This window comes from Lynx rufus, unplaced genomic scaffold (assembly GCF_022079265.1).
Source record: "Lynx rufus isolate CCGP_SWC_20201006 ecotype Redwood Valley unplaced genomic scaffold, mLynRuf1.p SCAF_4, whole genome shotgun sequence".
NCBI lineage: Eukaryota > Metazoa > Chordata > Mammalia > Carnivora > Felidae > Lynx > Lynx rufus.
Genome location: NW_025814856.1, coordinates 4,615,690 through 4,685,604, shown reverse-complemented (window position 1 = coordinate 4,685,604; position 69,915 = coordinate 4,615,690). Strand labels below are relative to the sequence as shown.

The 69,915-nt window shown below is 54.2% G+C and overlaps 2 protein-coding genes across 2 annotated transcripts; one reads left to right on the top strand and one right to left on the bottom strand.

Annotated features, from left to right (window-relative positions):
* The first annotated feature begins 29,789 nt into the window (after positions 1–29,789).
* Positions 29,790–48,228, top strand: NFILZ (NFIL3 like basic leucine zipper). Its single transcript, XM_047096843.1, has 3 exons — positions 29,790–29,867; positions 46,619–46,715; positions 47,062–48,228. Exon 3 carries the CDS (start codon positions 47,077–47,079, stop codon positions 47,938–47,940), a length of 864 nt encoding a protein of 287 aa, XP_046952799.1. The 5' UTR covers positions 29,790–29,867; positions 46,619–46,715; positions 47,062–47,076; the 3' UTR covers positions 47,941–48,228.
* A 17,808-nt stretch (positions 48,229–66,036) lies between these two features.
* Positions 66,037–67,287, bottom strand: ACTL9 (actin like 9). Its single transcript, XM_047095635.1, has one exon. It carries the CDS (start codon positions 67,285–67,287, stop codon positions 66,037–66,039), a length of 1,251 nt encoding a protein of 416 aa, XP_046951591.1.
* Positions 67,288–69,915: the final 2,628 nt, after the last annotated feature.

Genomic DNA, 69,915 nt, shown 5'->3' with positions numbered 1-69,915 from the left:
CCCTCCCCCGCCGCCGCGCCCCGGCCCCCTCCCCCCGGGCGCCCGCCGGGGCCCGCGGAGCCCGCTCCCCGCCGCGCCGCCCGCGCCTTTACCTGCGGCCGCCCGCCCGCCCGGGCCTCCGTCCGCCGTCTCCGCCGCCGTCTCGCCGCCCTGCGCAGGAAGGGAGGGAGCGAGCGCGGCGGCGTGGCCGGGGGAGGGGGCGCGGGGAAGGCACTTCCTGAGCCGCCTGCCAGGGTTATAAAAAACCCCCAAACCGCGCGAGGCCAGAACCCCGCCCGCCGCCGCCGCCGCCCGGCCTGGGCCGCGGGCTGGACCCGAGCCAGGGACCCGGGAGCTCGGGCGGCCCCGCCCGGACCGGCCCCGCCTTGGGGGCTGGAGGGGGGGGAGGCCGGGGTGGGAAACGGCGGCGGGCGGGGAGAGGGGCTGCGGTGGGGGCGGGGAGAGTAAGGTGGCAGGTGGGGGAGGGGAGAGAGGCGGGGTGGGGGAGGGGAGGGAGGAAGAATTGGGTAGGGGTAAGGGGAAAAGGAGAGAGAGGAGGAGGGGTGGGGGGAGGGGAGATTGAATGGAAAGAGGCGGGAGGAGGTGGGGGATGGAGGAGGAGGCACCGTCGCGCGTGGGGGGTACGGGGAAGGCATGGGGAGCCGAGGGGAGGGGGGAGCCGGGAGGAGGGGTGGGGGAGGGGAGAGCCCACTCCGTCGCCGGCACCGCCAGCATCGACAACAGCTGTTATTTATTGAGGGCTAGTCCTGCTCAAACAAGCATTTATTGGGCACCACCCGTGTGCCAGGCACGGTGCCCGGGGCGGCTGGATAAATGTCAGCCCGCCCCTGCCCTCCCGGAGCTCCCCTCTGGGGGCTTGACCTGCCCTGGGCCTGGCTGGTTCCATTTCACAGAAGAAAAAACTGAGGTCAGAGACGGGGAGGGTGAAAGTTTGATGGGAGCAGGGCCCCAGTGAGTTGCTTTCACCCCTGGGTGAGTTCTCCATCGATGTGGAGCTAGCACATGAATGGGGCTGACCTGCACAGTCAGGGCAGGAGTGAAAATGCACACCGAGGCGTGGCCGGTTGCCCCAGAGGCCTTTGGGTGCCTGGCCAGGGGTTAGTGCTGCCGGGGGCGGCAGGGCAGTGACCCCCAAACTCTCAGTTCCAAGGCATTTTCCAGGCCTGACCCCAGGGAACTAGGCAGACCCTGGCCTGGCCTGGCCTGGCCTGGCCTTGCCCTTGGCCCTCTCTGAGTCTTGGTTTCCTGATCCCCACCGGGTGGCTAATGGCAACCTTACAGGCGGCTGGGAGAGGGATTCATTCAACAGCGAACATTTGTTTCTTTTGTCCTGAATTTGGGATGTGAGGTCAGGGCTCGTGCATACAGCAGGTACTCCATAAATACCAGACGCTTCCTGGAGCTCCTATGAGATTGGAGAACTCTGCTGGCTCCACCTCTGCCCCATTCTCACCCCTGGCCAGACCAGAGGGACAGGCCACCCTTGGGTTGGCTACCCACTCCCCCAGCCAAGGAACCAGTCCCAGTAAGCCAGCTTGGGTCTCGGTCTTCAGTCCCCTGCACTACCGGAGGACCCCCCTCCCCGGAGCCCACCCTGAGCTGCCTTCCATTTCCCCCTTTGTCCATCAGAGACGTGGCCGCCTTGCCCTCCTCACTTTGCTCTGATGCTGCAAAGCTCTCACCTTCAGCCCCACGGGCTGCTGCAGCCACCGAGCCACAGTCCCCAGTCTGCACTGGGTGGCCACCAGACAGCACTGGGAATTTCAGGGCTGCTTTGAGTCAGGAGCTCCCAGGCTCTGCCACTTACTAGCTATAAACCTCTTCTAATGATTCGGTGAAACTGGTTCTTTTGCCTCAGTTCCTCCTTCCTACCAAGCTGCAGCCCCAGATGTCCCTTGGGGTCTCTCCCTCTCCCCTCTGGGTGGGGTCTGGATAGGGCATGTGACTGGGCCCTAAGCCACTCCCACATCCCCCAATGTCCTGGTCTCAAGGATTGATTGGGGGATGGGTTTGCCCCGGCTTTTGCAGGGAATCCTGGGGGACAGACTTTTGAGCACTCATTGAGCACCATGTTGTGCCGGGTGGTGGCCCAGGTACTGGGGACACACGGTCGGGAACAACAACATGGCACCCTCACTGAGGTCACCATTCTGCCTCTTCTGCGTGATAGTGCCGTGGCCACTCCACCTTGTTCTTGAAGTTTCGGCTCAAATGTCCCCCCCCCCCAGTGAGGCCAGCTCCTCCCCCACCCCCACCCCTACCCCCACCCCCCACTTCAAGATTACACCCACACCTTCTTTCCCCTTCCCTTGGTTTAGTTTACTCCAGAGTCACTGCCTGACATTGTGGAATACACATTGTCATTGGTTCTCTCTCCTTGACCAGAATGTCAGCTCTGAGGGAAGAGCATTTTGTCTGTGTGGCCCACAGCAGTGTCCCCAGTGCCTAGAACAGGGTCTGGCACTCAGGCACCACTCAGGATCAGAATAAACAGGGAGCCAGCCAGAGGCTTCCGGTGCAGGTGGCATGGACATTTGCGGTTTGGATGTTAAGAAGGAGGCTCAGGGGGTTGAAGGCGTCCTAGGAGGGAAACACAGCAAGTGCAAAGGCTGCTAGTGTCCCAAAAGCACATTCTCTTTTGACTTAAACCAGCTTGGACTGACTCAAAAAAAAAAATTTTTTTTTTTTTCCTGACTTAGAACCTTTAGAATGCAGAGCGCTGTAGTGCGCTGGGAAGGGTGCAGTACTCAGCGCTGCCACAGGAGGGCCTGCCGGAATCCGGACGCTGTGGGGGGGGGACTGGGGACATCGGAAATGAGGCTGTGACACGATGCTGGAGCGCTTGCTTTGAGGCCTGTTTTAAGTTCACATCAGCCCAGTGAGGTAGGCACCGTTATCATCCCCATGTCCCAAATTTGAAAACTGAGGCACAGAAAGGCTGAGTAACTTGCTCAAGGGTTGCTCAGCTCCCGGTGGTAGAACCAGAAAAGAACCACCAAGATAAGCCATTCAGAGGGAAGGCAGGGTGGCCCTGGGATCGTTGCGCTGAGGGTGGGGGGACCCCTTTCCCAGGGGCCGGAGCCCCCATCTCTAGCCCCTCCGCTAGATGTTTTCCCAGCTGTGGAGTTGGTGTCCCCTTAAATATTGAGATGAATCTCGCTTCCCCCAGGCCAGGTGAAATTGACATCCCCCCCATCTCTCCCACTTAGGGGGTCAGGGAGGACGCCCTGCGGTGGGGGAAGCCACGTTTAATGGCAGATGGGAGGGATGAGTAGGAGTCAGGCAGTGGGAGAGGTGAGGAAGAGAGTTTCGGGGCACGTCATGGCCATGCCGTATTTCCCTGGGATTCCTCCCGTGTCTGGAGTGAATATTTGCTCAAACTCCGCGAGGCAGGGCAGAGGGGGGAAAGACACTGTGTCTGGTCGCTTATGCGTGGAATCTAAAAAAACCAAACTCGTAGAAGCAGACACAAGAATGGTGGTTACCAGGGGCACCTGGGTGGCTTAGTCGGTTGAGCGTCTGACTCTTGATTTCGGCTCAGGTCATGATCTCCTGATTCTGGGGTTCGAGCCCCGCATCAGGCTCTGTGCTCTCTCTTTCTCTCTCAAAATAAATAAACTTAAAAAAAAAAAAAAGAATAGTGATTACCAGGGGTTGTGGGGTGGGGGCGACGGGGAGATGTTGGTCAAAGGACACCAAATCCAGTTAGAGAGTCAGTTCTTTGGATCTAACGTTCGGTGTGGTGACTATAGTTAACAACGCGGTATTATATTCTTCAAAGAAATGCTAACCGCCTGCGGGTGCTAACGGGACTGTCGCGTATAAGTGCACCGGATGTGTACATCGTATGCCTTAAATTTACACGGTCTTGTACATCAATTATATTTCAATAAAACTGGGGAGAAAAGGTAAAACAAAAACCCAACCCCCGCCCAGCAAATGCAACGCGGGCCTCCCACCCTCCCTCTCCAGGGCCCTGAGGATTCCTCCCTCCCGCCCCCACCCCTTGGCCCCCATTCTAGCACAGGGCACAGAAGGGTCTCCGATTCCCCCCCCCCCGCCCCCAGCTTTGGGGCCTGCTGTTGGGAACATCACTCTTGATCTCAGAGGGATGGTCTGAGGGCTGGCCTCAGTTTCCCTTTTGCTGCTGGGCCAGACGAGCCTCAGCCGTCCCCCTCTGGCCCTCCCAGAGCACACGGCCAGCGACTTTCCTCCAGCCCGGCACTTTGTGACATAGACTTCAAATGCGGCGCCTCTCTTGTCCTGCCCCACCCCGACGCGTCCAGGTGAGTGGCTGGCCTCCAGCCTTTTGCTCTTTCAGCCACCATGGCCACCTCAGAGGTCTCGGGGGTGCCTGGCAGAGGATCAATAAAATCCCCCCTCACCCTCAAGTGAGAAACCCCAGTGGGTTGTGACCTCCTAACATTTTGTCCGTGTGTATGTGACGGGGGGTGGTGAGTGAGCAGGGGGCTCTCAGGCTGGGGATGTGGCTTCGGCAAAGCCCAAGTTGGCTTCTTGGGTTCTTCTTCTAGAACAAGCTGTCTCTTAGCATTGGCGATCATCTCCCTTTCCCCGGGGGAAGTCATGCCCAGATGGAACGGCACCCTGCCTTCTCCAGGGCGGCCCAGGTCTGGCAGAGGGGGCCCGAGTGTCAACTGGGAGTCAGGAAGCCGCTGGGGAGAGCCAGGTGGGACAGGGGCACCTAGGATGGGTGGGGTCCAGCTGGAGAGAGAAGCAGATGTGGGGGAAGTCCCAGGGGGTGAGGCCTCTGCTCCAGAGGATGGACCAAGGGGTGGCATCCAGGGGACACCAAGACCCCAAGGGACACCTGGTCCCTGGGCTTCTGCTGGGCCCCACCAGGGTTGTATCCTGAGCCCTAGGGAGCAGAGAGTCGTCTTCTCGAAAGCAAACGTGTTCTCTGGCCCTTAGACCCCGCGAATACCGGGATGCGTCAACGGGACTGTGGATGTGAAGAACAGAATGCTGATGATCCCCAGGAGGGTCTGAAGGTTAATGGGGGACCGGAGAGATGAAGCCGGGAGCCTCCCGCCTTCTGCTGTGTGTCCCTGGCAAGTTGCTTGGCCTCTCTGAGCCTCGTTTCGTGCATCTGTTGAGTGTGAATGCAAATACTGGTGCTCAATAGGTTCTTAGCTCCCGGCTGTTGGATGAGAGGCTGGGAGAGGTGTTGCAGGTGGAGTCTCGGCGGGCAGGGGAACCGCTCAAGACCAATTCTGTTGCTCTCTTCTTGGCCAGGACATGTAGCACACAGTAGGTGCCTCATAAAACCTTGCCGACCTGTTTGGGTCCGAGACTCCTGAATCTAAGGCTTCCTTTTCCCTTTTCTTTAAAAAAATTTTTTTTAATGTTTATTTTTGAGACAGAGAGAGACAGAGCATGAACGGGGGAGGGTCAGAGAGGGGGAGACGCAGAATCCGAAGCAGGTTCCAGGCTCTGAGCTGTCAGCACAGAGCCCGACGCGGGGCTCGAACGCCCGGACCGCGAGATCATGACCTGAGCCGACGTTGGAGGCTCAACCGACTGAGCCACCCAGCCTCCCCTCCTTTTCCCTTTTGACTTGTCTTCCAGCCTCACCTGCGCCTCCCTGGTGGGGCCACCGGGCAGGCAGGCACACTCAGTGCTGAAGTGTAGATTCTGAAGCCTGGGTTCAAGTCCTGACTTGGCACACAGTAGGTGCCACAGAACGACATTGCCATAACACTGATTCATGCTGTTAGCGTGGGTTTCAGGCTCCAGATTCTTCTGGGGGCTGCAGCAAGCAGACCTCTCCATGCCGATCAGCCCCTGCCCCATCCCAAAGTGTGGGGTCAAGGCGGAAGTTTCAGCCCGGGGAAGTTTGCCCCCCCCCGCCCCCCCAAACTCCCCCAGGGGACATCTGGCAATGTCTGGAGACATTTTTGGTTGTCATGCCTGGGGGAGGTGATACAGGCATCTGGCGGGTAGAGGCTAAGGGGGTGCTAAGCGCCCTACAGTGCCCGGGACCTTGTCCATCACAGACATGATCTGGCCCCAAGTACAAACAGTTTGGAGGTGGAGACTCTCTGGGTTAAGGAGCAGGTGCTCAGAGTTACACCCCCTACTGCCTGGCCCAGGGCGGGTGGCCTTTCCCTCTGAACGTGTGTCCCTGTCTGCAAAATGGGGGTGATTGTATCAGTTGCACAGGACTCTTGGGACGATTAAGTGCGTTAAGGATGTAAGGGGTTTAGGACATGACCTGGCTCACAGGAAGTGCTGTCAGTGTGGACGAGTTATTATTAGCGACAGGAGGACGATGATGGCGGGGGTCGCGCGTGTCTTCTGCCCCTCTGCCCTCTGATTTCTGAACTGGCTCCTGGAACAGCCAGCTCTTGTTTGCCCGGACCCCAGTGGCCCCGTAGCCAAGCAAGTTCACCTCTGAAGCCAGAAGACACAGTGTTCAGCGGCTGGAGACAACGTCCCCTAAGCCCGTCCGCTCAGGGAGGCGCGTGGAGCTGAGTCCCACACGCTCAGGCACTGGAGAAACAGAATTTGATATAAACAACTCATCTTAACCTTTACTCCGAGCCCTCGTTCAGCTATGGGTGGGGGAGGGCGGGGGAGAAACCATAATCGCAGTGGATTCAGGGTCCCCCATTCCCACCCAGGAGGTGAGCTGAGAGAAGGGTCAGGACGCAGGCAGTCTGCGTTAGAACCTGGCTTTACCGGGGCGCCTGGGTGGCTCAGTCAGTTGAGCGGCCGACTTCGGCTCAGGTCATGACCTCACTGTTTGTGAGTTTGAGCCCCGCATCGGGCTCTGTGCTGACAGCTCGGAGCCTGGAGCCTGCTTTGGATTCTGTGTCTCCCTCTCTCTCTGCTCCCCCCCCCCACTCATGCTCTGTCTCTCTCTCTCTCTGTCTCAGAAATAAATAAACATTAAAAAAAATTAAAAAAAGAAAAAAAGAACCTGGCTTTGCCATTTAAAGCTGTGTGACCTTAGGACAATTACTTAACCTCTCCGAACACAGGGAGTAATAGTGCTCACCTTATAAAGGGGTTGTTCTGAGAATGAAATGGTCAATGTGTATAAAGCGCTTAGAACAGGGCTTGAAACCCTGTGAGCGCGCTCGAAAGCGAGTCAATATGATGATGAGGAGGAGGAGGACGACGACTCCAGCTTGGGGGATGACTGACTGATCCGGGGTCTCTCCCCCTTCGCACTACTCACATTGTGAGCTGCAGAGGCCTTGGTTGTAGGGGGCTGTCCTGTGCATTATAGGATGCTTAGCAGTGCCTCTGGCCCCTACCCACCAGATGCCAGCAGCACCCCCAATCCTGCCAATCAAAACCGTCTCCAGACATTGCCCAATGTCCCCTGGGGTGGGGGGCAGAGTCGGTTGGGTGACAGCGGCTGGCCTGATCCTGGGTTGTCTTCTGTCCCTGCTGGCATCTGCTGGGACGAGCCGGGTCCTTCCTGGCCCACCACTGTTACCTGGCTCGCAAAAGCCTTTTATTCCCCCCCGCCTTTTTTTTAATTTTTATTTTTGCAGAGACCGTCTCTCTCTAAGACAGCAGAATTGAACTCCCTGTCCCAGGACCGCACAACTGCTAAGTGGTGACCCGTGATTCCAGTCCCCACCCGTCTGCCCTCCTGGTGTCAGGAATAGTGCATGGGCGTGTCCATGCATTATTGGGGCGTCGTGTCCACTGAAGGCTAACTCCCGTCATTGGTCTTTATAGTGTAACCACACTGTGGGCCGACAATGCCCGTGACGTCTCCACTGTGGCTCTGTTGACGGGCACAGTGGCTCCCGTCATGGCCAGGGGGAAGGAGCAGGAGACACGACTCTGGGGGGGGAGTTTGAGGTCTTCGGTGGAGGACGGGGGGTTTGGTCAGAGAGCAAGGAGCAGGGTGGTGTCAGTGAGGGCTGAGTTCCCCTTCCAGACCCTCGGGGACATTTCTGGTCTCTGAGGGTGGCATGCAAGGTCCTCAGGCCTGGCTTGTGTCCCCCTTGTCCCCTCCCTCCCTCCAGTCAAACTGACTCACTCCCTCTGCAGCCTGACTGCCCCCTGGCCCCTCTGGGCTCTCACAGTGGGCATTTAATTGGGGCCTTGGATGTTCAGGGCATGCTCTGTGGAACCCCGGCCAAACCAGGGATTAAGCAAAGCTAAATGGGGTTGTTCCTTGCAGGCCTTCCCAGAGGTTTCCATTTGCTCACGTGTTTTGCGCAGCTTTCTGGAATGCATCTGCCCCCTTGATGTTTCTTGCCCTCTGGAGCACTTTTTGGGGTGCTAGGGGTTCCTGGAACAGATAAAGGAAATGCTGCCTTAACCCTAAGGGGAAACTTGAATGGTGCAATTTCAGGCTGAGGCTCCTGGCCAAGCCTCAAAGGTTTCCTCCTCCTCCCCTTCCCAGGACCATGGCTCTCTCTGGGGTGGCCCAGTGGGGTAGCAAACTCTGGGCAGCCAAATTAGGAGCTCAGGATGAGGCTGGATGGGGGTCAGCCCAGGCTGGCTGATGGGGGCTTGGGGGGGGGGCGGGTTCTTGGACTGGAAAACGTCCCTCCCCTCGCACTCTGGGGGGTTCTCGAGGAGGGGGCGTGTCTTCTGGGAAGGCTCGCGGAGTCCCCTGGGATGAAGCCCAGAGTTTAGCTCAGGGGAGAAACATCTGATCAACCCTGGGGCCCAAGTCCAGGGTCACAGTGAGAAGCTGAAGATTGGCCCCCTTCTTCCGAAACTAACATGTGCTGCTGGCCTGGCTTCCCCTCCGTCTAGCTGGTCTAGCTGCCGGGCCTCTCCGCCCAGCCCCCTCCTGCCACAGCCCTACCCCAGCGTGTCAGACCCGCCGATCTTTCCTCTTCCTCCTCCTCTGGCCACCCACTCCGGCCTCTCCCGCTGCCTCTGGTTGTGAGCTCCCTGGGGACCTGGCCACTCCAGGCCTCGGCCCCGCGTGTCCCTGATGGGCACAGGCCACCAAGGCCCGGGGAAGTGGAGGCAGATGTGAGCTGGGCCGGCCTCTCCTGCTGTGTGCTTGTTATCACGACTGCTGTCAGTTGGTATGGCATAGTGGGGGACAGGGAAACCGGGACGAAATGGAGAAAGAGGAGACGCGTGGTCTCCGGGGCACCTTGACCTCGGCCCCCGGCCACTCTCTCTTCTCTTCCTCCTCTGGCTGCACCTGCTGGTACCCCGGGGAAAAGCTTTCCACACTGCTGAGGACGGTTCCCTGCCTCGGCTGCCTGCCCTGGGGAGCGGCTGAGCCACTCTTATCTCCCCTGTGTCCCTGACGAGCCCCCACCGCTGCCCTGGTTCTCCCCAGGCCTAAGCCGCCCTCCGAATCGGCAGGGCGGGGCTGGTGGGTTTGGGAGGAAGGAGAGGGGTGGGGAGGGCGCAGCAGGACAGAGGTGGGGAGGCCAGGCTGGCTGCAGCCGAGGGCTCAGGAGTGCAGTAGCTGCAGTCAGGCCGGCAAGAGGGAACGATGACAGATTCCTGCTTTGTTTCCAGTTGTGGTAAAATGGTAACATGAAATTTACCATTTTCACCCTTCTTTTCTTTAAAAAAAAAAAATGCTTACTTACTTTTGAGGCAGAGAGAGAGGGAGAGAGAATGAGAATGACTGCGGGAGGGGCAGAGAGAGAAGGAGAGAGAGGATCCCAAGCAGGCCCCATGCTGTCAGCGCAGAGCCCGACGCGGGGCTCGATCCCATGAACCGTGAGATCAAGACCTGAGCCGAAATCAAGAGTCAGACGCTTAACGGACTGAGCCACGCAGGCTCCCCACATTTTAAAAAATGTTTATTTACTTTTGAGAGGGAAAGAGAGAGGGAGGGAGGGGGCAGAGACAGAGGGAAAGAGAGAATCCGCCCTGACAGTGCAGAGCCCCACAAGGGGCTCGAACTCACGAACCATGAGATCATAACCCGAGCCCCTATCAAGAGTCAGACGCTTAACTGACTGAGCGCCCCAGCGCCCCAGGTGCCCCACACTTTAACCGTTCCTAAGTGCGCAGCTCGGTGGCATTAAGCAATTCACAATGTCGTGCAGCCGTCCGCCCCATCCATCTCCAGAACTTTCCCATCTCCCCAAACTGAGACTCCGTGCCCCCGAAACGCTGACTCCCCACCCCTGGTTCGCACTACTCTCTGTCTCTGTGGACGGGACCCCTCTGGGGACCTCACGTAAGGGAGGAATCGTGCAGTATCTGTCCTTTTATTTCTGGCTTCTCTTACTTTACGTGTCTCCAAAGCTCAGCCACGTTGTAGCATGGATAAGCACGTGACAATTTTTAAGGCTGGATAACGTCCCCTGGTATCGACGGACCACACCGTGTCTGTCCGTGGATCCGTCGATGGACCTTTTGGCCGGCGTGAACGCTGCTGTCGTGAACTGCTGTGTACGAGTATCTGTTCGGTCACCTGTCGTGTACAGAGATCCCTGCTTTCAACCCCTTTGGGTAGATGGATACCCAGCAGTGGAACTGCTGGGCCCTATGGTGGCTCCGGTGTGATTTTCTGAAGGGCTGCTGAACGGTTTTCCACAGCAGCTGCTCTAATTCACTGTCTCACCAGCCGAGCACGGGGCTCCGGTCTCTCCACATCTTGGCCAGCGCCTGGTATGTTCCTTTTTTTTTTTTTTTTTTTTTTAACATTAATGATCATGTTCCAGGAGAATTAAAGGCAGAATTCTTTTTTATTTATTTTAATCAATCAATCAATCAATCAATTTAAAGTAAGCTCTATGCGGGGCTTGAACTCACAACCCTAAGATCGAGAGTTGCAAGCTTCACCAATGGAGCCAAATGGGTGCCCCTCTCTTTGCTTTTTTTTTTTTTTTTTAAGTTTATTTATTTATTTTGAGAGCGAGAGGAAGCATGAGTGGAGGAGGGACGGAGAGAGAGGGAGAGAGAGAGAACCCCAAGCAGGCTCCGCAGTGTCAGCGCAGAACCTGATGTGGGGCTCGAATCCATGAACTTCGAGACCACGTCCTGAGCGGAAGTCGGACACTTGACCGACTGAGCCACCCAGGCGCCCCTCAAGTTTACATCTTTAATCCCACGGTAGGTTCTTGAGCAAGGGACATCCCGGGGAGGACTTGCCAGGGGGTACCTTGAGACCCCAGAGCACAGGCCACGCGGGAAACAGACTAGGGGTTCGTCCAGCCACAGGCACAGTAAGAGCCGGGACTGGATCCAGGCCATATTAGTAGAAATAGTTGGTGGAGATCCAAGGAGGTGAGTTCTAGAAAGAGACCTGGAGGTGGACGTGGTTCACACGTTGGCTGCCCGTGACGCCACAGAAGGGATAGCCCAGGGAGGAGGATGAAAATCTGGGTAGGAGACAGAGCTGAGTCATCAGAGATGCAGGGGCAAACTGGTGATGTGACATAAGGACCCAAGCGACGACGGCTGTTGGGTCTCAAGCAGCGAAGAGTGTTGGAGTGTTGACCAGCGCCCCCTGCCCTCGGGACTTAGCAACCAGGAGGGCCAGGGAGGTGAACGGGGTGAGGATGGGGGGGGGGGTTCCTCAGCCATTTGCCGGCCAAGGGAGCAGGGTCTTCAAGGCTGGAGGAGGGGATGGGAGGACAGAAGTGGATCTGGGGAGCATGGATAGCCCCTTCTTTCCTATTCAGCTCTGGTTTTTACCGCACGGTGTATCTTTTCCTTCCAGATCTTTTGCTTTCCTTAAAAAACAATTAAGGTGTAATTTGCACCCAGTAAAACCTACCCACTTTAGGGTACAAGTCTATGCTATTTGACAAATGCATACCGCCCTACAGACACAGCCTCAATCAGGATAGGCGTGTGCCCCCCTCCCCAGCCTCTGGCAACCACTGATGTGTTCCCAATCGCTAGTTTGTCTTTTCCAGAAGAAAAGTGTCAGTGGGGTCATGCCGTATGAGCCTTTGGAGTGTGGCAACTTTCATTCAGCAGAACGCACGGCAGACTGACCCCCGATGTCAGTGTGCCAGTTATTTCTTTCCCGTTACTGCTGGGGAGTGTTCTGGGATGTGGATGTACCACCTTCTAGCGGTCCGTCTGTTGAGGGACATTTGAGTTCTTTCCACATTTTGGAAATTATACATATATCGCTGTAAACATCTATGTGCAGGTTTCTGTGTGAGCGAAAAGTTGTCATGTCCTCTGGATGAATACCTAGCAGTCCTGACATTCCCTCTCTCTCTCTGTATCACACACACACACACACACACACACACACACACACACACACACACACACAGCTTTGGGATACAGTTCATATACCATGCAGTTCACCCATTAACAGTGCACAATTCAGGGGCGCCTGGGTGGCTCAGTCGGTTAAGCGTCTGAATTCAGCTCAGGTCATGATCTCGAGGTTTGTGAGTTTGAGCCCCACGTCGGGCTCTGTGCTGACAGCTCGGAGCCTGGAGCCTGCTTTGGATCTGTCTCCGTCTCTCTGCCCCTCTCCCACTCATATTCTCTCCCTCCCTCTCTCTCTCTCCCCCCCTTCTCTCAAAAATAAATAACATGAAAAAGAATTTTAGATATCCAAGGGTCTTTGATCACGTCCCCCTTGAATAGGACCATACTATCCATAACATCCACAAGTGGATGTAGACCTATTTCCATGGCAACCCTCAATCGCATGTCTCGTTCCGTGCGCTCCGTTCGTGGAAATTCAGGTTAGCTCAAGCCTTCTAGAACCTTGGCCATCATGGAGGAGAAGTGGGGCAAGGAAGGGGTGTTCAGGATAGGGAATCTCTAAGGCTGAGGGGAAGATCGGTGGAGAGAAAGAGAGGAAGGCCGTAGAGCGAAGCCCACTGATGGAAGAAGCCTGTTCCGGCCCCAGGGGCCTATGCACCTGCCGTGTCCCCCGACTGCTGCGCTCTCCTCTGGCTGTTTGAATGGCCAGCTCCGCCGCCCTTCAGATCTGAGCTCAAATGTCACCTCTGCAGAGAAGATGACCATCCCAGCCACAGCCGCCTGTCTCTCTCTCACTGTTTCCTGTTTATTTCCTTTACTGCACAGACCTCAGGATGTCAGCATTTTTGGGCTCTAACTTGTTCATCACACTCGTTTCTCCCCCTGAAGTGTTAGCTTCAAAAGGGCAGAGGTTAGGAACGCCTTCTCCCCTCTCCCCCTCCCCCCACCAGGTCTAAAACACAGAGTTCAACTCATGTCTGTGCAAGGAACAAGGGGTTCCTGGTGCTGGGGAGTGGGGACCAGTGGGGGCTCCCTACAAGCTCTCTGAAAAGTCAGAGGGGGGATTGGGGGGCCTGGATCTGAGCCCAGCAGCCTGGGGCTCCTCTCCAAACTGACTCCGGCTTAAAGCAGGCTCTTGGGAAGGGAAACAGAGGGCCTCACACACCCCAAAGCCTCCTCAGTCTCCTCAGTGTCCAGTGAGGCTCAGGGGCACGTAGTGGGTGCAGGTGGGGGGGGGCGGTGGGGACGCGGCGCCTCGCACCTGCTCTTCTTCCTCGGTGGCATCTCACACGCGTGGAGGCCTAGGAGCACCTGCGCTGGCAGGTGAGACCGGGGCGCCCTTCTCATGCGCTGGGCCCTCCAGTCGCCGGCCAAGGAGGTGCCCTCGGGCTTGCACGACGTGCGCTTCCACGGATTCCTCGTCCAGCGCCAGCCCGCCGATTTCTCCTGGAGCCACCCGGCCGGTGCCAGCACCACGCGCAAGCGGTGGGCGCAATGCGTGCGCCCCGGGCGGGGTGGGGGGGCTTACAGCTTCTGGGGAGGCCCGCTGAGGGGCAGGACTTGGCTGGGGCGGGGTCCGGGAGGGTCGGGGGGGGGCGGCCGAGGGGCAGAAGAGACCCATGGGGGCTGCCGGGACCGTGATGGAGGGGGGAACCCGGCGTCTTCGCCAGCCCGCGCCACGCTGTAGAGAGCCACCACGTGCGTCGCAGTCGGCAGCCAGAGGGGTGGGGGCGGGACCAGAGGGCGGGGCCTGGGCTGGCGTGGGGAGGGGCCGTGGAGGCAGAGGGGGAGCGGCACGCCCTCCGTGGAGGCGGGGCCTGGGAGGAGGCCTTGGGGAGCGTGCGCTCCAGACGTGGGGGTTGGGGGTCCCGGGCGCTGACTCTGCTTACCCGCCCCCCCCCCTCCGAAGCTGGAGGTGCGCCAGAAACCAGGAGGGGGCGGGGTTCGGGCTGAGGGAGGAGCCTGAGGGTCCCCGGGGCTCAAGGGGGATGGGAGGCAGAGGGCGGAGGGCGGGGAGGGGAGGCTGTGCTCTTCGGCAGCCTGAACTGTGCCACCGTGCGCGGCCACCTGTGTCAGACCTGGGAGCTGGAGAAGCGCGGGGCGGCGCTGGGGTGCAGGCCTGGGTGAGGGTAGGGTCAAGGGGACGGCGGGGACTGTCCTGAACAGCCTGCACCACGCACCCTAGGGGACGCTGCCGATTGAGAGGGCCCAGGAGATGGGGAGGGGGTTCGCGTGGTCGCGTCCTTGGCCACACCAGCAACTCTCCCTGGCCTTCCGTTCCCAGGGCGAGGCACTGGACCCGGCCATCACCAGCCCGGACCCCAGGTGGACCCCAGGTGAACGTCTCCATTGCTGTAGCGGCCCACGAGCCGACGCCCTCAACAGCCCGACGCAAGAGGAGGATGAGTTCACGTTACCCCAGGGTGAAGACCAAGGCCTAGACCGCGTTGGGGTTTGGGGGCCTGAGGAGGTGCGGGCCGGAGCCCGGCGACTGAGTGTGGGGCTGAGTGAGGGATGTGCCTGTGGCTAAGTCCGCGCGGCTGGTCCTGGCTGCAGGGGGTTTTGTGTGTTTGTGAGAGTTCACGTGTGCTAGGCGTTGTGTGCGTTTGTGGGAGGTGTAGACGGACGTGTTTAGGGCTAATAAGACTGAGGAGCTGGGCTGCCTGGGTTGGAGTCTGGCTTCTGCTACTTAGACACCCTGGGCCTTGGGCCATGGCCCAGATTCTTCCTGCCTTGATACCCCTTTTCATTGTGGATTCATTCATCTCTCAAATATTTACTGAGCACCTGCGGTGTGCTAGGCACTACTCCGGGCCCTGGAGGTCATAGCCGTGAGCAAAACAGACACAGATCCCTGCTCTGGTGGGCCAGGCCAACAATAAAGATAATGAATTCAGTATACGGTGTGCCGGATGGTGGTGAGTGCTGTGTGTGTGTACATGGGGAGAGGCTTGTAGTTTTAGATTGAGAAGCCTTCCTGAGAAGGTGATATGTGGATAGAGTTCTTGGGGGTGAGGAGTGAGCTGTGTAGTTGCTTCAGTGGAGGAAGAGCCTCTCCGGCAGAGCAAAGAGCCCGTGCAAAGGTCCTGGGGCAGGATCAGGCTTGGCTTGTTGGAGGAACAGGGCGGAGGCCTGTAAGGCTAGAGCAGAATGAGCCAGGGGAAGAAAGGGAGGAGGTGAAGGCAGGGAGGGGACAGGGGCAGGTCCTGCAGGGCCTTGTGGGTTGTGGGAGGGGCTTGGCCTTTCCCCACGGAAGGGTGTTGAAGCAGCTTCCTCTGGCTTGCATGTGGATGATGACAGCATTTACCCCAAAATTTTCTTATAAGAATTATGTGAATTAATATGTGTAAAGCGATAATACAGTGCCGGGCGCATACTAAGCGTGCATTAAATATTAGGTTATTATTATGTGTGGTGGACATGTGTGTCCTAGGGTGTGTCTGAACCGCAGCTGAGCTGGGTGGCTGTTAGTGAGTTTGCTGTTGTGAAAGAATCTCTCTAAAGCTATTAAAAAAAAAACCACACACACACACCAACTCTGCTGGGTGTTTGAAAGCTCTGATGGGTTACTGCTTTCTGGCTTGGACGGGCTCTTTTGTATAACAGATGTTATCCAGATGTCAGCTGGGGTCACTCGGGCCTCGGAGATTTGGCGCCTGCCTCTCTCCCACGACCTGCGGGAAGTCCAGTGCCCTCCCCGAGATGTCTGCAAATTCCCAGGGCCTCTGTTCCCATGGTTCCTTCTTGGCCTGAGTTCCTGCCCGCTGAACCCTTGCTCTCACTCACCTATCTGGGGCCAACCCTGTAGGGGAAACAGTCCTGTTTTCTTGATTTCTCCGGACCACCCGTGTGTGATCTTTGCATACGGACCCCGTGGCCCCGTGTTCTCCCTAAGATTCTGCCATCCTGACGGTTTTTTAATATTGTCCGAGCCTCCGCGACAAGCTTCCGTAAGATGGGGCTTGACAAAAATTCCACTGCCCAGAGGAACACTTTGCACGCTTCTTGGACAACCCGGCAGAGTTTATCACCAGCTTAAAGTGCACTGGGCTGTTGTATGAGGAGGAATCTCACCCAGGACACCCGAGGCCATGGCCGTGAGCAGCTATAGGTGCTTTTGATGTCAAGTGGGCTTGCCGTCAAGGTAGAAAGACGAGGATTGGCTGCAGAAAGTCGAGGCAGAGGGAGATAGGAGCGGGCACAGAACTGATGGCGGCGGGAGCTGGTGGTGAGCAGTTGTGAAAGACAGCACCGCGTCCCTGGGGAGACACGCAGCTCAGAAACCGTTACAGTGATGAGCCAGACTTCTGGAAAATGAGGCAAGGGTTGCTTCAGACAGAAATCTGCTGTAGAATCTTCTGGAAGTTCCTGTAATATTAACTGCTTTCTCAGGGCGTGGCTAGTCAGGGCTCGGCGGTCAAAGCTGTAGCAACGGAACCTCACGTGGGGCAGGGGTGGAGAGCAACCTCCCTGGGCGGGTCACGACAGGCGAGAAAAGCCCGGAACTGGTCAGGTTCCAAGACAGGGGTGTGGGGTGTGTCAGAAAGATGCATTCTGCTCAAGCCTGGAACTGAGACCAGGGTCATGTTGACCTTGGCCGCAATTCAGGGCTGCTGTGATGTGGACTGAATTGCACCCAGGACTATCCTTGGGAGGCTCGTTTGGCTTCTGCATAACTGTAATTGCAGCATTTGGGGTCAGCTGGAATAGAAACTTGACCTTGGCAAGGGCCTTCCATGGCGTATCGTCTGGTATTTCTTAATCTTTTCTGGATCAAGACTCATTTGGGAATCTCACCAAACCTACAGAACACCTGACTTGCTCGCTGCCTGTCCCCCTCCCCCCCAAATACCCTCCCCTCCTTCCCAATATATTTACCCAGATACTTTTTTGGACAGTTGTATGGTATCATGGTTGCCCAAACCCGCTTAAGAACCTCTGATTTTACTCTGCTTCTCTCATTTGATACGAGAGGAAATAATCACAAGACCGTAGCACCTTGCTCAGAATTACACAGATCATTAGTGAAGGGCTAGGTGTCAGGCCAACGGAGCAATTAATCACAGAGTCAGAACTGGATGCAAACCCTGGCTCCACCCCTTACTAGCAACAGAGTCAAATCTCCCTGTGCCTCAGTTTCCCCATCTGCAAAATCGAGATAATAATGTTTTTTTTAAAACGTTTTTTCATTTTTGAGAGAGAGAGAGAGAGAGAGCATGAACAGAGAAGGGGCAGAGAGAGGGGGGACAGAGGATCTGAAGCTACTCCGTGCCGACAGCAGAGAGCCCGTTGTGGGTCTCGAACTCACCAACTGTGAGATCAGGATCTGAGCTGAAGTCAGGTCCTGACTCAGGACCTGAGCTGAGCTCGCGGTGGTTGCAGAGCTTACAGGAAAAGCAGGGAGTGCAAGCGTCGCGCGCAAGCGTCTCTCAGGCGCCCCCTGGCGGCGTGTTTCCTAAGGGTTCATTGGCCAAAACAGGTCACATGGTCAAGCCCAGCTTCGGGAATTAGAGACTCAGAATCCGTATCTTGGAGGAGACGCAGCCAAATGTGGTGGCTTTGTTTGTTTGTTTGTTTGTTTGTTTTGTTTTGTTGTGTCTTCCTCTCAGTGTCCCACACACGTTTGCTGGTGAGTGGCTGGGTAGTGAGTTACCAGCTTACAACTTAGAGAGTTTTGACCCTAATGGGTGTTTCTACTTTTCCGAAGAGGAGAACTTATAAGCAGAAACTATAACCTCCAGGCCAGTTATGGAAAGTGACCTCCTCTGTCGGGGCCCTTTGCACGTCTTTGTTGTGGGGTTCTCTTCCTCATCCACCTGCCTCCTGCCGTCTTTCCCTCCCCCATTCCATACCTTACCACCTTTCACCTGCCTGAAGGGTTGAACAGACTGTTGTGGGCTAGCCTGGGAACTCTATATAGTCTTTACCCCTGCATCGTTCTCAGTGGACCATGCGGTCTAGGGATGGGTGGGATGGTCACAGCCAACCTCTTGTCGCCTGCCATGGCAATCTTGAGGATATTTCTCTGTTCCTTGGCTTACGAAGGGCCCACGGGCAAGGTGGGCTCTGATCTGTCTTGTCTCCCACCTGCCTTAGAACAGCGCCTGGCACGGGGCTAACGCTCAGTAAATATTAGTGCAGTGAATGACTGTTTACACGCAGGGTCCAAGCCCCGTCCGAGGGTTTACACCTGCGAGGGTACCCAGTTGTATGCCATCCCAGTGGCTACTTCCTGTTGCCCCCCGTCCACCAGCCCTCTGTAACCCTCAGTGCCGCCCCGTAGTGACTGTGGTCAGCTGCCCACAAAGTCCACAGACTCCCCCGGTCCTCTGCGAGAAATCTTCACTGAGCCCCGGACTCAACCCTCGCACCCACGACTCAGAACAAAACTGTTTGGTGGGAGATGGCGACAGGTTTCGCTGTGGGATGTGAGGGAGTAGGCGTGCATCTGAGTTGGTCTGTGTGTGTCTGTTTTGGGGGAGGGCACAGATTTTCTCTGCACTAGGGGGATCCCCCCCCCATCTTTGAGGGGCTCCCTTCACCTCAGAGACTGGGTGGATTTGGACATCCATTTTTACTACCTTCCAGCAGAGGGCAGTCAAGGGCCTCATTCTCGGTCGGGTCTATGGCGACGACTTTGAAGCATCCTGCAATGACAGGGTGCTTTGTTCTAATTTGCATGGAGGTGCCCTGTGAGCTAGCCATGGACCCCGGTCTGCCTGTATGGTGTCCATGTGCGTGTGGCAGCCGAAAAGCCCCCAAGCCGTGCGCGTCCTAATCCCTGGAACCTTGGGTGTGCTCCCCTCCCTGTTCACGGCGGAAGGAATTCTGTACTTGTGATCCAAATTAGGCGTTTTGAGAGGAGGAGGTGATCCTGGATGGCCTGGGTGGGCTCAATCCAACCACGTGGGCCCTTAAAATCAGAGAAGCCTTCCTGGCTGGGACAGAGGTGACACAGAAGAAGGGTGAAGGGTGACAGGGATTTGGCCTGCTGGGTGGGGGCTTTGAAGCCGAGGAAGGGGCTATGAGCTGAGGGCTTCTAGAAACGCGGGTGTTTCTAGAAGCTGGGCACAGCCCTCAGCTGACGGTCTGCAAAGAAACAGAACCTGAGTCCTACAACCATAAGGAGCTGAAATCTGCCAACAATCCTAAGGAGTAAGGAAACAGATCCTTCCCTCGAGCCTCCAGAAAGGACTGGACACCTTTTTTAGCCTGGGGACCTCCGAGAGGGACCTCTGGCCTCGAGAATAGTAAGGCAATACATTCGTGTCATTTCAGCTACAAAGTTTGTAGTCATTTGTCATGGCGGTCCCAGGAAGCTGATAGTACGGAAATGACTCTCTCTCTTTCTCTAAGAATGGTGTCGGTCCCCTGTCCCCTCCTCCTCTCCTCCACCTGTTACTTGGAGGTCTGGAGGTTGAGTGGAGCCTGCCCTGTCTTCCCCCGTCCCCGCTGCTTGGCCATGAAGCTCTGGGGTGTGGAGCCCACAGGTGTGCTTGGGAAAGTGAGGCCTAGAAGGAGGCACCACAGGAGGGAGTCCAGGTGGCTGCAGGGTGACAACTCCTCCCTCCCTGCGCCACCCCCAGAAACAGCAGGACGTGCCTGAGCTGCCCCTGATCTATGGGGGAACCTCATCAGCCAGGGCCAGGTTGGCACACACTGTGTCCCCAGAGGCCAAGCTAGATGCTCCCTCATCTGTCCAGCGCCGGGTGAGGGGCGTGCTGTGGGGGGAGGACAGGAGCCCAGGAGTCCCTGCCCGGACTCCCCTGCCCCCAGCTGGTAAGGGTCGGGGTCAGGTGGGGGAGACCCTGTTCCCCATACCGGTCACTGTCCCTTTCGCCTCCCCCCAGGGCCGCTCCCCTCAGATGCCTGGCCCATCCGTCCTCAGTGGTCCCCACGGGCCAGGTGGGCATCTCAGAGGTGGGGGCTCGGGGATGGAGCTGGGTGGGTGAGAGATGAATCCGGACCCCAGCAGAAACTGGGGTGGAGCTGAAGAGGGTGCTCTCCCAGCACGGTCCCTGTGGAATCCTCCCAAGAACGTGGAGGGGGGGCACCCCCCAGCTGGGGCCCTTTTGGCCCATGACCTTTAGCGTCAGAGATAGATGGACACCTCGAACTCAGATGGAAGGTCCACTCCCGAACCAGGCGAGCTGGTGGAGGTGGAGGGTGGTGGGGCGAGTGCCAGGACGGGAGTGGGGTCCCCGGGCACTGGGTCTGGATGGGGAGGAGAAGGGGGCTGGGCCTGGCCTGTGGTGGTTGACTCAGTTTCCCTCTGCGTGCATGCCCTGCCCGCAGGTAGACACACAGGAGTGGAGCCACGTGCCTGCCTGTGCACACACGCATTCGGATAAAAGCTGATGCATCGGGAAGGACACCCAGCATAGACGTGCACGTATCGAACACCTATTGTATGCCAATCACTGTCCATGCCCACCACTGTGTGAGCTCATTGCCTGTAATGATCTCCACTTTACAGATGAGAAAACTGAGGCACTGGGAGGGCAAGCAACTTGGTTTAGCTCCCACCTGCCCGGCAGGGGTGAAGTTGGTATCTGACCCCAGGCAGGTGGGTTTGTTGTAGACACTGGATACATAGAGAGGAGCCGTCCCCTCCCTCCAAGGGCTGGCATTATAACGGCAGAGACAGACACTACGCAAATGAGTAAGTGATAGAGAGTAATAACGGCCCTGAATTTAACACAAAGCAGGATAAAAAGGGGAGAGTGTGAATCAGAGAAGGGGTGTGTTTATTTAGCTTAGGGGTCAGAGGAGGCCTTTCTGCGGAGGTGACTTTTGAGGAGACCTGAAGGATGTGAGGGAGGGATAGCTGGTACAGGCAGGGAAACAGCCCATGCAAAGGCCCTGGGGCAGGACTGGGCCTGGCAGTTGGAGGAACAACGCGGAGGTCCATGTGGCTGGAGCAGAGTGGGTGAAGGCGGGAAGAGGGAGGAGGGGTGGAGGGTAGAATTTGGGCTTTTACCCTGAGGAAACTGGGAGTCCCCAAGAGCTGCAGACCTGTCTCAGGTGCTCATGGGCGCCCTCTGGCTGCTGCCGGGAGGACAGACTGTGGGGGCCAGGGTGGGACTGGGGGACCAGGACTGGTCCAGGTGGGGCATGACAGGATGGACCAGGCGGGGCTAAGGAGGGGGAAAGTGGGTTGATCCCGGCTAGCTTTTGAACCGGAGCTTCTAGAGTTTGCTGGGGGATTGGCTATGGGGTGTAGAGAGAGGAGCTGAGGGTCCCCCAGTGCTCCTGGTCTGAGTGAGTGAAGAACGGATGTGTCTGACACTGAGCCGGGGAAGCCAACCAGGTCACGTGACCTTTGAGATGTTGCCAGGGACCCCCCCCCCCCCCGAGGCTGCAAACAGAGGTGTCAGTCTGGGATGGCATGCGGTGAGTTTTTAAAAACTTTCAACTTGGTTTTCATAATTCCTTGGTCAGATTTCTCTCACTCCTCTGGATGTGCAAATGGTTCCAAGCTGGAAGGAGTGTGTTTCAATAGCCAGCGCACTGAGTGTTGTTCTTTTTACATCAAAGGTAACCTCTGCCAACAATTAACGCAATGCCAAGGTCATGACCGTCAGTGTCCCTTTCGCAGTCTGTTTGTGGCACGTGACAAACCGAAGAAGTATCGGAAAAGATCTCACACCAGCGTAAAATCGTTTAGATATCAGAATGTGGTCCCTCCCGGGTTGTCACTGTTCACGAAAGTTCCTGAAATTGGTGTTCTGTGAAGCTCTGGACTGAATCACAGCCGAGTCTGAAGCTGCGTCGTGGCAATTAACCGTAAGAATCGCATCTTGTGGGTCAGAGTGAACACTGATGCGCTACCCAGAGACCTTATCATCTGTTTCTCCAAAAGGGACCCGGGCACTGCTTCCCAGGAATGCTTAGCCAGATTTCTTCACACAGATAGGCAAATAGGTGATTCTGGGAGTAAGAAATTACGTTTTTACTAAAAAAAAAAAAAAAATGTGTTTGGCTGGAGGATTCAGTGTATTTAACCCATCAGCGATTGTGATGCATTTGCATTTGCTTTTCTCTGAGTTTCACCCGTGCCCGTTCTATTTTCCCCAAGTGATATCTCTTTTTGAGATATAATTGACATATAATGTTGTGTGAGTTTAAGGTGTGCAATGAGGTGATTTCATACACTTGTATATTGCAGGATAATTACCGTGATTACCCCCATTGTGTTAGCTCCCCCCTCCTACCTCCATCACCTCACATAATTATCTTTTTTTTCGAGAGCGAGAGAGTGTGTGAGTGGTGCAGGCAGGGAGAACCTTAAGCAGGTTCCCACCCAGCATGGAGCCCAACTTGGGGCCCGATCTCCTGACTCTGGGATCATGACCTGAGCTGAAAGCAAGAGTCAGATGCTCAACAGACTGAGCCACCCAGGCGCCCCCCCCCATTATCATTTCTTACTTGTGGGGAGAACATTTAAGACTTACTCTCCTAGGGGCGCCTGGGTGGCGCAGTCGGTTAAGCGTCCGACTTCAGCCAGGTCACGATCTCGCGGTCCGGGAGTTCGAGCCCCGCGTCAGGCTCTGGGCTGATGGCTCAGAGCCTGGAGCCTGTTTCCGATTCTGTGTCTCCCTCTCTCTCTGCCCCTCCCCCGTTCATGCTCTGTCTCTCTCTGTCCCAAAAATAAATAAAAAACGTTGAAAAAAAAAATTTAAATAAAAAAGACTTATTCTCCTAGCAAGCGTCCTGCTTGTTAACCAGGCAATGCCGAGGTCACTCTGGCCTCTCCAGGGAACCTGGGTGCTGACATCAGTGACTACACCTGTGTCCCATCCTAGCAGCCCCTCCCATCCCCAGAGAGTGGGGTATATTGGTGTGCACCAGAGTGCGTGGACAGTCCCCCCTTCTCCAGCCTTTGTGACATTTGGAGTTACCGAGTCACCATCCGTGAGGCCTCCGTTTATGGCTGGATGCCCTACAAGGCAAGCAAGGGCTGGGTGGGAAGGGTCGGTGAGGGGGTCTGGCCCAGACGGGCACGCTCACGAGTGGCTGCTGGGTCTACGGGCCGGGGAAGGGGACCCACTGAGTCCCCCGCCGGACCTGGGGCGGAGAGAGGCCCAAGCCAGCTCTCCCCGATGCCTGGTGCCCCGTCAGCTGCTTCCCAGCATGACTCTGGCCAATGCAGCCACATCCAGAGGCCCTCACCCAGTGTGTGGCCTTCTCAGCTCCGCACCTCGGGCTCTCTTAGGTCTGTACTCCCCAGCGCACTGCCCGGTGGGCCCGGACCCACACACTCCGTCTGCGGACGCTTCCAGAACCTTTGTGAGCCAGCATCTGCAATCTGTCTCCCAGCAGCTGGCATCCAACACGTTGATCCTGCAACACTTACACCAAAGCCAGCATCCCCTCACGTGGTCCAGACTCTCAGGGCATAGGAGAATCTTCTAGCCTCGAGACTCCCACTTTCCCGTCAGCCAGTGCCAACGCCTCGATACTCAGGCCAGTTCTGAAGACGCCAACATCCCGGGCACGCAGACTCCCCACCGCTGGGCTGGGGGAAGCCCACCATGAACACCCCAACTCTCACCCCTTCTCATCAGGCAGTAGGCGAGGCGCTCACCCCAAACCGGCTGCTGTGCTCTATCCGGCCATGTGACACGTGGGCGTCCCGACACTCGGTCCCTTTCGTGTCCCAGATCCTGACCGTCCTCTAAGGTGCTGACAGCCAAACACCGAAATAAATGGTCCGGCACACGGACGCCCTGCTGGGCCGTATGTCCCATCTCCAGCGTCTGTTAACCAGCCTCAATCAGAAAGCACCCAGCTCCCCCCAACAGCCGAGAGGCCTGCCTCCAGCACCCCGCACGGTGCATGGGTATCCACAGCCGTTTCTCTAATCGCCATTTTCCCACTGGCCCCACACACCAACCTTCCACTGGATATGGGACGATGCAGACCGGCGCCTGGCGCTTGGTGTGTATTCCTTTTTTTTTTTTTTTTTAATGGTTATTTCTTTATTTGTGACAGAGAGAGAGAGAGAGAGAGAGGGAGAGGGAGAAGCAGAGAGGGAGACCGAGGATCCCACGTGGGCTCAGCGCTGTCAGCACAGAGCCCGATGCGGGGCTCGAAGCCTTGAACCATGAGATCCTGACCTGAGCCAAAATCAAGAGTCGGACGCTTAACGGGCCGAGCCCCCCAGGCTCCCCTCTTTTCGTTTCTCCAGCACTCAGCAGCCGGCTCCCGGTGCTCTGTCGCCCTGACACCCGGTGAGTTCTGTCCCCCAGTCCTCACCGGCCAACCCTCAGTATAGGGTGGCCCCACCATCCATGTCAAAAGCTCCACCTGTGCTAAGTTGACATAGCCGTGGCTGAACTCCCCACTAGGCTGACGTCCAGTGCTCTCACACCCGAGACTCCCTTTGTCACCCAGTACCCCGGCATGCCACCACTTGAGCGTTTGACTCCCTGAGGGCCGTGCTTTGTTCACGCCCTGATTATGGCCAGGTTCCGGGGGTGTAGGCTGTGGCCCGACTCTACTTGGTCGTGCTGTCCCCGGGGGCGGGGATCGTTCAGATTTCCTGACGGGGAGAGCAGTATAATTTGGCTGGTGAGGCCAAGGGGGCCCCCTCGGACAGGGAGCCAAGAATATCTGTGTCTGATCTGCCTCTCTGGGGATGGAGACCCTCGTGCCCCAGCTTAACCTTCTCTGCCTCCCCTTAACACCCAGGACTTCACTTTGGCTGGGGCCAGCTCAACTCTCCCCCTCCCCCAAGCTCGGCAGCAGTAAGGGGGATGGCCTGTCAGGGCTCTCCAGGGAGATAGAACCAATAGTGTATATATTAAGATATTTATTTTAAGCAATTGGCCGCAGCAATTGTGGGGGCTGGCAAGTCTGATGTTTGCAGGGCAGGCTGGAGACTCAGGCAGGAGTGGACGCTGCAGTCCTGAGGCAGAATTCCTTATTCTCTGGGAAACCACAATTTGGGCTCTTAACGTCTTCAACTGATTCGACGAGGCCCACCCATACAGTGAAGGTAATCTGCTTTACTTAAAGGCAGCAGATTGAAGGCGTAGCACCACAGCTACAAAATGCCTTCACAGCAACTCGTAGATTAGCATTTGATGGATTGAATAACCGGGGGCTTTAGCCTAGCCAGGTTGGCACAAAACTACCCTTCACATCCCTCCTCTCTGTCTGGGGCAGGAGGGATGCGAGGGGAGGAAGATCTGGGGTAGATGGGTCCTCTTAGACTCACCCAGGCTGTGTAGCCTGGTCCCACCCTGGTGTTTTGGGGTCCCTCTGGAGCTGAGGGGGTGTTCCTTCTACTGAGGAACGCTCTTCCTCTGGCCACCGAAGGAAGGGGACTCTAGGAGTCCCCAGACAACCACTCACAATGCCAAAAATAAATTCAACTTCTGTCTTGTGTGAGCTGCCTCATTCCTCCGTGGGGCAGGGCGATGAGGGAGGGAAGCTGGGAAAGAGGGTGGGCCTTGCTGGGGGGGGGGATGATATCAATGAGAATAAATACCCAAAAGTGACCCCTGGGAGGGTGAGGCTGTTTTCCCCACGTCTCTGCTCTGGAACCAACTTGATGTGAAATGTGGGGGCTGGAGTAGAGTAGGGAAACTGACGCAAGGTGGGGGACTCTCCAAGACTCCAGCATGGAACCCATCAGGGCAGGTGAAATAGAGCTAGGACCCTGACTTTCTCTTCTGACCATGCACCGCCCATCCTCGGCTGTGATTGGCTGCAGCCCCAGCTCCCAGCCACTATCTCCTCTTTCTGGCCACAGCCCTTCCTTGGCTCAGGAGCGGGCTTGTAACTCACTCAGAGCCAGTGAGAGGCGAGGAAACTTGCTGGGGATTCTGGGGATGCGTGTCTCCCTCTCCCTCCTTTTTTTCTTTCTTTGGGGCAACTGGAAGAGGCCTTCAATGTGGCCCTAGATAGTGTGGTTTGAGGATGGAAGAAATGGCAGTGGCCATATTGTGGACCACAGGGTTGGGACCGGGGCTTTCGCTGCAGTGTGAAGCCAGAATGTAAAGCCCAGGCAGCCTCAGATAGCAGAGGGAAGACACCAGAGCCTTGGTGATATCATGTGAGCACCTGGATCAAACCCCACCTGCCGCTGTCTGTCGGGCTCTCATCTTTATTGTGATAATGAAGATAATGATACATGACATTAGGTAGCCCTTCCTACATCCGGACCTTCATTCCAACCATTTGGCATGTATGAACCTACTTAATTCTCCCAACAACCCTCCAAGTTAGGTACCGTTATTATCCCCCATGTACAGATGAGGAAACTGAGGCACGGGGAGGGGGAAAGCAATTCTCCCAAGGCCACATAGCTGGGGTGGGCAGGGCCATGATGCCTGGGCCCCCCATTCTGTGTGAGATCCAGCCTCTTCGGTCATTTACACCCAAAGGTGATGCCAGAGTCACTTCTCTCTTGCATGGGGTCCCCGAGGCCCTACAGGAGGTGGCCCCTGCCACCACCTCTATCTCGCGTCCCCACCGCTGTCCTTACCTCACTCAGTTCCAGCCCCATAGGCCTCCTCCCTGTTCCTCCGAATCCCTGAATGTACTCCCGCCTCAGGGACTCTGCCCTCAACTGCTGCTGTCCCCTCTGCCTGACATGCCCTCTTCTCCTCCTGGTTAACCCAGCCATGTCCTCAGGGCAGTGGTCCTCGACCACCTTTCCCCTGACCTCAATCTAGGCCAATAGAGCCCGGAGGTCAAGAACACATGCGCTGTGGGGTCATAGCCGGTTCCGTCCCTTCCTAGTTGTGTGACCTTGAGCCATTACCTTGATCCCCTTGTGCCTCAGCTTCCTCATCTGTAAGATGGGGTAATAATAGTACCCTGCCTCACAGGTTTGGATGAGGAATAAGGTTACAATGTATAAAGTGATTAGAATAGTGTGGGACATTGGGAATGCCATCTGGTGCAGCCACTCTGGAAGACAGTCTGGAGGTTCCTCAAAAAACTAAAAATGAACTACCCTACGACCCAGCAATTGCACTACTAGGCATTTACCCAAGGGATACAGGTGTGCTGTTTCGAAGGGGCACATGCACCCCCATGTTTAAAGCGGCACCATTGACAATAGCCAAAGTATGGAAAGAGCCCAAATGTCCATCGACGGATGAATGGATAAAGAAGATGTGGTATATATATGCAATGGAGTATTACTCGGCAATCAAAAAGAATGAAATCTTGCCATTTGCAACTACCTGGATGGAACTGGAGGGGATTATGCTAAGCAAAATCAGTCAGAGAAAGACAAATATCATATGACTTCACTCATATGAGGACTTTAAGAGACAAAACAGATGAACATAAGGGAAGGGAAACAAAAATAATATAAAAACAGGGAGGGGGACAAAACAGAAGAGACTTATAAATACGGAGAACAAACTGAGGGTTACGGAAGGGGTTGTGGGAGGGGGGATGGGCTAAACGGGTCAGGGGCATTAAGGAATCTACTCTTGAAGTCATCGTTGCACTATATGCTAACTAATTTGGATGTAAATTAAAAAAATAAAAAATTAAAAAATTTAAAAAAATAATATAAAAATGAAAAAAAAAGAATAGCATGGGACGCTTAGCAATCATGCAGGCAGCACATAATAATAATATAATACTAATTAAGATATATATACTAATATACTAATAATGATATTATTATTTTGTATTTGTCTGCGACCACTTGGAGATTGTATTTGTGTTTATTAAAACAGCAAAGTGTGGGAAACCGTGAGATATTTCATTGACAAGTGTAAATATTATTTCATACGTGAACGATAGTGCTGATGAGTTTGAGTAATATCTTAAACATGGAAAGTTATTCTTTTTATTTCTTTAATTCTACTTCTTCAACTTTATCGAAGTGTAGTTGACAAATAAAATTGTAAGGTGTGTGAAGTGTACAAAACTTCTTTTCAAGAAATTCTTCCTTGTTGGGGCGCCTGGGTGGCGCAGTCGGTTAAGCGTCCGACTTCAGCCAGGTCACGATCTCGCGGTCCGTGAGTTCGAGCCCCGCGTCAGGCTCTGGGCTGATGGCTCGGAGCCTGGAGCCCGCTTCCGATTCTGTGTCTCCCTCTCTCTGCCCCTCCCCCGTTCATGCTCTGTTTCTCTCTGTCCCAAAAATAAATAAACGTTGAAAAAAAAATTAAAAAAAAAAAAAGAAATTCTTCCTTGTTGTAACACTAATGAATGAATCAAGAAAATAAAATGTTACATCAGTGCTACGACTTGTGCCTGCCAAACCTGTACTGCGTGTGGATATTAAAATTCACTTAGTGACTGGCCACTTGTTACGTAAACTATTTTCATTTTATTTATTAAAATTTTTTTCTTAAACGTTTATTTATTTTTGAGAGAGAGAGAGAGAGAGCGAGCCAGAGCCAGGCTGGGGGAGGGGCAGAGAAAGGGAGACGCAGAATCCGAAGCAGGCTCCAGGCCCTGAGCTGTCAGCACAGAGCCCCACGCCGGGCTCGAACCCACCAGCCGTGAGATCAAGACCTGAGCCGAAGTCGACTGACCGCTCAACGGACTGAGCCACCCAGGCGCCCCAACGTAAAAACATGTTTATATCAGACACTAATGAACTTTTCACCATCTGCATTTATTTCCTGGCTATTATCATTTTTTCACTTCAGGATTACTGCCGAAGGTGAATTTGTTTTCTAGGAGCGGGGAATTACAAAATAACCCCATTGGGGGGTCACGTGCTCCGGGAACGCGGCTGGGGCGGCGGTGAACGTCTGCGGAGTGAACCCCGCGAAGGAGGGTGCAGTCCCACACCGTGCCCACCAGGCGGCGCTGTCCCCAAGTCGAGGCCCGCTCGATCCCACCTGGGCGTCAATCCTCCTCAAAACCAGCCGGGTCTGGGGGTGGGAGCGTGCCTCGGGCTTCTCCGCACCTGCAGCCCGCCCCCCGCCCCATCCGGTTCACCCACCCCGGGGGCCACGGGCGAGGGCTTTCCTACCAGCAGCTCTGACCACCTCTCCCAGGATCCCTCGGAAACACGTCCATGCGGATCCTTACCTCTAAGCCTTTGGCTGTGCTGTTCCCTCTGCCTGGAATACCTGCGGTCCGCATTCACTCTTGTCCGCTCAGGAAGTCCATACTGAAGTGAAAGATCGGGCTTCACGTTCCCCCGGGGGGCACGTTACTAAATTGCTGTGTGCTTGCCTCCTCTGGTGGGTAGACTGGGCAGAGGGCGTAGGTCTTTGGGGAGAAGGATTAGGAAATCTGAAAGGCAAGGAGCCACAGAGGGTGTTTGAGCAGGGGAGTGTCCTCACTTGGAAGAGAAAGGGACCTTTGCTTTTGCTCCTCTGATCTTTCCGGAAGGGTCTTAGGGGGGTGGAATGACATTCTGGAGCTTTGGCCAGCCAGACCACCCGCTTGCTGGGCCCCCAGGGGGCAGACCAGCAGGACCCCCCCCCTCCCTTGGCGCACGCCTGGTGGTGAGGTTTGCTCCCCAGTGACCCCCACCCCCCACCCCGAGTTGAAGCCAGCCCACAAACAGCTGCTCCCCGGGCAGACACCAGGTGGGGGGGGGGACCGCTCTGCAGGGAAAGCCACGAGCTACAGGCTGGGGGCCGGGGTGTCACCTTTACGGAAGCGCTGGTGACTCCCTCCACCGCGGAGGAGTTTGGAGGCCCCACGCGGCTGATGTGGCTCGTGGCTCGCGCAGGACCGGCTGGGGAAACAGCGACCCGGGAAGTGAGCCCCGTGTGCAGGTAGAGGTCCCCCTGGGCTGGCCGACATCCAGGGCACTGGGGGAACCCCGGGAACAACCCCCCCACCCCCAGGCCACCTCCTGCTGCCCATCTCAGTCCCTTTCTCTGTCGTTTTCTGCCCCCCTCCAGCTTTCCTGCCCCAGCTCTCTCTCTTTCTGTGTCTCTCCCTGTCTCGCCGGGTCTCTGGCTCTCTTTGGGATTCTCTCTGGGTGTCTCCCTACCTGTGTATCTCTCTGTCTCTGTCGGCCACATCTCTGTTGCCTCATCAGAGCCGGGCTCAGGGCTGGGTGAGGAAGAACAGGCCTTTCTCCAAGTCGGAGGGACCTGTCCTCCCCCTGCCCCGAGGGAGACCCGGCGGGGCCCCGGGGAAGGGACGGGGCGGGCTGGCCGGCGGGGTGGGGGCCAGGGCCAGCTGTGTGCGGGACCATCTGGCTTCAGACCCCAATGCCCGCCACCATTTTGGGGGGCCTCCTGCGGCCACCTCCTCTCTGTGCCCCAGCTTCTGCTGGCTTCTGTCCTTTCCCTTTCCCCTCCCGGCTCCCGCCCTCCTCTCTGCTCCCTCCACTCGTGTGGCCCCCACATCCGACCCCTGTTCCCCACCTCAGGAGGCTGACGACAGCTGTTGTCGCCTTGTCAGCACTTATGGGATGAAAAGTACCAGCTTCGTGTAACCCTGAAAAGGACCCGATAGTGCTGGTCCCCGTGGGTGGCTACACCTGTTGGGGTGTGTGTGTGTGGGAGGTCGAGGTCCCAGAAGAGGATGCCTGGGGACCTGGGAGGGTCTGCTGTGGTGTGGTCGTCTAGGGATCTGGCTGTAGGAGAGGGTGGGGTTTGTCACGGGGTGAGGGGGGTCCCACGTGTTCCGGGATCTGGTGGTTAGGTGGGTCCGGCAGCCATGCAGACCCGTGTGTGTGCGTGTGTGTGTCCTCAGGGTATGTCTGTTGTGGGGTCTGACTGTCGTGGGGAGATGCACGTATGCTAAGGACTTGGGGGAGTTGGGGTCCAGTGGCCGTGGGGATGGGACCGAGCGTTTGTTGCCGAGTTCGTGGTCACAGACCTCTGGCTGTTGTCTGCTGGGGTCTGCTGCGTGTGTGGGACGTCGTTCGTGGCTTAGTGGCCGTCTGTGCTCTCTCTTTCTCTTTCTTTGCTGGCCTCCGTCTCTCCTTCCCTCTCTGCCCTTCCTGCCTTTTCTGTTTCTGTATCTCTTTCTCTTCCTCTCTCTCTCTCTTCTCTGTCCCTCCATAATGCATTTTCATCCACGTGTTTATTGAGCAATTGTTTTGTGCCCACCGTATGGCAGTAGCAGGTGCCTGGGGGGCTCTGGGCCCTGCTCAGATGGGAAGGGGAGGCGAGACACGCCGCGACGACCTACGGTTGGCCCTGAGGGTGGAGTCACTTAGCGCAAACCACCTGGATGTTGTGTCTCTGAGACCACGCGCTGCTGGGTCGGGCCTTGTTCCCCAGACTTCAAGTCTGACATAGAGGGGATTAGGTGGGCGCAAGCACTCTGTCCTGCACAGAGGGTTGCGGGCATTGAGAGAGGGGATCAGCCATATAGATATTGAAGTGGGAGGGCATTCCAGGTAGAAGGCATATGCTGTGCAAAGGCCCTGGGGTGGGACCAGGCCTGGCATGTCAGAGGAACAGGAAGGAGGCCTTCGTGGCCCGAGTGGAGTGAGCAAGGGGGGAGATGGGGAGGAACAAGGGCAGGGAGGGAGAGGGGCAGGTGGTGCAGTGCCTTCTGGGCCTCTGGAGGACTTGGGCTTTTATCCTATGGGAGGTGGGAGCCCTGGAGGTCTGGACACGTCTGGGGTTCTACAGACATGCCAGTCCATGCTTCAGACATGACCGCTTGGTCTGTGTCCCTCTCTCTCCCCGCCCCCCCCCCCCAGTTTTTAAATATTTTGGTAAAATACACATAACATAAAATCTGCCATCTTAACCATTTATAGGCATAGAAGTCAGTGGTATTAAATACGTCCCTAGTGTTGTGCAACCATCACCACCATCCGCCTCCAGAACTTTCTCATCTTTCCGAACTGAATCTCGGTCCCCGTGAAACGCTGATGCCTCTTCCCCTCCCCCACCCCTGGCTCCCACCATCCCCCTTCTGTCTACATCTCTGGCTACCCCGGGGACCTCATTTCAGTGGATTTATACAGTATTTGTCTTTTTGTGTCTGGCTTATGTCACGGGGCCTAGTGTCTTCTGGGTTCTTCCATGTTGTGGCAGGTGTCAGATTATCCTTTCTTTTTAGGCTAAATGTTCCATTGTGTGGATGGACTGCGTCTTGTTTGTGCATTCATGTGTCGGTGGGCGCTGCGTTGCTTCCACGTTTTAGGTATCGTGAATCATGCCCTGTGCACTGAACATAGGTGTGCAAATATTTCTTAGAGTTCCTGCTTGCTTTCTTTTGAGAGAGAGAGAGAGAGAGAGAGAGAGAGACTTAAGTAGGCTCCATGCCCAGTACCAAGCCCATCCAGGGGCTGGATCCCACGACCCTGGGATCATGACCCGAACTGAAATCAAGAGTCGGACGCTCAACCGGCTGAGCCACCCAGGCGCCCCAAATCCCTGCGTTCAATTCTCTTGGGTGTTGACCCCATAAATGCAACTTCTGGGTCATATGGGAGTTCTATTTTTAAGTTTTTGAAGAACCCCCACACTGTTTTCCGCAACGAACAGCCGTGCCGTTTTATATTCCCACCAACAGTGCCTGAAGGTTCTGGTTTCACGACATCATCGCCAACACTTGTTATTTTCTGTGTGTGTGTGTGTGTGTGTGTGTGTGTGTGTGTGTTTTAACAGCAGCTGTCCTCAGGTGTGTAAGGCCGTATCTCACACAGTTGATACTTGAAGACAGGAATTAGGGGCACCGACCACATTCCACAAGCCGAAAGCCCACATACAGCTTTCAGCTCTCTGAAACCTAACTGCAGTCAGCCTACTGTTGGCCGGAAACCTTAGTGATAACGTGGACGGTCCATGAATGCATGTTTTGCATGTTCCATGTACGTATTTTGTATGTTCAGGTATTAGGTGCCGTGTTCTTATAATGAAGTAATTGTGAGAGAAAGGACAGTGTTGTTAAGGAAGTCATAAGGAAGAGAAAATAACGTTTATGGGCCTGGATGGTATTTATAACCAATTTGCGGGTCAGTGGAACCACACAGTCCTAACCCGCGCTGTGCGAGGGCCCGCTCCTGTTTTCCTGTGCGTTTCCTGAATGACCAGTGATGCTGAGCCTCTCCTCATGGGCTTACTGGCCACTTAGGCATCTTCTTTGGAGAAATGTCTGTTCAAGCCCTTTGCTCAATTTTTAATTGAGGGTTCTTTTTTTTTTTTGTCATTATTGCTGAGCTATAGGAGTTCTCTATATGTTTTGGATATTAATCTATGATTTGGAGATATTTTCTTCCATTCCGTGGGTTGCCTTCTTGCTCTGTGGCTTGTGTCTTTTGATGGTGACTTTCTTTTGCTTCCTTCCTTTCTTTTCTTCCTTTATGTCCTCCTCCTTTCCTTTCCTTTCCTTTCCTTTCCTTTCCTTTCCTTTCCTTTCCTTTCCTTTCCTTTCCTTTCCTTTCCTTTCTTTTCCTCTCTTCTTCTCTTCTCTTCTCTTCTCTTCTCTTCTCTTCTCTTCTCTTCTCTTCTCTTCTCCTCTCCTCTCCTCTCCTCTCCTCTCCTCTCCCCTCCCCTCCCCTCCCCTCCCCTCCCCTCCCCTCCCCTCCCCTCCCCTCCTCTCCTCTCCTCTCCTCTCCTCTCCTCTCCTCTCCTCTCCTCTCTCTTTTTCTTTCAGCTGAAACAGTGGCAGCTGGGTCCAGGTGAAATCTGTCCGGGGAGCTACTGTTAACATCTATCACTGGTTCTGATCAGATGGCCCCCGGGCCCAGGCCTAGCCAGTCTTTATCAGTCAGGCTAGGATGTGGCCACTTCTCCTGAAGCAGACTTTCTCCACCACACATTGACATTTGAGGCTGGATAATCCTTTGTGCTGGTCACTGTAGGGTGTGAGCAGCATCTTTGGCCTCTACCCACGAGATGCCGGTAGCATTCACCCCCTAGTTGTGACAGCCAAATGTGTCCCCAAACATTGACAAATGTCCCCTTGGCTTTGGACCACTGCCCTAAAGCTGGAGGAGGGGGTTAGGAGGCTGCCTGGGGGGCTGTGGGGGGCAGGCTGTGCAGAAGAGAAGTCAGGAGCGAGCCTCAGTCTCCTCACCTGTAGAATGGGAGCCTGGGGGGACAGCGGGATTCGGCCCAACACTCATTCATGAGTATTTATCAAGCATCTACTATGCTCCAGGCCCTGGAGTGGGGATATATCTGGGGGAAGAAACAGGCCTTGGTCTCATTGGAGAAAGAGAGATGTTATTATTATTTTTTTTTAATTTTTTTTTCAACGTTTATTTATTTTTGGGACAGAGAGAGACAGAGCATGAACGGGGGAGGGGCAGAGAGAGAGGAAGACACAGAATCGGAAACAGGCTCCAGGCTCTGAGCCGTCAGCCCAGAGCCCGACGCGGGGCTCGAACTCACGGACCGCGAGATCGTGACCTGGCTGAAGTCAGACGCTCAACCGACTGCGCCACCCAGGCGCCCCTTTAACGTTTATTTATTTTTGGGGAGAGAGAAATAGAGAGCGAGTGGGGGGAGGGGCAGAGAGAGAGGGAGACAGAGAATCCCAAGCAGGTTTGGCACAGTGAGCGCAGAGACCAATGTGGGGCTTGGACCCACGAACTGTGAGATTGTGACCTGAGCCGACATCAAGAGTCGAACGCTTAACCGACTGAGCCAGCCAGGTGCCCCAAGAAAGAGAGATGTTAGTGAATAAGTTACACAAATGAATGTAAAGTTGTTTGGGGGAGCCCCAAGCCCCACGTGGGGCTCTGCACTGACCGTGCGGAGCCTGCTTGGGATTCTCTCTTTCCCCCCGCTCTGCCCCTCTACCTCTCTGTCTCTTCCCCGCTTCTCAAAATAAATAAATAAACTTTAAAACTTACTTGGATAATAAATGCTAAGAAGCAGAAACACCTACTGTTTCTCCCTGACTTCTTTCCTGGCAAGTCAGGGAGGGCTTCTCGGAGAAGTTGGCAATCAAAGGATGAGAATGAGGACACTGGGAGAGGGGAGGCGGAGCGGTCCAGGCAGCAGGCCTGCAGGTGCAAAGGCCCTGTGGTGAGTCCCAGTGGTTGGAGCATGGAGGGGACCAGCCCCATCCGGACTGTGTGGGAGGCCCTGTGGGTAGGGCAAGGGAGTGTGGTCTTGATCTGCCGAGGATGTTGAGCTGGAAAGTGGCATAATGTGATTGTGTGGTGAGGAGATCCCTCTGGTAGATAGTGTCTGTAAAGTGCTTAGCACAGGCAGAGCTGGGCACCCAGAAAGGGCTTGGATGAGGCCAGTGGGTGTTTCAGGAACCCAGAGAAGTCACAGGGTCCAGGCCCTGCCCCCTGAAGGCCCCAGGGACACAGCCTGTTTCTTTGAGTGCAGTTCCGCAGATGGAGGAGGGAGAGCCACCCCTGGGGTGGAGGGCAGGGCTCGCAGAGCCGGAAACTCTCTCAGGGCACCCCTGGGCCCATTTCACAGAAGGGAGCCTGCGGCCCTGGAGCTCCTTGTACACAGAGGGGAGTGGGCCCTGTCATCAGGGGCTAGCATTCTGGTGGCAGACGGACACGGAGCAAGTCAATTGTCACTATTGAAAAAGTAAGTAGTGTGGTAAGCGCCCCCTATAAGCACGAGGCCCGATAAGAAGGAGAGGAGACGGATGGGGTGTGTGGGTGGGTGGTGATTTAGCCTAGGGGTCAGGACGGACCTTGCAGGGGAGGAGAGACCTAAAGATGGTGAGGGAGGTACCATATGTGAGTATCTGGGGGAACAGCATTCTAGGTAGAGGGAACAGCCCGTGCAAAGGCCCTGAGGCAGGACCATGCTTGCAGTGTTGGGAGAGCAGCGAGGAGACCCCGTGTGGCTGGAGCAGAGTGAGTGAGAGCAGCCAAGGCCTTGAGACTTGGAGCAGGGTTGATGGGATGTGTGGGTAAGGCCTGGTGGGCTTGGATGGTGTCTAGACCCCTGTGTGTGTGTGTGGGGGGTGGATTTGGGCACACAGGTGCCCAGAAGAGAGACCCTTCTGGCCGGGGCCTGAGTGGAAGCAGGGGCTGGGTGGGTCCTGGGCTTGGCTGGACACAGGGCACCTCTGGGGTGCCTTCCCTTGGGTCTGGGTGGTGACTGGGGCCAGGTGCCCTCACCCCTTCCTGGTGACACCACCCCCAGGCTGATTAGGGGGCCTCAAACTTCCACCAGGCAGTGGGGTCCTGGCCTGCCTGGGCCCCAAGGATCTGAAGCATTTTGGGGGTTTGGGCTGGATAGAGCGGGGAGATAGAGCCTGAGGGATCCGTCTGGCCCAGGGCCGAGATGAATTTTGTGCCTCGTCAGTTTTAGGAGGTCAATTTCCACTGAGCTGACACTCATGTGACACTGTTCTGCCATCAGATCAGACCCCCATGAGCCCCAGGGACCTCCCTGAAGCTCATGGAGTTGAAGAACAAAACACTTACTATGTTTTGGGACTAAGCACGTAACCAACGTTACTTAACCAACCCGGACACCAATCTTGTACCCATTTGACAGTGAAACACTGAGGCTCAGAGAGCAGCTGGCCCTTGTCTAAGGCCACACTGTGTGTCACCAGCACAGGAGGGATGGCAGACACCCTGTCCCCTGGCCCGCCCCCTTCCTGCCTATCAGTCTGGTCCCTGCTCTGGGACTCTAGCTGGGCTTGTGGGTTGGGCACAGAGGTACCAACGGCTTCCGGCCTCTTCCCGGGCCTTGGGAGGGGGCTCAGGGGAGGGGTAGGGCTCGCCACAATCCCACAGTGCCTTGCATTTTCCCCTTGAAATCTGAGTTCCCGCAGAGGGCTCTCGGTTTTAGAGGTCGGTTTCACTGGGGCTTTTATGAGGCGTGGGTTTGCTCAGAGTGAGAGGGCCCTGGGGCTCCATCGGGCTCCCTGAACCCCGTGAGAGTGTAGCGTCTTGGGACTCTGTGGCCTTTCTGAGGAATGGGCTGGGCTGTATCAACTCCGTGGGAATAGTCTCTGCGGGTCCATAGTCCTCCCTGGGCAGTTTTCTGAGTCACAAGAAAGCCCCATGGAACCGCTTGGGGAAGAGGGCATCTCCTTCAAGCCCCACCCCCCCCCCCCCCAATTCTGGCCAGGTAAGGATGGGGAAGTCACAAAGAAAGAGAAGTGGTTTCCAACCCCCTGCTTGCACACCTCCTGTGATGGGCAGCTCATCACCTATTGAGGCAGCTTCTTCTGCGTTAGTGAGCTGGACTTCTTAGAAAATTATTTCAGACACTGGCTCCAGCCTGAACCTCTACCCCCCTCCCTCCCACCCCAATCTGTGGTCTTGGCTCAACCTTCTGAGACCACAAAGAGCACACCCTCTTCTCCAAATATTTCACTTCTATATTTGTCAAGTACTTGTGAATATCTGCAGATCGGTTGGGGGGGGGGAACACACCCAGGGTCATCACTGTGGTGGTGGTGGTGGAAATCCACAGGACCCTGGGAGCCCAGGAGCGACTCCTGGCCTAGCGGAGAGGGGTCAGTGTGGTAGGCTTGCTGCAGGAGGTAACACGTAAACTAAGTCCTGAAGGATGAGTCAGATTTGGCTGGGGAAGAGGTGAGAGAAGGTGGAAGATGTTTCGGGCAGAGGGCACAGCGTGCATGAATGAAAGAACAGCTTTCTGGGAAACAAAAGAGGTTCTAAGTGGCTGGAGTGGTGTGTTGGAGGAGGGATGTTGGGGCTGCTAAGGCCAGAATAGGGAGATGCTTGGAGCGGGGCTCCAGGTGGGAGAGAAGTGACATCTTTATCCCTCAAACAGGGTAGGAGTCCAACTCTGCTTCAGACGGTTTAGTTGCCCTGCCAGGAAGCAGCTTATACCTTCTCTTTCTAGGTACACAAGTGCCCATCTCACCACATCCTTGCTAGCATTGGGTTTTATCGTTTTTAAATCTTTGCCCATTTCAGCCAGAAAAAAAAATGGTATCTCATTGTGTAGATGAAAACGAATGAGTATTTTTCTTGTTAAGGGAAAGGGATGAACAATTTTTCCAGATGTGAATTGGCCACACAGATGTCACTTCTTGCCTGTGAGTGTTAAGAAGGCTTATACCCACCGGAGAGTTTGTGGTCATTTTTAGTTCCCCCCATAACACGGTGTAAAGGGAAAAATTGTGGGCTGCCATCTGACCATGTAGGTGGGGGATTTGTAAGTCAGCCTACCCTCTCTCCTTTGGTTCATCTTTTTTTATCACCTTTTTTTTGTCCTTTCAAGGTTTTAAATTTCTCTCCTATGTTGGTGGCCTAAGTGACTGTAGCTTTGTCCTCATCTGGGGTTTCTTTGGGCTCAAAAAAGAGGGTTGTTGAGCCCCAGAAAGGTGTTCCATGGGAGACCTTGGAACGCCAGATGTCTTGTGCATACAACTTTCTATTCTCAAAACGTCAGCATGTGACAGGACCCATCAAAGCCATTTTATAGATGAGGAATCTGAGACTCAGAGATGTGAAGTCATCAGTCCAGCATCCCATGGCCGTCAACCCTTTTCTTCACATTCAGATCCTGTTTAATTAAATTCTAATTTTGGAGGAGAAAGCTGGCCATTTCTCCATACACATGGTCCCACCCAGACCAGTCAGGGGATGGAAACTCCGTTCTTCATTAGGGGGGAGCTGCAGAGTTCAGCTTAGCAGCAGTATTATGATACAGGGGAAAAAAGAAAAAAGAAAGTGGGGGAAGGAATCGCAGAACACCCTCAAAAAGAGTTTCCACAAATGGCCCCAGGACTCAGCTCCTGAGTTTGACCTTAGTTCTGATCTTCTAAAATCTGGGTTCTGTGTTCTGGTACCATTTGCCTTTAAAATCCCATGTGACCTTGGTCAGTCCCTTCCCAGTTCTGGGTCTTGTTTTCTCCTTCAATCAGGCAACTCATTTCTGAAGTGTTTTAGCAACTATATTTTTCTTTTTATTTAAAAATTTTTTTTCTAAGTTTATTCAGTTTTGAGAGAGAGAGAGAGAGAGAGCAGGGGAGGGGCACAGAGAGAGAGGGAGACACAGAATCTGAAGCAGGCTCCAGGCTCTGAGCTGTCAGCACAGAGCCCGACACGGGGCTCGAACTCATGAACCACGAGATCATGACCTGAGCCGAAGTCGGACGCTTAACCGATTGAGCCACCCAGGCATCCCTAGCAACTATATTTTTCATATCAGAGCTTTCATTGGTTCTTTTAAAAAAATCAACCTGTTTTGGGGCGCCTGGGTGGCTCAGTCGGTTGAGCCTCCGACTTCGGCTCAGGTCATGATCTCATGGCTCATGGGTTCAAGCCCCATGTCGGGCTCTGTGCTGACAGCTCAGAGCCTGGAGCCAGCTTCGGATTCTGTATCCCTCTCTCACTCTGCCCCTATCCCACTCATGCTCTCTCTCTCTCTCTCTGTCTCTCAAAAATAAATAAAGATAAAAAAAAATCAACCTGTTTTTGTTCTATAACCTCCTGTTCTTGTCTAATGGCTATCATTCCACCCTTTGTCTTTCGGAGTTCCTCAATCTATTCATTGCACAGCTCCTTTCACATCGCACCAGTAATCTCTATTTCCTCTGATGTAAATTCTTTTCCTATCTCCTCTGATGTAAATCTCTATTTCCTCTGATGTAAATTCTTCCAGTGGGAGAGTATGTGAGAACTTCATGAAGGGGTTGTGAATTCATCTCTTCAGGATATTTCTTTTGAGAATGTGCGCTCTTGATCTCCTATATTAGCCAGTCCTGTACGTACAAGGGTGGGCACACCCTTGTCATAGGGCACTTCTTCTTTGGTCCCTCATTCAAGCTAACATTTTCCTGTCATTTCTAAGTGTTTAGGGGAGGAATGGGAAGGTCTCCATGTGTACTTGGTGCGCCATCTTGAAGGGAAGTCCGATTTTGTCATCTGTAAACCGATACAGGGTGTTGAGTGGTCTCTGAGGGTTCTCAGAGGTATTTTCGACACAAATAATCGTGGGAGCAGGGTGGCAGAAACCTAGTGGGAGAGGGTTCTAATACCACCATCAAATAAAAAGTGGCTGCGTGGATTGTTAACTATTATTACGTATCGGCTTTTAACACCAGGATCTCTGGGATTTATTCTTTTTTTTTTAATTTTTTTTTCTTTCAACGTTTTTTTTTTATTTATTTTTGGGACAGAGAGAGACAGAGCATGAACGGGGGAGGGGCAGAGAGAGAGGGAGACACAGAATCAGAAACAGGCTCCAGGCTCCGAGCCATCAGCCCAGAGCCTGACGCGGGGCTCGAACTCACGGACCGCGAGATCGTGACCTGGCTGAAGTCAGACGCTTAACCGACTGCGCCACCCAGGCGCCCCGGGGATTTATTCTTTACATGACCAATGAACTAGGTATTGCTATTATCCTCATTTTGTTTTATTTTTTTTTAACGTTTTTATTATTTTTGAGAGAGACAGAGCACCAGCAGGGGCAGAGAGAGAGGGAGACACAGAGTCCAAAGCAGGCTTCAGGCTCTGAGCTGTCAGCTCGGAGCCCGATGTGGGGCTCGCACCCACAAACTGCGAGATCATGACCTGAGCCGAAGTCGGATGCTTAACCGACTGAGCCCCCCAGGCGCCCCTATTATCCTCATTTTAGTTGAGGCATCGGAAGCTCATAGAGGTGATGTGACTTGCCCAAACATGCTTAGCTAAGAAGGAGGGTTTGAACCCAGTTCAAGCGGGTTTAAGGTCTTAGCTCTGTCCGTCCTTTGTACGATCCTGGTGGCTTGTTTGCTCATCTAAGTCCTGCCCCGTTGTTAGCTGTGCAGTTTCTGGACCCTTTTTTCCTCTGTGGGTACTGATCTCTACCCGTCAGAGGTGCTGAATGAACTAAAAAATGTGTCCTCAGTGGAAAGAGCGGGAAAGGCCAGGAAGGCTACCCTGCTGTGTTCAGAAGGTGTGGGCCCGGAGGCCGTTGCCTGCATTCTGGCCGTGCTGACTCAGGCAGGTCGTCAGTCACCTGACTCCTCAGGGCCTCTTTTCATCCGTCAAGTGAGGGTAATGACCGAACTTTCTTCTTGGAGCTTGGAACGGCGGTAAGTACAAGGCGAGGCGTTCTTTGCGCCTGGCACCTCGTAGGCACTCACCAAACACGACTGCTTTCCGTGGAAAGCAGACCCGAGGAGGGGCTAGGGGGATGTGAACATCGATCTGTCCAATTCTCAGAGAATCTAGGGGCCAAAGGGAGGAGGGGTGTTTCACCAACAGAGAGAATGAATTCTAAGGGAAAAGGTCTAGTAAAGGTGGGTGTTAGTTCTGTTGCAGGGAAACCCGGATGGTGAGAGCTCACCCAGCCTGACAGCAGCTTAAGTTAACAGTGAATGAGCTCCCCGTCACTCCAGAAAACCAAGCCGGGCTTTGACGGCCATTGTCAGGGAAGCTGTGCAGGCTGCTGGGGCTGGGGTAGAACTGGCCTGGGCCATCTCTGGGGGAGACCCCTTTCCTGTTTCCTTGCTCGCCGCTGCCTCGGGCTGTTGCGCACGAGTGCCCCTGACTCACTGCCTTCCATTAGTGCTTCCCCGGTGACCACAGGAAGGTTCAGCCCAGCCCTCGCTGCGTCTTCTCTAAATAAATTCAGGCAGCTGAGCTATCTGCTGCCCCATCTCCCTTTGGGTTCCTGTGGAGGTGGGGGTCGGTGGTTAGGGGGAGCTCAGGCCAAGCCACGGGGAGGAGGAGGGACTCAGGAAGGGATCTGCACAGTGGCACTTGCCCTCTCATACCCCACTGGCTGGCTCTGACTGCCAGCCCACGCTGTCTTCTTTCTTGGGTATCGGCTGGTTTCGACTTTTCCTTGGAGGATCCCCGGTCTTCGTCTGCTCCCTTTCCAGCCCGTCTGGCCCCTGCTCCAGGCATCCCTGGGTTTGTCTGCCCCCCCCCCCCCCGCCCGGTTCCGTCCTCTCTCCCTGAACCGGGATGGTGCCCACGGGCGCTGGCCCCAGGGCCTTGGGATGTGCTCCATGCTGGCGCACATCAACTCCTGGGCTCCTGTGAGTATCCTTGAAGTTGGAATGGTGCTCAGGACCCCCTCTGAGGCCCCCCCACCCCCTGCCCCCGACAGGGCCAGGTCGGTGGCGGCAGGATGCTCTGGCTGGTGGGACAAAGGACCCTGAGCGAGCGCCTGTCTGGGGGCTCACGTTGGTTCGGTCTCAGATGAGCCGTCTGGGCAGTGGAAGGCCCAGGCCCAGCCCTCTGGGGGGGAGAGAGGATTCACTGAGGCTTACTGTACCCCACTCTCAGGGCCCTGCCCCTGGGGTATTTCTCCGTCTGGTTGCTCACTCATACATTTTCAGGTCACTCATTACCTGGTTCAAATACTCACGCATTCACTGGTTCATTCTAAAACCCATTCGTGCAGCGTCTGCCTCCGTTCGCTCCCCGGCCCCAGGGTGGAGAAGGGGGGGGGGGGACCTGAGCTGCACATGAGCACTGTTTTCAGGGATCATTTTGTGTGCTTTCATAAGCACACCCCAGAGGTTTCTAACCTGAGGGTGAGTGGGGTTTTGAAAAAGACTCCTCTGGGCTGCTGGTGGGTTTGGAGGGACCGGGGTGCAGGCGGGTGTGGACCCAGGGGGGATAGGAGACGCCTGGGCTGCGGCCGGCGCTGCGAGGAGAGCGGAGGGGGTGCGTGCACGTGTGGACAGGGAAGTGGTGGGGGGTGGGGTGAGGGGGCAGGGGTGTCAGCAGTGGCTGTGGGGCTGGGGGGGGGGGTGGTGGCGGCAGTCACCATGCTGGGAGGAAAGGATGGGAGGGAAAATCAGGCCGACTTGTGAAATTGCCGACACCCCCGGGCCCGCCGCGGGAGCTCCTGAGCCTCGGTTTCCTTCTCTGTAAGCAGGACGATGCGCTCCTGCCAGGGCGTGTGCTGGCCTCAGACGGCTGAAAGGGGCCAGGGAACGTGGCCTCCTGGACAAGGATGTGCTAGGTGGTCTGACCGCCAGGAGCAGACGTGAGGACTAGGCAGGCGCAAACCCAGGGCCCCCCACCCGGGTCCTGTGCAGCAGGGTCCACGGTTTGCAGGCGCTTCTCCAGCCCGTGCGACACGGGCCAGCATGGGCCACCTGCTGCAGCAGGTGGGCCGGTGGCCAGGTGGCCCCAGATGCCTGTTGGGCCTCACAGGGGGTCTTGGGCCTCGGTGCTGGTGTCCCCCTCGTGACCAGTTCTCAGAGGGGGTCCCAGGCAGTGGTACTGGAGTCCCTCTGGTGACTAGGGGTTCTTGCCGACTCAGGTGACTGCAGGGCCCCGCAAAGCCTTTTGTTCAAAGCCCAGCCATGACTGCAGACATAGCAGCCCCTCAGACCTGTAACAGAACGGACCCACGCATTAGACAGATGGCATTCAAATCCTCATCCTGCCGCTAACTTACTGTGTGACTTGGGCAGATAGCAGACCCTCTCTGGGCCTGTGTTTTCCATTATATCTCACTTACCTTTACCATGTGACTGGGGGCTTTGTGAAGGCACAGGGCTGTTTGATTTTCCTCTGGTAACCATCTTAGGGCCTGGCACAGTGCTGTACGAATGAATGAATGAATGAATGAATGAATGAATGAATGAATTTGCATCCCAAGGTGTTTTGTAAAGTAGATATTTTGTGAGTTTGAGAACCTCTAAGTCAAACAAAGTTAAAAAAAAAATTTTTTTTTGCAGGACTTCTCAGAGCCTTTAACAATCTTTTAAATGTTTATCTATTTTGGAGAGAAAGAGAGACAGAGTGTGAGCAGGGGAGGGGCAGAGAGAGAGGGAGACACAGAATCCGAAAGAGGCTCCAGGCTCTGAGCTGTCAGCACAGAGCCCAATGTGGGTCTCAAACTCATGAACCACAAGATCATGAGCTGAGCCGAAGTTGGACGCTTAACTGATTGAGCCACCCAGGTGCTCCTGAGAATCATTAAGATTCTCAGGTAGGGTGTAGGATATACAGCATTTCTCAAATGTATTGTATTTTTTTCTCTTTTTTTGGGCAGTGCACCCTCGGCACTGGGGTTCCTGACAACATACTTTGGGAAACGTGGACGTAGAATCATGGTCAGAGTTTTGAAGAGTGTTGTCTTTTGATCTCAATGATCTTATGCAGCCAAGACACTAAGGCCAAGAGCTGTTCGCACAGAGCAAAAGACTAAATTCAAATAATAACACTGCAGAAGAAAACGGCTTTCCCAATCAAGAAGGCTATTATAGCTTATCTTCAAGCTGAATACTGAGTTTCCTGGTGGCCAAAGCAAAAAAGGAAATGTGGTTGGCTTCATGATTTGGGGCTGGCAGTTCAGCAGGAGGGAGGGCCAAATATTTTCTGTGAACAAAGTTCTGTTTTGATTCACCTGTTCGTTCATTCGTTCATTCATTCATTCATTCATTCATTAATGTTTATTTACCACTTACAGTCTACAAGCACAACATTAGGTACCAGGGTTACAACTGTAGACAAAAAAAGACACATACCCGCCCTCATGAAGGTTAGTCATGGGTTCTCTGGACAAGGATGCCAGCTCTCAATGCCCACTCTTTCTTGGAGCCTGCTTTGAGTTCTCAGGCAGAAACCCCATGTCTTGGGCACACAGATGAATGAATGGATTTGTGGGAGGCTGACTGGTACACGGAGGGATGCTTACTGGATGGTTGAGGGAACGGCCGAGTTGCGGGTGGATGAAGGGGGACCGGCGAATGGATATGTGGATGGCAAGATGGCTGGCATTCAGTAAAGTTACATTAGTATTATTAAAAAAATTTTATTATTAAAAAATTAAAAATACACATAAAATAACATTTATTGTTTTAACCATTAAAAAAAATTTTCAGAGACAGAGAGAGAATCCCAAGCAGGCTCCACACTCAGTGCGGAACCCACAGTGGGGCTCGATCCCACGACCCTGGGATCCTGACCTGAGCCGAAATCAGGAGTCAGACACTCACCTGACTGAGCCGCCCAGGTGCCCCTGTCTTGATCATTTTTAAGTGTATGGTTCAAGAATATTAAATACACTCACACTGTTGTGCTACCTCCCGCACCACTCATCCCCATACTGTTTTCATCTTGTAAAAGAGAAGATAACTCTCTTTTTACATAACATTAAAGCATAACTCCGCATTTTCCTCTCCCCTTGGCCCCTGGCACCCACCATGCTATTTTCCGTCTTTGAAGTTTTGACTATTGTTAAGTACCTCTTATGAGGGCATCGTAGACCATTTGTCTTTTTGTGACTGGCTTATTTCGCTGAGCCTCACACCTTCAAAGCTCATCCGTGTTGCAGCAGGTGTTAGACTCTCCTCCCTTTTTTTTTTTTTAATTTTTTTTTCAATGTTTATTTGTTTTTGGGACAGAGAGAGACAGAGCATGAACGGGGGAGGGGCAGAGAGAGAGGGAGACACAGAATCGGAAACAGGCTCCAGGCTCTGAGCCGTCAGCCCAGAGCCCGACGCGGGGCTCGAACTCACGGACCGTGAGATCGTGACCTGGCTGAAGTCGGACGCTTAACCGACTGCGCCACCCAGGCACCCCTCTCCTCCCTTTTAAAGGCTGAATCATATTCCATTGTATGGCTGGACCACATTTTGCTCCTCTGTTCATCTGTTCATGGACACTTGGGCTGTTTCCGCTTCTTAGCCATCGTGAATGCTGCTGTGAACATAGGTGTGTGGCTATCTCTTTGAGACCCTGCTTCCAACTCTTCTGGGTGTATGCCCAGAAGTGGAGTTGCTCGATCACAGGGTAACTCTATTTTTAATTTTTTGGAGGAAACGCCATACTGTTTTCCACAGCGGCTGCACTGTTTTACATTCCTGCCCACAGTTCGCGAGAGTTGTAATTTCTTTACCTCCCGGTCAACACTTGCTATTTTCTGTTTTGGTTTGTTTTAATGGTAGCCGTCCGGGTGGATGTGAGGCGATATCTCGCTGTAGTTTTGGTTTGAGTTTCCTTTAATGATTAGCGCTGTTGAGCCTCTTTTCACGTGCTTGTGGACCAGCAGCGTATCTTTTTTTTGAGAAATGTCTGTTCAAGCCCTGTGACCATTTCTGAATTGGGTTATTTTTATTTTTATCTTGTTGTTGTTGTTGTTGCTAAGTTGTAGGAGTTCTCTGTATGTTCTGGGATATTAATCCCTTATCAGATCTATGATTTGCAAATATTTCCTCCCATTCTGTGAGTTATCTTTTTACTTTGCGGGTGGTATCTTTTGATGCACAAAATGTAAACATTTTTATAGAGTCCAATTTTTTTTCTATTGTTACCTGTAGGTACAATATTATAAAAAAATGACTCTATCGGTGAATGAATGGACAGGGAGTGGATGGGTGGGTGTGTGAGTGGCAGATGTGGGGATGATTCTGTAGTCGGATGGGGGATAGATGGAATGTTTGAATGAGCAGAGGGATGGACAAATCAGATGGTGGGTGGGTGGTTGAGGGGATAAATGGATAGTTGGTTGAGTAGGTGGGTAGAGGGATGGACAAATGGACAGTTGAGTGAGTGCATAGATGAATAGATCATCTTATGAATGTGTGGGTAGGCGGATGGATGGATGGGCAGATGCGAAATTCTGGCCACGTATCGAGGAGGTCTTGGGACATAACCTAGGCACAATTCAGATGACTACTGGCTTATTTTCTGAACCCAGCTTGACTCAGTTTAACTCCATGGACACACATTCTTTCTTTCCAGGTTCAGCCCTCTTTCATTCTCCCTCTGGGTCTCCAAGGATCTTAACCTGGAGCTCAGACCAGACTGAGCTCTAGGCTTATCAGCTGACTTCTCAGCGGTAAGAACCCCGGGGAAAGAGCCTGCATCCTCTAAGGACACGGTCGGTGCCCCACCGGCTCTCCGTGAAGACTGTGGTCTGCTCCTAAGCTTTTCCCGGCCAAGCGGCCTCTCTGGAAGCCTCCCCCACTCCTCTGCCAGACACCCAATGGTCCCACCAGCTCCTTTCCTCTTCCTCTCCGTTACATCCCTCTCTGCCTCCATCCGGGTCACCCCCCACCCTCCCCGCTCCCACTCCACCTGCGCCCTTACCTGTCTGTGATGGTGGGGTCACAGGATAAATTAGAGGGAGGGCCATCCTGGTCAGCCTCCTGCCTCCTGTCCAAGACCCCTCTCTTGTGTTCCAGGTGCCCCAGGCAGCCATGGACGTGGGTCTCTCCAGCCTGCCAGTTGTATCTCAGGGTTGCAGCAGGACCCTGTGGGGAGCACGCGGCAGGGGTCCGGCCATCCGGAGGCAGCGGGAGTTCATGCCGGAAGAGAAGAAGGACACGGTTTACTGGGAGAAGCGGAGGAAGAACAACGAAGCCGCCAAGAGGTCCCGGGAAAAGCGGCGTCTCAATGACGCGGCCCTCGAGGGCAGGCTAGCCGTGCTGCTGGAGGAAAACGCTCTGCTCAGGGCTGAGCTGTGGACACTGAGGCATCGCTTTGGCCTTCTGCCCTCCGTCGCTGGCTCCCGGGCCCTGCCCCTGCAGGCCATGCTGTGGGAGGCCCCCTGGACTGGGGACCCCTGCTCTAGGGCCGAACCCCTCCCCTCCCTCTCCGGCTCCCATGGCTGCTTTTTGAGGCCATGCGCCCTGGACACTGGGGTTCCGGGATGCGGGGGCTGTCTGGTGGCTCACAGGTGGACTGGTCTGGCCACCTCCCCCAGGTGCCCCCAGGACCCTGCGCCCCCTGCCCCCAAGAGAATGGACATGGCCTTGCAGGCTGCCCTCCCAGCTGCCTTATTCAGTTGTCACCTCCTGGATGGGCATGGGGGGACCAGACCGGAGCTCAGGCCCTTCTGGAGGCTGTGGTCACCCATGCCCACTGGTTACCAGGCTTCGGGGCCCCCAGATGTGTTGCTCACACCCTCTGCTGACCCGATGGAGCTGCCTCCCGGGGTGGCCTATCCTGTCCCAGGGAACGACTCTGAGGGTCAGCCCTCCCTGCCCCACAAACTGCGCATCAAGTCCCAAGCCTCGGGCAGAGTGCCTCCAGGGTGGGCGGATGGCCGGGGCCCCCTCTGAGGGCTCCCCGGGGGCAGGGCTGGCCTGCGAGGGGATTTTGGGACTGAGCATGGGTTTGTGCGGGGGAAGATGAGTGGCTTGCCCCTGACTCAGCTCCCAGCACTGGGCGAGGCCACGGAGGGGGTCCACTTCTCAGTGTCCAGGTCTGGAGGAGGGGACAGGGTTTCAACTCGGATCATACGTGGTTCCCATCCTGCCTAAAGTATGTGCTTTGGGTAGTCCCTTTCCCTCCCTCCCTTCCTTCCTCCCTTGCCTTCCCTCCTCCCTCCCTCCTCCCACTCTCTTCCTTCTTTCCTTCCTTCCTTCCTCCCTCCCTCCCTCCTTCCTTCCTTCCTTCTTTCCTTCCTTCCTTCCTCCCTCCTTCCTTTCTTCCTTCCTTCCTTCCTTGCCTTCCCTCCTCCCTCCCTCCTCCCACTCTCCTCCCTCCTTCCTTCCTTTCTTTCTTTCTTCCTCCCTTCCTCCCTCCCTCCCTCCTTCCTTCCTTCCTTCCTTGCCTTCCCTCTTCCCACTCTCCTCCCTCCTTCCTTTCTTTCTTCCTTCCTTCCTCCCTCCCTCCCTCCTTCCTTCCTTCCTTCTTTCCTTCCTTCCTTCCTTCCTTCCTTCCTCCCTCCTTCCTTTCTTTCTTCCTTTCTTCCTTCCTCCCTCCCTCCTTTCCTCCCTTGCCTTCCTTCCTCCCTGCCTCCTCCCACTTTCCTCCTTCCTTCCTTCCTCCTTCCTTCCTTCCTCCTTCCTTCCTTCCTTCCTTCCTTCCCTTACTCCCTCCCCCCTCCCTGACTTCCATCCACCATTCATTCATTCATTCATTCACTCATTCTCTTACACATTAACTCTCACAATTTCCCCGCCCCCTCACCCGCCCACTCATGATCTTTGAACCCTCCCTCTGTGCTCAGCTTAGTGGCCAGTGTGAGGACACCCTCCCGGCTTTGGGATTCCGATTCCGGAGGTAGTGGTGGGGGTTTGGGGTTGGACATACTGAGGGCCATGCTCAAGAAGGAGGTAATGTCTCAGGATGTCTGAAGCCTTGTGTCTTAGGGGCTTACTTACCAGCTAGTTTGGGAGCCAGACTTACCCAGTTCAGATGGCTTCCCCTTGTGTCTTGGGTCAGGGTCTTGAAGCACCGGAACATGTCAGCAATATTGCGGGAGGGTGGGAGTCCATTTCTTCTCTCTCCCTGGCTGCCCATGGCCGCTGAGCACGCACACTCCCAGCTGGACAGGAGAAGGGACCATTCTGCGGGGAAGGTCTCCCAGGGACCCTGGAGCCCCACAGCTCATGAAACCTTCCCGCCTCAGTTTCTCACTCAGCTGGATAAAAAGCCCCCAACTTCGACTGTGGGGAGAACTGGGTGTGGGGGGGGCCTCCTCTGGGCGGATGCGGTCTCTGAGTGCTGCATCATTGGGCCTCGGGCACCCCACCCCTCTCCCCAGAAGCCTCAGGGGCTGGGCCCTTCTTGGCCACCCTGGGTTTGTCACGGTCACAAATGTGTGCCAGCCGAGAGCACTGCTCCTATACTGGGCAGCGTGGGGGACTCGCCCGTCACTGCCCAGCCCCTCTCTACCTGCTGCCTCCTTGGTTCTGCTTCTAGGCCAGGACTGGGCAGGGTCAGCCCACCCCTGCCCTGTGCTCCGCCTTCCAGTGGGAGCAGAGAACAAGGGCCCGGCGAGCCTCCCATCCTGCTGGGCACAGCTTGGCCAGCACTGCCCCTCCGAGGAATGTGCTGCTGGCTCAGCCACTGCCCTTGGGCACAGACAGGTGGGAGACACCCAACAATGCCTTTGGTCTTGGCTCAGAGACTCACATCTCCCAAGAGTGTCCTGGGGAGGCAGGAAGGAGGGCTGCCTGGAGGAAGCGGCACCAGCCTGTCTCTCCCCAGCCAGTGCCCACAGCTGGGACGGTGGAGCCTGAGCGTGCACAGGAGCCAACGTCCAACGCAAAGGGACCACACAAGCTGTGGCTAATCCTGCACAAAGGCCTTTAGTGAAACTCTGGTCCTGACTGACCAGAGGGATATTTTAAAAAGCTTAAGGGAGAGGGAAGAAGGAATGAGGGTGGCTGTGTGGCACCCCACTGCTGGGAGACGTAGGTGGCTTGGTGCTTCCTCCTGACAGGGCCACCTGGTTGGTGTCTGGGGTATCTGGGACCAGCTCGCCCAGGCCCTATGGACTCAGGGGAGTGGGGGCTGGCCACCCTTGGGTCACTCAGGCCCCCTTTAACCTTCCAGCCCCAGCTGGAAAAGCCCAGAGAAGAATCTTCCTAAAGCAATTCGTAGAATTGCCCTATCAGGAGGGACCCCTGGAGTCTCTTGATGGCTGCTCATCCAGTGTCTATTTGAATACCTCCAGGGATGGAGAACTCACTTCCTCGAAAGCTCATCCCTGCTTCTCTAGAGTCAAACCTGCTTCTTGCACACCTTCGACCTCTGACCTTGCTCTTACCCCTGGGGGAGCTGCTGCTCGGAAGCCCCTCCCGCCCTCCTGCTTCCCTCCCTCGGCTTGGAGGTAGCTGACGCGGTAGAAGATAGCTTGAGAAGATTACATCTCACTTACCGTGTGCCTAGCACTTTATAGGCAGCACGTGTTCAACAAACGTTAACTCCCCTCCCTTCCTTTCTTTTTTAGAAAGCTCTCATGTTCCCAGCCCCAGAGTAGTGCTTTCCTCAGGGAAAATGTCCTCTTGGCCTTTAAAATTCCTTCCCTTTGTCCTGGTCTGCCCCTCCCTCCCCCGCCTTTTTTTTTTTTTTTTTTTTTTGGCCCATGCTATTTATATATGATGAGTCTTGGAACTGACTATGAATCATTTCTTCATCAAATACATATTTTTTTCCAAGAAATATATTTTTGAGCTCCCACTATGTGTCCAGTAGACACCGGAGGAGAGAAACGGTGCTCCAAACTGAAGAGTTTGCCAGGGGAACCTTGCACAAACATCTAGAACATTCACCCGAGTCATGTCGATCACGCTCCTGTGCTGGGCTCTGGGACCACAGGTGTGGCCTCTGCCCTCTGCGAGCCGATGGGCAGCTGGCACACTTCCGTGGGGCTCCAGGGAGCTGCGGCTACAAGAACTTTAGTGCCACCTCCCCCCTGGGGTCTCCATGGGCCCCTCGGGTTATGTCTGTCACGCTCAAGGGTAACTTGGGGGCCAAAGTTTAGGGCACTGTACAACTGTATGTTGTGTTTCCTCTTCTGCCCATCCTTGGAGGCTAGTGAGATCTACGAACGCTTGAGATTGCCTTCCTGCTTCAGGTATGTCTGACCCACGGCGAGTGTGTGCAGTATCCACGGAATGAGTTTCTGCCCGCTCGGTTGGTGATTCCCGGGGGCGGGGGAGGGGGTGGGGAGGGAAGAGATAAAAGGAGTTGAAGATGCTGATGAGGCCACGTTTCTCTATCTTGTCTATTAAGGATTCACAGACACATCCTGGCTGAACTCTGTGTTGCCTGGATCCTGGATACTCAAATCGTGGTCCGGGAACCAGCAGCCCAGCATCACCTGGGAGCCCTCTGGAAATGCAGACTCTCAGGCACCTCCCAGAACTGCCGAATCAGAACCTGCATTTTCATGAGATTCCCCAGGAGACTCACGCACACATGAGAGTTTGAGAAACACTGGTTCAGAGCAGAGGTTGGCAGATTTTCTTTACGGGACTGGAGAGTAAATGCTTTTGGCTTTATGAGTCAACAGCCACTGCACTGCTGTGTCCACTGTGCTCTTTGTAGCGGGAAAGCAGCCACAGACAATATGTAAATGAGTGGGTGTAGCTGTGTTCTAATAAAACTTTATTTCCCCAAACAGATGTTGGTCAGATCTGGCCTGTTTGCTGATGGTGTATCCCCAGGAGTAGAACCTAGGATCTTAGGGATGCTTGTCGTCAACCTTGATATTGCCAAACTGTTCTGCAGAGTGGCATTGCCCATTTGCAATCCCTTGCATGTAAATGAGCTTTGTTTTCTGCCAACGCTTGGTTTTTGATGGGCTGTTTGATTTTTGCCTATGGGGGGGGGACGTAAAATGGTTTAACCTGTGTTCCTCTGTTAAACATCTTTGCCAAAATGGGTTGGCCTCTTGGATTTCCTCTTCCATGAATTGCCTGTTCTGTCGGGATAGTTACCTTTTTCTTGTTGATTTCTCAGAGCTCTTTATATATTCCAGATATATTTCTGTTGTCACATATGAACATCACAGAATTTTCATCTGGCTTGCCTTTTCATCTTATTCCTGGTGTGTTTTATTTCAGCAAAAGTTGGAAAATGGGATGTAGGCAAATTTATCCATCTTTTTTTCTGGTTTGTACATTTTTGTCTTGTTTATGGATCCTTTCATGTCTCAAGGTCATAGAGATAGTCTCTTAAGTGTTCCTGTAAATGTTTCCAAGTTTTACATTTCACATGCATTTAGCCCAGCCTCTTTCTGTCCCTCTCATTCTGTTGCATGAAGTGCCATTATTCAAACTTCCTTGATCAGAAGAATCACCTAGAGGTGCTCGTTCAGGTTATAGACCTCTTGAATCAGACTTTCCAGGAGTCAGGCTTTGGGATCTGTACTTTTTACTAGCATTGAGGTGATTCTTCTAATAGGGAAATGCTGCAGTGGTGAGCTAATGGGTTTGGGAGCTGGGCAGCACCCCATCCTGGCTGGGTGGTCTCATACATAGCAGGGGGCCTCCCTTGCTTACCAGTAAACAGGGATTCCAAAGGCTTCTCGTGAAATTAAGTGAGAGGCAGTCCGTATATGGCTTGGCACAGGGCTTTCCCCTGGGAACTGGATTGTTTATCCCCATGGAGACTCTAACTAATCCTATTTCTGGTTTTGTTTTGGTCACCAGGGGCTTCGGGGCTAAGCTTATGGCTCAACCAGAACAACCATTCATTCATTCATTCATTCATCTGAAAGATTAGTTTACTCACGTAGCAAATATTTATTGATCATCTACCATGTTCAAGGTGCGGGAAAGAGCAGGAAACAGAATAGATGTGGTTTCTGCCTCCGTGGTGCTGGCAGCCTAATTGGGGAGACAGATAAATAAACAAGAAAAGTAGGATCCATGATGGTAAGTGTCATGGAGAAAAAAGAGGCGGGATGGGGGAGCTTGGGAGGGGTGGCGGGTGGATGTGTTGCAATAATTGAAACAGGGAGGTGGGGGTCCCTTTTCTCGCTGAGAAGGTGATATTTGAGCAGAGGCTTGATGGACCCGTGTATGCATTGGAGGAAGATCACTGCCCAGGCAAGAGAGAGCGGTCCATGATAAGGCCCTGGGGCAGGGCTGTGCCTTGTGAGAAACAGGGAGGAGGCCCGTGGGGGTGAGGCAAGAGTGAGCGAGGGGGAGAGAGGGAGGAGGTGAGGACAGGGAGGTGATGGGGAAGGTCATGCAGAAACTGTGGGTCGTGGCTTTTTCTGTAAGTGAGATGGGGGTGCCGGGGAGTTTCTGAGTGTTTCTGCTGTAACTGTCCCTCCTCCCCCCTCCCCTCCATCCTGTGGTGTGTGAAGCTGAGTGAAAATAAATAAACCCACCACATCGGTGCAGGGGAACTGGCTCAGTGTCTGAGAAAGGGGGTGACTGACCACATTGTCAGTGTGGCTCATCTCGCCATAGGCAGTCACGTGCCGCCTCCCCTCGGAACCAAGGTGTCCCTTCCATCCCTGTTTCTGAGTCTTTCTGAGATCTGAGGGGTGGGCAGGAGGGCTGCTCCATGGGTGTGTGTGTGGGGGGGGGTTCATGCCACCTTCCACTAAAAACCACTTGAGACAAACATGTGGGGACGGGCTGTCAGGCGTGTATGGGGGTCACCGGAAAGCCCAACATCCGCTGAGGTGGGGGAGGTCAGCGAGGAGGGGACCAGGGACAGCTGAGGTTGAGAGAGGTGCTCAGGTGAACCAGAAGAGCTGGGAATCATCTGGAGATAGGTGGCTCTGGCTGGCGACAGTGGGGAGGACGGCCCTGCAAGGCCAGGAGGTGTGAAGGAGGCAGAGGCTTACACCTGCTCCATAATGACCATGATCCCAGGGGTCTGTCGCCCAGGACAAATGGGCTTGTTTTCTGGCCGCCTGGCTTGAGCCAGTCCCTTGAATTTTGCCTCACTTGCTCTTTGCGAAAGACTTCGTTATTATTATCCTCATTGACAGATGGGGAGACCGAGGCTTAGAGAGGTACACGCCTTGCCTCGTGTCCTGCCCCGCCTCACTGTGCCCGCATCACGGCCAGCTTTCTCTCCCAAGATCTCTGCCTCAGATCTCGGTATTTGCTCTTCCCTCTGCTGCAATGCTTTTCCCCGCATTGAGTAAGCGCGACTCTCTTTTTCCTTCTTCAGGTCTTGGCTCACACGCTACCGTCCCAGCAAAGGCTTTCCCTGAACACCCACTCTAACACACCTCTGATGATTCGCATTGACCCCTACACATAGTAGGTGCTCAATGCATATTTGTTGAGTGAGCAAACCTAGCGGAAAGGAACAGTTGATTCTCCCGGGGACAGCTTGGACTGCCGTGAAATCCTGTGTCACCAGGTGTGATGGTCTGTCCCTGCCTGGAGGACAAAGGCACGGGCCTCTCTGTTGTGTTCAGTGCCGTGCCCTTGGTGTTTGGGATGGTTTGTGGGGCCTGTCACACAGTACGTGGATGATAAGTACTCTCCAATTGAATCGAGGCTTGACAAGGAAGCAGGACAATGTTACATGGGCGGTTCGTCCATTCATTCATTCACTCACTCATTCATTCATTTATTCGTTCATTCGTTCGCAACTTTCCAGAGAGCATGAAGCGAATCCCTCCCTACCTGTTGGCCCCTGCCCTTTCAGGAAGGAGCTGGACAGACTCTGGGTGAACGGGTAGACGGACAGGTTATGTCAGATGCTGCTGAGGGCTGATATGCATGTGCACACTCACGCAGCCTAGCCTGAGTGTGCGTGCGTGTGTCACGAGCCACGCGTGGACACGTGTCACACTGAGTGTAGCATGTGCCTGCACACTTGTGCCAAAGCCCGGCTGTGCAGGGGTCTCCCCATATGCGGCCCCCACCCCCTGCCAGGGATTGGGGTGGGCTGAAGGCTCAGAGATGTGGGAGGATGAAGGGGAGCGGGGGCCCCCACCCCTAAGGCCACAGGTGTGGGCCCCCCATCGCCCACTCTCTCCCCGTTGCTGTGGGCCCTGGGGGCTCCCCCAGCCTCCCCTCCCCTCCTTCTACTGTAAATTCTGAGAAATCCTGTCCGTGGTTTGGCCTTGCCCCTCCCCCTCCCTCTATCAGGGCTCTCCTGGCCACTGTCTTCCTGTCTTGGGGCCTGGGTGGGGGCTGTGAAGGGGTCAAAGGCTAGGAACTGCCCCCCCCCAGTCTGGGTCCCCAGACCCAGGGCTCTCCACTGCTTCTGAGGCCTCACGTCACCTCTCTGGGCCTCAGTTTCCCCTTCTGTGGACCAGAGATAATAAGCATTTCGTGCCTCAGAGGGAGGAGTGGAGGAGGTAATAGGGAGGGCCTGACACAGTCTAGCTGCTATTATTATGCACTTCCGGCCTCTGACTTTCCCTGCTCAGCCTCCACACCTTTGTCCCCTCTGTTCCCCAACCCAGAGTGCCCTCACTCCTGTCCCCCCATTCAAGCCCAGGTGTCATTCAAATCCCAGTTCTTCCGGGAACAGAGAGAGCAGTGGCACCAGTGGGGGCTGGGAGGCAGGGAACCTGGGTCTGAATCCTGGCTCTGCCATGGACATGCCGGCCGGCCTCCGAAGGGTTGCCATGGGGCCTGCTGCCTCAGTTTCCCCAGTCTGATGCTTTGTGGTTCTAGGCCTCCCTGATAAACGACCTTCTGGAACCCTCCACCCCCAGCTTACTCTACTTCTCCAGATGCTGGGCCACCTTCCTTGGCTGTTCCAGCCACAAACTGCGATGCTCTTAGAATTTATGGTGCAGGAGGTTCTGGGACCTCCAGAGACCTGCCTCTAACTCATGCTGTGCCCACTCGTCTCCTAAAACACAGCTTGAATCTGCCTACTTCCCAACTCGGCCACCAGCTTGCATCGCCCCAGAGTTTTCTTGAATCCAGTTGGTTGCCCTGATGTGTCCTGTGCCTGCTCTCAGTCCTTCCATGGCTCCCTATTGCTCCTAGAAAAAAAAAATCCAAAGCCTTCCCCACAGCCGTGAGTGAAACACGAATCTGGATTTGGTCAGGAGAGCTTTTATTCAAAAGGACAAAGGAGAGAAAGGGAGTGAGCACTCTGACCACGAGGTCTGCAAGCCTCTCAAGAGTTAGGCACAAAGTGGTTTTCTTTTATAGAGAGGACTGAATAAACACAGCAAGAGCCAGGTGTGGGGAGGTGGGATGTGCCCCTGGGGCCGGCCTGTTCTCTGGAGGGGGGGGCTGCCTGTTGGCTCAGGTGAAGGGCATCTAAGTTCAGGGCCCCTGGGGAAGGTGAGGAGCTTAACCAAAGTTTGGTTAAGAAGCATTGTGCTTCAGGGACGCCTGGTGGCTCAGTCGGTTGAGTGACTCTTGGTGTCGGCTCAGGTTGTGATCTTGGAGGCGTGGGATTGAGCCCCACGTCGGGCTCTGCGCTGAGTGGTGCCTGCTTGGGATTCTCTCTCTCCCTCTCTCTCTGCCCCCTCACCCACCATGCTCCCTCTCTGTCTCAAAATAGATAAACAAACTTAAACACACACACAAGGGTTGTGTTCTGATGGATCAGTTGGGACAAGCAGTTCGGCGGCCCGCTTTTGAGGCAAAGTAGGAATTTGGATGTTCTACATCTGGCCTTGTCCTAGATGAACAAGGAAATCTGCATTGGGATTCTCCAGAGAGGCAGAATGATAGGGTGCCATAGGGTGATGTGTGTATGTATCTGTCTGTGATTCTATCATTCTATTTGTCCATATATCTCTCCATGTATCTATAATCTATACAGTATCTATATGGTACATATATCTGTATATCTACACAGATATATTTAGATCTATAGATATTTATAGATATCTCTATATATTATATGTCTATAATGTCTGTGTGTTAAATATTAGATATTTATAAATCCCTATCTCTATATCTATTTATCTATATGCCAGGCTGCAGATGTCTATCTAGATAGACAGATCTATAGCCAGATAAACGTCTATACCTATATCCATCTATCTAGAGGTATACCTATAGTTTGGCATATATCTTTATTATAAGGAATTGGCTCATGGGATTATGGGGACTGTCAAGCTGTAAGATCTGTGGGGTGAGTCAGCAGGCTCGAGACCCAGAAAGAGCTGATGTCTCAGTTCAAGTCCGGAGGGGGTGCGGGGAAAGCCAGTGAGTCAGTCTGAGGGTTATCAAGAAGGTAGAATTCTCTCTTATTCTGAGGAGGGTCGATTTTCTGGTTGAGGCCCTCAACTGATTGGATGAGGCCCACCCATGTTTGGGAGGGCAATCTGCCTTACTCAGTCTGCTGATTTAAATGATGATCTCATCCCCAAACACCCTCACCCTCGCAGATACACCTGGAATAATGTTTGACCAAATATCCAGTCAAGGTGACACATAAAACTAACCATCACAGGGGTCTGCCGGGAGTCTAAGTTTTAAAGTCATATGGGAGGCTGTTCCTTGCACTAAGCAGTTTCCCAGAACACAAAGGGTGGGGGATTCCCTAACCTTCTCTGTTTTCTAAGATGGCAAAGCTCGGGTAAAGTTCAATATTGTCATAGCCTGTAAGGCCATCACCACCTGTCCTGTCCCCTCTCTGCTCTCACCTCCTCCTTTCTCTCCCTCACTGCCTCTGCTATGTTTCTCAAACACTCCAGGCTGGTTCTGTCTCCAGGCCCTTAGCCTTGTGGTTCCTTCTGCCTAGAATGCCCTTCCCTCATCTCCTCAGGTCCTCTGTGACCACCAGGCACATCGCCCTGTTGCATTTTCTCCAGGGCATTTTTTCACGATCTGAAATTCTTATTTCTTTTTGCATTTATTGTCTTTCTTCTACTGGGCAGAAAGTTCTGAAATCACCAACAGGCAAGTGTCGGTTGAGAACCTATTACATGCCGGTTCCGGCTCCTTCTTGGAAGTCATCACGGATTGGGTCACACATGCAGACAGAATGTACAATCCTGATGTGAGGTTGGACTGAGGCCTGGTGCTGGTGGGCCTGACCCACCTGGGTGGTCATTCAGGGCTTCCCAGAGGTGAGATCTGAAGTGGGGATAGGCATCAACTATGGAAAGAGGAGGAAAGAAAGTGTTCTGGGCGGTGGGGAGAGCTTGTGCAAAGGTCCTGAGGTGGGCGGGAAAGTGCTAAGGCATGCAGGAATAGAATATGTCGGGGAGGGCAATGAGGAGCTTGTGAGGGGTTAGCAGGGTTTGGTCCGGCTGTCAGTGGGATGCTGAGAAAATTCTTTAGCCCCAGGGCTATGGGGAACCAACAAAGTGTATTGAGTAGGGGGGAGCCTGGTTAGATTTGCTTCGTGCAGAAGAAATTTCCTGAGGTTTGAGGTAGGGGGGAAGGCTGGAAGGGGAAGATGGAGATACTGGGAGCCCGTGGGAAGAAGAGGGTGGCAACCTGGCCTATGTAGCAGGCATGGGCTGGAGAGAAGGGGGTGCAGAGCAAGGCCCAGGAGGTAAGATGGGCCAGCTCCACCTTTCCCACGCACTGCCCAGGGGCTTGGTTAGCCAGGCATCAGCTGGGCTTGGGGGAAATCAGTCAGCTCCTTATCTCGAGCCCCGTCAACCAGCCCAGCCCTCCTTCCCTACTCTTCTCCACATCCGGCGGCCCCCTCTGTCCATGCAGTTTCAGGAGGCCCAGGTGAGGCTGAAGGTAAGGGTGTGTGTGTGTGTGTGTGTGTGTTAAAGGCTCTGCTAAAGCCAGGATTCCCTGCCTCTTGGGGATTATGCTTTTCCTCCCTCTGTGCTGGGGCCCAGCTGCAGGTGCCCCACTGTGGGTGGGGGCAGCGGTGTGGGTGATTTCCTGGTTTCCGTGGGAAGCAGGCCCTGCGGCCACCAGTGGTCTCGAGGAGCCTGATCTTCCGGTCTCTCCTTCCTGGGCCAGCCTCACGCAAACAGGCAGTCTCAGCCCCCGCCCCGACACATCCCTAGTGTCTCTGTTCGGAGACTGGGATGGGGGCAAGGTAGGTGAGGCTCTCCTCTGAGCAAAATTTAAGGGGTACCCCAAATCTCAGTAATCAAAATAAATAATGTTTCCTTTTTACATTGACATACGTTTGGGGGCACCTGGGTAGCTCAGCTGCCGGTCAAGCGTCGGACTCTTGATTTCAACTCAGGTCATGATCCCATGAGATTCCTGAGTTCAAGACCCGCGTTGGGCTCTGTGCTGATACCACAGATCCTGCTTGGGATTCTCTCTCTCTCTCTCTCTCTCTCTGTCCTTCCCCCGCTCATGCTTCTGTGCTTTCTCTCCAAATAAATGAATAAGTAAGTAAAGAAAATAAATGGGCATATGCCTGATAGGTAGCATTGTGTGAATTTAAGGTGCCACATGTTCATTTCATACATTTATATGTTATACTGCCATATTGGGATGCAGCCGTAACCCACACCTCTTTTAGGTTCACATAATTGTCATTTCTTCTTGGTGGTTGGAGTAATTAAGCTCTAGTCTCTTAGCAAGTTTGCTGCTTATAATACACTATTGCTGTCCGTTCGTGATGCTGCGCGTTAGATCCTGAAGGCTCATAAGGCAAATCATACTTCAGTGCAGTGTTTGACATCGAGATCGTCTCCCAAACCGTAAAATTCGCCCTTAGTCCATTCCCAGGGCTGTGCAACCATCACCACCACCTAGTTCCAGAACATTGCTATCACCCCAAAAGAAAACGTACCCCCGAGTCACTCCCCAGCCCCTGGCATCCGTGTAGTACTTAAAAAAAAAAAATCAAAATGAATGCAAAAATGAACAAAGCTGTCACATTTTATTTTTATTTATTTATTTAAACTTTGAGAAAATGTTTTATTTATTTTTTGAGAGAGCACAAGCAGGGGAGGGGTAGGGAGAGAGGGAGACACAGAATCCGAAGCGGGCTCCGAGCTGTCAGCACAGAGCCCGATGTGGAGCTCAAACTCACGAACCGTGAGATCAGGACCTGAGCCGAAGTCGGACGCTCAACCGACTGAGCCACCCAGGTGTCCCTAAGCTGTCACATTTTAAAACACAGACGAGCATTGATGCTGCCCTTTGTCCCTGTGTCCCTCGCCTGCCTCACCCTAATCCTACCCAGTCTGTGCTTTGCCTGGTGGGATGATCCCACCTCCTCCAAATACATCCACCCCTGGGCCCCCCAAAGAACAGAAGGTCTGGACCTGGGTTGAGACCCTGGCAGTGACTTGGGGGATCCTCTTTGTTCAAGCCCTTGAAGGACAGTCTCCAGGCCTTTGGCGGCCAGTTGACTGGCTGGCCGGAGGGCTTGGGGTCTGTTTTGGGCACACTGTAGCTGAAACAGCAGCCCCATCACTATTTGGCCCCAACTGTGTACTGAGCCTGTTAAGTTCTTATGCATTTCTAGAGATGGTTTTAAGAAATTATTTTTATGGAGGCATTTGCATTGTAGAACATTCCAATACATTAATACCCAGAGTAAGTGTGAAAGCCCACCTCCACCCCACCCCCCGCAGCCCCAAAGACAACGGCAGCTTCTGATGTGTCCTTCCACACCTCCCAGAGCACCTGTGTTGTGCTCAATCCTTATAAAGCTCCCCCCTGAAATGAGCACTGATATCACCCTCATTCTACAGGTGCATTGAGTGAGGCTCAGAGAGGTCAAGTCACTTGTCCAAAGTCATAGAGCATGTGAGGAGGTGTGACTTGAATTCAGGCCTGTCCGACTCCAAAGCTAGCAAAGGAGAGGGAAAAGCCCTTCCACAGGAGGATTCCTCTAAGCTCCGCTGAAATCCTGGTTCACTCATTCAGTCATTCAACAAACACCTTCTGGACTCGATTGAGCACTGGGTGTGTGACACACGCAGGGTCCTGGTGGATGACACCATTAACGAAGCATCAAACAAGTCAGATGATCACCGTTGGAGCGAGAGGACAGAAAATGGATCTGCCCGGGTGGATGCCACAGGAACGTAAAGGAAACATCCATGTTAAAAAAAAAAAAAAAAAGCATAATCTCATGATTCAAAATTTGCTTTAAACGGGCAGGCAGTGAGAAATCCCCTTTTCATCTTGCTGCCAGGTTACCCTCCAAGGGCATCATCCCTCAATGGAGGTGATATTGCCCCCAAGGGGGTGAAAATTAGTTCTGGAGGGGGGTGGGGAAAATGCATTTTCATGTATAAAGCACAGATACACATAGAAATATAAACAGACACACAGTCGATCTGCGCTGTTAAACTTTCATGGGGGACGATTAGGAAAAAAATGTCTAATAATGGCTGTGCCTTTGGATGGGATTTTGGGAAACTTTTTTCTAGAACAGCCAAAACAGCTCCTTGTGAAATCTTCCAGAGACGTGCTGTGTATTTTCTTTTATGAAAAAAAATTTTTAATGTTTATTTGTTATTGAGAGACAAAGAGAGACAGAGCATGAGCGGGGGAGGGGCAGAGAGAGAGGGAGACACAGAATCCGAAGCAGGCTCCAGGCTCCGAGCCGTCAGCCCAGAGCCCGACGCGGGGCTCGAACTCACGGACCGCGAGATCGTGACCTGAGCTGAAGTCGGATGCCCAACCGACTGAACCACCCAGGCGCCCCCGTTCTGTGTATTTTCAAGCAAAACTCATTTATTCCTGTTTTTTTTTTTTTTTCTATAAACGCTAACATAGCCTTTTGGGCTTTCTTTTTCTTTTTCCTTTTTTTTTTTTTTTCACTCAAAATATATCTTGGCGATAAACTCATGTCAGTGAATGCAGCTGGCTGGGGTTCCCTTTGTACAGTCTTGAAGTGTTTCTCTATGTTCGAGGGCAATCGCATTAACTTCTTCTCCTGGAGGTCCCACAACATCAGAAGCACAAAATGTTTCCAATGTTCTGCTGCTACAAAGCACTGCAGGGTACGCGGATAACTGCATTCACGTCATTTTGCACATGAGCGATTGTATCTGAAGGAGAAATTCCTGGAGGTGCCGTAGCTCGGCCACAGGTGTGTGCATGTGTCATTTAGGTAGTGATGATGACTTGTCCCACTAGGGGTGGTACCAGCGTCCTTCCTCATCACCAAGGTAAGAGAATGCCAGTTTCCTCACAGCCTCGCCAATGTGGAGTGTTATCGAGCCTTTTGATCTCTGCCAATCTGATGGGCTAAAAATGGTATCACGGTATAGCGTTCATGTTCATTTCCCTTATGAGACTAGCGTCTTCTCCTGGGTGAGAGAACTGTCTCTCTCTGTGAGCTCAAGTTTCACAGCCTTTGCTAACTTTTCCATGCACTGTTGTAGGGTTGTTTTTTTTTTTTCTTGATTCTTTCCAAGAGCTCTTTACATATTACGGACATTTTCCCTTTGTGTTATGAGTTGTCATTTTCTCCACTCATCGTTTGAAAATTATTTATTATTGGGGCCCCTGGGTGGCTCAGTCGACTGAGCGTCCAACTCTTGATGTCAGCTCAGGTCCTTGATCCCAGGGTTGTGAGTTCAAGCCCTGCATTGGGCTCCATGCTGGATGTGAAGGCTACTTAAAAGTAAAAAATAAAAAACACAAACAAATAAAATAAAACTATTATTTAATTTGTTTTTTTTACAATGTTGTCATTTGTCTTGATTTTGTTCAGGGTGAGTTTTACTTTGCAGATTTTTTTTTTGTGATGTTTACGTAAAGTCAACTGCTTTAGTCATTTCTTTTATGGCATCTGAGCTTTGTTATCATACTGAGAAAGGGGCGACCTTTGAGAAGGTGGGAGGTGGAGGGAGCATTCTCAGTGCAAAAGCCCTGAGGTAGGAAGGGGGCTTGGCATGTGTCTTAGTCAGGGTTCTCCAGACAAGGCGAACCAAGAAGACGCACGTGTAGCGGAAGACAGATGTATTTTAAGGAACTGGTCACGTGATTGTGGAGGTCGACCCAAAATCTGTAGAGTAGGCTGGGAGGCTGGAGACCCAGGAAGAGCTGCAGTTTGAATCCGAAGGTAGTCGTCTGGCAAAATTCCTTCTTTCTTGGGGGAGGGTTAGTTTTTGTTCTCTGAAGGCCTTCAACTGATTAGACGAGGCCCACCCACCACCCCACGAGGGGGTAAACTGTGTTACTCAAAGTCTGTGATTTCAGTGTGAATCTCACCTAAAAAATACCTTCACGGCAACGTCTAGAATGGTGTTTGATCAAGGCGTTTGGTCCAATATCGGCACCACAGCCTAGTGAACGTGACACACAAAATCGACCACTTCTTGTCAAGTCGGCACACATCTCCGTAAGCCCTACTTTTGCAGTACACGATACAGAGTCCCTGCTCCTTGTTCTGATCTCCCAGGACCTAGGACAGGAATGCACACAGCCTGTGAGGAGGCTCAGGCTCTGCATGGGTGTGTGTGTGTGGGGGGCAGGTGGCAGGCAGAGTGCAGAGGTTTACCCACAACTCCTGGGAGGAGGTGACTTTCCTAACAGTAGACTTGAGGTGCTCCCTACACGTGGGGGTGTGCCAAGGTGGGGGCACATGTTAGGAGAGCTGTAGAGAAAATTCCTGCATCAGGGGAGGTTTGGAGTTGGGGAGACCTCAGTCTGGTCTAAATGAGAGTTGACTTAGCAGCCCAGGGGTGGTGGGGGTTTCTGCTTCTCCTCACTTCCTGTAGCATCGGGACCCAGCCTGTGCCACATCCTTTGTGTGTGTGTGTGTGTGTGTGTGTGTGTGTGACTGGCAGTGCCCTGACATCGCTGTCGGGGTGGGTCTCGCTTGAGGTCTGGGAGGACCAGTTTGCTGCAGTCTGTGTGGCTCTCAAAGTGATGCTTGTTCGCAGTGCCTTGAGCTTGGAGGTGGTGCCCCCTAGCGGGAAGAATGGGAAGTTTCGCCTCAGGACCCTGCGACCCCCTGGCCTGCGCGTTTTGCAGATTGAGGCCGCCCGCCTGGTGATGCGGTGAGACAAGGGGGTCCAACTCTGAAGGTGATCTGGAGATCCTGGCCTGACTAGGGGACTGTCCCCGCAGCTAAGGACCACCTACTGGCCAGGAATGGGACCGGAGCCCCTGCCGAGTCCCCAAGACAGTGGGACAGGGCCGGTGGGGATAACCAGGGCCCTCAATCACCCCCATTGTCTGATGGCAGATGTGGGGGTGGGGATGGGGTGATGGTCTCAGTGCTCCATAAATAAATGAGGTTCCACTCGTGAAAATTCCTGCATAAGAACAGTGCTGGCAGGTGAGTCAGATTGAGGAAGGAGGAAACAAGTGAGGGAGGAAGAGAGAGAAAGAGAGAGGAAAGAGAAGGAGGGAGAAGGAGAGGGAGAGAGAGATATCTAAGTGAGCAAATAAAAACCAAAATAGCCTCAGGGAGACAGAGACAGAGAGGCTCAGTAGATACTGACTAATTGGATGGATGAATCAATGTCTCCTTGGAAGAGGACCCATCGTGGACACAGACAAGCTCTGACAGCTTGTACTTATTTTGTTGATCAAGCTGGGAGGACGTGCCCAGGCTGCAGGCTGGGGTTCCTGAGGTTTAGGCTGTGCTGGATGGTGTGAAGGCAGAGGGTCTTGCCTCCAGCAGGAACTCAGCGTGGCCAAGGATGAGGTTGGAGGGAGGAGAGGGGACCCAGGGTGGCTTCTGGGGAGAATGCCCAGCCTCTGTGGAGGGACAGCTCAGGACACTTGGCCCCTGGGGACCTGTGTATGGGGCAGGAGGGAGCCAGTGTCCAGGTGGAGCCCAGGTGGGCTGGGCAGCCCTCAGGAATATCGCTGGCTGTTGGGTGTCTCAACTAATGGGGTGGGGTGTGGAGGGGGGCTGGATGTAGGGGGTGGGGTTCTAGGGAGTCTGAAAATCCTGGGGTAGAATGTCCTAGGGGTTCATCATGGGGTGACCCTAGGAGAGTGTCTTTGGGGAGAAAGTCAGGGGGCTCAGAACACAGGGGAGGGCCTAGGGCATTAGTGAGGGTGATCATGGGATGGTCCTGGGGACTGGAACCTTCCTGAGAAGATGTGAAGGGCTGAGGAGTGGGGTCAGGAGGTGCGCTGTAAGGTAGGCCATGTGGGAGTATTTCTGGGGGAGACACAGAGCTGAGAGCAGTGGGGCTATCTGGGGGGGGGGTCTGGGGATTCAGAACATAGTGTTCTTTGGGGGGCACAGGTGGGGGGGTGGGTGTGAGATAGAAGAAAGGAGTCTGGGAGAACAAATCATGCAGCGAGGACAGAGTTATGGGGGAGGATACAATTTGGGGAAAGGGCTTTGGACACCGGAGGATGCTTTGGTGCAGGGGAGACCCTTCAAGATCAGAACATGGGTCTTTGTGGTGGGTGGGGAGTTTCAGCACCTGTGGGGGGGATGCTCGGAATACCAGGGCATGGGAGAACTTGGGATAATAAGACGGGGGAAACCAATGAAGGGGTGGATTTGGGGTGCTTGAACTAGGGGGGTCTTGGTGGGATGTGTTTGGGGGATTAGAAGTGGGGCAAGATTCTGAGGGTGCTTCTATTCCATCATGAGGGTTCGGGGGGGGGCTGGAGCACCTGGTGCAGAATCCTTGGGGAGGAGCAGGTTATGGAGATGGGTTGGGGGGTCCTTGAGGGATATAGTAGGGAGTGGACTGGGGCTTAGAGCCTAGGAGAAACTTGGCGGGGGGAGGTCTATATCAAAAGCAATAGATCATGGGGGTGAGATTAGGGGGTGAGAATCTGGGGATGTCTTGGGGGTGGGCTTGGTGAGGGGTCCCAGCCTGAGAGTGCCTTGGGATGGGGGAGGGATCATGGGAGGTGGGTGTGACAGGGTTAGGACAAAAGGTGGCGCGTTGGGGCTTGATCGTGGAGGGGCGGGTTTCAGGGAGTCCGAACTGGGTGCTTCTGGGGTTGCATCATGGGAGGTGAGTTAGGGCAGGAAAGAAGCAGGATGTCCGGGAGGCAGATCTTGGTGGGGTCAGCACCCGAGGTGAGCCAGGGTGGGCGGGCCTGGGAGTGGACCGGGCTGGGCCCTGGGTCAAGGCAGGACAGAGCCGGCTGGGTATTGGAAGCTTTAGTGCCCCCCCCCCCGCCTCGCCCCCACCGCGCCGCCGGGGGTCAGTAGCATTTGCGGTAGACGATGTGCGGTCCCTGCTCTTCGTACTGCTCCCGCAGGACCCAGCAGGCCTGGAAGGCGCGCAGCGAGGCCAGGATAGAGCCCCCCCTCCACACCGAGAAGTTTCTGGTAGGCTGCGCCGCCACCACCACGTGGGCCTCCGGGGGCTGGCGGCGCAAAAGCTCCGCCCTGAAGCGGCCCTCGAACCCCGGGAAGAGCGAGGAGCCCCCGCAGAGCAGCACGTTCTGGGCCACGTCCGCGCGCGCCTCCGGGGGCACCTTGTGAAGGCTCCGTCCGGCCATGGCTGGGACGCCCGCGGGCGACAGCCCCGGCATCTCCGGGGGGCTGAACAGCAGCTCGGGGCACTGGAACAGCTCCTTGCCCAGCGTGAGCGTCCGCCCGTCGGGCAGCCTCAGGGTCTGGCGGCATTCCCGCTCGGGTCGCGCCTGCGCCTGGAGGAAGTCGGGGGCCACGTAGCAGTAGCGATGCTTGATGGCCTCGACCGTGTCCAGGTCGTGCTGGCCCGGCGGCAGGCCCGGGCCGAGGAGCGTCTCCGCCAGGAAGGCGGTCAGGTGGGTGCCCGCCAGGTCCAGGCGCTCGGTGGCGTGCGGCAGGTTGTAGCCCTGGAAAACCGCCGCCGCGCAGGTGACGCCGTGGCCGGCGTCCACCACCAGCCCGCTGACCCGCCCGTGCGCGTAGACGGACAGCACGGCCTGCGAGGCCACGTACGTGGCGGGGCAGCGCAGCGACTCGAAGGCCACCTCCACCAGCTTCTCGCGGTTGGTGCTGGGGCTGAAGGGCGGGTCGGAGAACAGCAGCGGGTGTTCCCGAGGGGCCGCGCGGAGGTCGTGCTCCAGCAGGTGGCGCCAGATGAGCTCGGCGGCGTCCCAGTCTACCACGATGCCGTTACGCACCGGCTGCACCAGCGTCAGCTCCGGGCGCTTGCGGGCGGCCTCGCCGATGAAAGTCTCCAGCGCCGCCTGCCGGGGGGAGGACGGCCTCTTGGGCTGGCAGCCCACGATGGTGACCACGGTGTAGGCGGGCCGGGCCTGGCCAGCGAAGCCCACCTTACAGGTGCCTGTGCCCATGTCGATGACCACCGCGCCGGTCTTTGGTGGCAACCTGTCGCCCACCATGCTGGGGGGCTCCTGCCGCAGGGTCTCGTTCGCCAGGATTGAGCTGGGGTTCGCGCCAGACCTGGGGGCCTCTGGGGAGGGCTGGGGCTTCGTGCACCCGGAGTGGTTGGCGTCCATGGCTGCAGGTGGCTGGGTGGGCTGCTTGGCAAGGCTGACCGCTTTCCTCTGGGGGTGGGGGGGGGGGGCAGGGGTGTGAGGAGAAAAGGCTGAGGCGCGAGCAGGGCAGGCACATGCAGAGGGAGGGGACGGACCAGTGGTCTATGACATCACCCTCATATCACCCTGTCACCCTCATGTCATCACCCTGCTGGCTGCCCCCTTCAAAAGACTTCACAATGCAGGGGAAGGGAAGGGGAAGGGAAGGGGAAGGGGAAGGGGATGAGCCTATCCCAGAAAGCTGCAGGATACTCGTCTATTCTGAATGCCCCTCCAAAGCGGCAAGTTTGGAGAAGCAGGCTAGAGGGTGCCCAAGGAGAGACCAGCTCCCTGATCCAGAGCCCAGGAAGACCCAAGAATCCTTCTCTTGGTGCTTCCTTAGAATTTCATCTTAAAATTAATTTAATTAAAAATAGTAACCCTTATGGGGAGCCTGGGTGGCTCGGTGGGTTAGGCATCCAGCTTCGGCTCAGGTCATGATCTCTCGGTGCATGGGTGTGAGCTGTGCTGACAGCTGGGAGCCTGGAGCTGCTTCGGATGCTGTGTCCCCTCCTCTCCCTGCCCCTCCCCGCTCATGCTCTGACTCTCTCTCTCTCAAAAATAAATAAACATTAAAAAAAAATATTACCTCTTAGAATATTAATCAGAAGGTGATTGGCTAGCTGGTTTGTCCTTCTGGTTTCCTAAAGGAAACAAAAGCCTGCCTGGGGTGGGGTGCAAGGAGAGGCACAGACACCCCCGTACTGTTCTTTGATTCTTCGGCTCTTTTCTACACCTGGCACAGTTTCCTTGCCCCATTCCTGTAGACCGGGAATTTGCCTCTTTGAATCGTAGCAAGATGCCACCTCCCCTTGGAAGCCTGCCCTGATTTCCCTTCCCTCTCTCTACCACATGGTGATGGTGATGAAGAGGTGTCTGTCTTCTCTCCAGGGACGACTTCTGCCTCCCCTCAGTGGGAGGGGTCTCTGTGGGATCCAAAAAGGGAGCTCTCAGTAAGATAAACGGGATAGGGCAGAATCAGGGAATTTCCGTCCTTTTTTAAGGCTGAATAATATTCCATTGTGTGTATACACCCTATTTTGCTTATCCGTTCATCTGTTGATGCATTTGGATTGCTTCCATGTTTTAGTTATCGTGATTAATGCTGCTCTGAACCTAGCTGTGCAAATATCTCTTTAAGTCCCTGCTTTCAGTTCTCCGGGGTATATACCCAGAATTGGGATTGCTGGATCATTAGGTAATTCTATTTTTAATGGTAAGTATTTTACAATGTACAGATGTATCAAATCAGCGCCTTGTACAACTTAAACTCACTGCAATGTTATATGTCAGTTACATCTCAATAGAGCTGGAGGTGGGGAAGGACCCAGACCCTCAATAAATTGCTAAGTAAATGAACATTTCCAAAAACACGGATCAGAGCACAAACAAAATTAAAAACTTGACCTCACTCTTGGGCCAGGATTAAAGCTGGACACAACTAGGAGATGAGGCCTTCTTACTTCTATCTTCCTGTGACTTATTCAGCTCTTATGCTAGCATTACATGCACACACACACGCATGCACACACACACACACATGCACACACACACACATAATTGATTTGTTTTAACTAACAGATGATACTTAGCACCACCAGAAGTGGGTTTTGAGGCAACCCTCCTGATCTGTTTTGGAGCCGGCTGTCCTTATTTGAGACAAGTCCTTCTTCCCCAATGCACCCCCTTCTGGATAATGTATGTGCAAGAAATGAACGCTGTCCGCATTAAATGCCAACTCCCCAGCCCCCCTCCCACCCCTGGCTGCCACCACCTACTTTCTGTCCCTGCGGATGGGACTCTTCTAGGGACCTCCTATGAGTGAACGCCTACTGTATCTGTCCTTCTGCGACTTTCACAGAGGCCAATGTCCTCAGAGTTCTGCTATGTTGAAGCATGTGTCAGAATATTTTGAGACCATGATATTATTTTCCAGAGGGGCCGCGCCATTTTCCATTTCCACTGGCAATGTAGGGGTGCCAATCTCTCCACATCCTTAACAATTGTTTTGTCTTTTTTTTTTTTTTTTGCTTTTTGCTTTTTAATTATAGCTACCGTAATGTATGAGGTTGTAATAGTGTTGTAAGCATCGGCATGTTAGAAAGACATGTTTAGTTCAGACAGACTGTTACATAAAGAACTGAATAGCCCATGTTCAGAGCCCAGCCTTTGGTATCCTTGGTGATACAGGTGTGTGCAGAAGGGGAGCTACTTTCCGTTTTCCCGCATCATTCAACAGACCTGCAGGATGGACCCTTGAGCCCTTAAAACATACTTTGGTGAATTTAGGTTACAGCCATTGAAGACAAAAATAAACATCCCCCCCCTCTTAAAGAATCATCACGGTGAGTGAAAGGGGTGTTGAGTGATAGCTTGGAATGGGGGTCAGGTCAGTTGTAACTGCATCTTGAGGGTGCTGGGTTCATTTTTTTCTGATGGGGGAATAAAGGCTCAGAAAGGTGAAGTAATTTGCCCAAAGTCACACAGCTGGGATGGCACAGGGGGCAAGATTTGAACCCAGATCTCTGAGCTACTGCAGTGACCGAAAAG

Bases quoted from the DNA above. Each gene is read 5' to 3' on its own strand.
- ACTL9 (XM_047095635.1), bottom strand. From the start codon at position 67,287: ATGGACGCCAACCACTCCGGGTGCACGAAGCCCCAGCCCTCCCCAGAG.
- NFILZ (XM_047096843.1), top strand. From the start codon at position 47,077: ATGGACGTGGGTCTCTCCAGCCTGCCAGTTGTATCTCAGGGTTGCAGC.